Consider the following 72,089-nt stretch of genomic DNA (forward strand, 5'->3'; position numbering starts at 1 on the left):
TGACTGAACTCAAAATATAATAGAACAATTACCTCCAGAAAGCATTAGTATTCATTATGTCCCTAACATTAGTTTATATAGACAGCTTCAACACAATTCATGTAGCACAGTTACAATGAATTGGAGATAGTTCCTATGATATTATTGAAATTTTCTGTATACCTTGTCTGTCTCAAATTCTTTCTTTAATATTACAATGCCATAAATGAGGAGAAATAACGTTCATACATGTAGAAGATATTAGAGAGAGAAGCATAGTTATTGAAGTCTAAGTGAAATGTGGTAATATATAAAATGAGTTTATGCATATATTTATTTTTCTTTTTTGATGAAATAAGAAATATTTTTAAATATTAAATTGTAAAATGATTGTCAGACATTATGAGTTGATTTATGCATTCTGCTTTAAACCTAAAGTCCTTGACTTCAATATGAGCTCCCTGTGCTTCTTTTTTAGTTGTGTGTGAACTTAACACCTCCTCATCTCATTCAGAGATGTTACCACAAAGAATGTTCTGGAATAGTTATAGTTCTAGAAGTAAAAATTCCAGGTCACAGTCAACAAAATAAAACTAGGCTATCTCAAATTCCTCACATATGAGTGTGGCTTGTGAAAAATAATTAATCTCAGTAGTAGTTTGAAAGGTAACATGAAAAACAGACTACACAACATTCTAAAATACATAAACCACAAAATAACCCTTTCTAAGTAAATGGCCATTAAAGGAGAAAGGGATAGGTAACACTTCACACCAAAGAAAGATCTCTCATCCCCAGTGACAATTCATTTGCTTGAAAGATCAATGTTTGTCAAGGTATTCTCAATTTGTGTTTCAGTCAGCTGTAGGACATTTAATGCACAGATTTTATCTTTTTTCTTTTTTGGTTTTATGAGACAGGGTTTCTCTGTAGCTTTGGTGCCTGTCTCGGAACTAGCTCTTGTAGACCAGGCTGGCCTCGAATTCACAGAGATCCACCTGCCTCTGCCTCCCGAGTGCTGGGATTAAAGGCGTGCGCCACCACCGCCCGGCTAATGCACAGATTTTAGGTGCCAACTTTAGAGTCCTAGAATTTAGAACCCTCAGCACTCACGGTCTATGCCTTCAACTCAGCCAGCAGGTATGCTGGAGAAAAAAGAGAAGCAGTTTTCTCTAAGAGTATAGTCCCTGGCAAGAAGACCACTCTCCAGTGGGAAGCCACTATCCAGACATATCAGGGAAGTACAAACTGTTCTTGAGGGATTGAAACAAAATGATCCAAATTGCGTGGGTATGTAAAGGGGTGTGAATTGAGGAAGAGTTGGAGGGGGGTGAATATGATCAAAGCAGGACACATGGAAAGGGGGCTAGCGATGAAAAGAAAGAAAAGAAGAAGATGGGAAAGGAGGAGGAGGAGAAGAACAAGAACAAGAAGCATCCAATGAAACAAAACAGCACAAATATTGGCAAAACAAAGATGAGCCCTGAAGGTATGGAAGGTTATTTTGACTATTTCTGATTTTTTTTTTAAGGAAAAAATGAAGGATGAGATAAGGTCATTTTCCCACTAGTCATCGTGTATTCTGTTTCATTTAAATCAATTCAGCAGCTTTAAAAACATTTTTATTTACTCTCTGAATTTTTATATTTGTATACCATGCATCCTGATCACATAGACAATGCCTTCACCCATCTCTCCTGAGGCCCCCAACAAATCTTCTTCTCTATTTCACATTCTTTTTGTCTTTCATATATAAACTACTAGTCAGGGTTGTTCATTTGATCATGAGAGCAGGGCCATCCACAGGGGAATGAGCAAACTACCCGTGCCCATACTCACAATCAAAATAATTCACACTCCCTTACTAGCCATCGGCTCCCACTAGCTCTTCCACTAGGGGTGTGGACTTGGGGAGGCCGCTTCTGTCCGTACTGGAATTTTTACTAGCTTGGCCTTGTGCGGATCTTGTTCAGGTAATCATACTTCCGGAGATTATATTTTAATGGTCGATGCTATTTTATTTTTGTTTCCAGCACTTAGGTTTGTAGTTAAGAAAGAAAAGGACCAAAAAAAATCCATGAGTCATATGGAATTCAACATACATATAACACATCATCTTCCTATGCAAGACAGTCAAAGATTAGTGGTATTTGTGCTAAATTCAGAATTTAAAATTAATGATCATATTAACTGCAAATGATTTTAAAATCACATTGAGTAAAGTGAAAATATCTCTATCATCTTAATTCTGCTAAAAGAGAATATAATTACGAGTATTTTAACTAATTTAAGAGCCGTATATGATATACTTTTATTCATTTTTTACACACACACACACACATCCTTGTATTTAACTTGTTTATATATTTTAAACTTCTTCCCAGTGGCATCAAGCATCTAAAATACTGTAGTTTACTCAACAAATGCTACCTCTGCATAACTCTAGATAAGAAATTACTTTAGATTTTGTTGTTTTAACAATTTTGCAAATAAATTTACAATGGTTAATATCTGTTTTTGCGAATAATAAGAGTAATAATTTGTTTTGGAAAACAAATTATTTGATCCTGATTAGCAGGATCAAATATATACTACAATGAAATACACACACACACACACACACACACAATTATCTGAGCTGATGTGTAATCCACATACTTGAAAAACTGATTCAGGAGGATAATAAATTTGAGGCCAGCCTGGGATCCAATTCATGGCCCTGTTTCCAGGGAAAACCCCAAATTATAGACAAACCTGATAAATACATCACTCAGCCAAAATTTCTAATGCTGCGTCTTGTCATATGGAGGCCTGTGAACAGAAAAAAATAGCCTGATAATAGTTATTTCTCCAGTCTTCTGTGTCTTTGTGTCTTTTGGTATAATATACTTAGCAGAGTCAGCTTCTCTATTGCTAGAAATGGACAATGGCCAATCATGTAACCTCTGTGGTCTTACTGCCAACTTTTATAGAATGGGAACATCATTTCTATGATAAAATGCATCTTTCATCTCCTATAAGTTTATTTTTATGGATTTAAGTTTGTTATTAACTTAAACCACATACATTTTAATTTGGTTCATCAACATTTCGGTCTTAAAAATTACAATTTGATTTAGATTTCAATCAAGTCACTAAAAGCTACACACACATAAGTCAACCAAATCAGGAGCTGCACATAATGTTTTTGTTTCCCACTTGTAGAATCAAGCATAGCATTGTAGAACTAACCTCCAAAAGGTTAGCTCCAAGATAAGACTCTGTTTCCACAGCCTTCTCTACCTTTTACCTTTACCTAAGAGCTATCTCTTAGGATCCATCTGTTTTCCAGCAAACTCAAGGTGTCTTTGTTTCTATCAGTCACTTGAAACTTGCAAGAGCAGTCTAGATGTTACACAATGTTCCTAGAAACATTCAGAAAAATTCCACATTTCTGCTGTTTTGCTGTTGTATAGCTCTTCTGATTCTCAAAACTATTCCACAAGCAATTCTATATTAAAAAAAAATGTCTGGCTGACTTCTTGTTAAGGTGCCCATATCTTCCCTTATATTTATTGCAGATGTCTTATTTCATGTTTGAACCTGAGCAAGTTAGAATTATAATTAATATACAGATACAAACATGCATGCAAGAAAAGAGCCGCACTCATCAGCCTTAATTTAGAAATGAATAATGACTATAGAATTAGAAGTGTAAACTAATGGCAGGTTTTCTTAAAAGAAAAACACTAGACAGCAAGACTGAATTTTTCTTAAGTTATTCTATTATTTATGTATATTTTTTACCTCAATATATATTTGTACAACATGATCCTGCCTGGTACAGTTGGAGGTCAGGGCATGGTATCAGATCTGAAATCAGAGGAGGTGACAGTTGAGAGCCACAATATGTGTTCTGAGTATGGAACCTAGGTCCTCAGGAGGAGCAGACACAGCTCTTAACAAATGAGCCATGTCTACTGTCCCTAAATTCCTGAAAAAATGACCAAAATAGGGATATAAATATGCCATTACATTTCTTTTCCATATTTGCTGAGACAATTCAGATAATTTCAATTCTACAGTTCAGGTATAAAAATTATCCTAGATTCATTATATCTAATAAACAAATATACTTTCTATAATGACTAGAATGAGAAAATGTGGTTCTCCTAACATTTGGAGAAATTGGCAAAACAACAAAAAAATGTAGTCCATATTTGTAATTTGTGCCCCTTATATGAGAACCCTCCCAATGTCACATTGATAGGTTCATATTATTTAAACCTACCATTATTTCAAGGAAAGAAGACTCACTCTCTTGGGGCTATGCTTGTTTCATTTCATAGCATTCTCAAAGTGATATAGAGTAATTGTAAAACCTCACTTGTACTTTTGTATTCCTTACCATCTGTTTGAGCAGACAAAAGGAGCAGGTATGGAATGTGTAAGAAGGATCAGAACACAGATGTAGCCAGATGCCACAGGTCTTACTCACTCGGCATAGTGAACCTCTGAATGAAGGGAAGGCAGTCGGGGCCACAGGCAGGAAGCCTCATAAGAAAGGTGGACTTGAGACAGGCTCAAAGGCAGCCTGTTCAAAGAAATGTCAGAAGGGCATAACTTAGTTAGGTAAACATGGTAGGAAATACCAAGATTATTGGCTGGAAACAGAATTTTATGTTGGAAAGAAGTTATAATCAAGTTGCCTACTAACAATCTGACTTCTGTCAAGTCCCTGGATATGTATTTTTATATCAAAATGTACCTTTAACCTAAATCTCTCTCTCTCTCTCTCTCTCTCTCTCTCTCTCTCTCTCTCTCTCTCTCTCTCTCTCTCTCTCTCTCTATGTACAGGTGTGTGCACACACATGTGTGCTTCTAGAGGTTACACATAAAGCCTTGTGCATGCTAAGCAGGTGTGACACTACTAGCCCTCTTCTTACCTTTTCAAAAGATTGACATGCAGCCTAAATAAGTTGTCTAGACTGGCCCTGAACTCACTCAGTAGTCCAGGCAGCCTTTTGACTGGGGATTCCCCTGCCTTCACCTCCTAAGTGGCTCTGAACACAAGGCCCACAGTACCAGGTCCCAGTGAGAGATTTTCAAGTTATCAGTGTAATCCAACTAAGTGGAGTTTCTTTGCATCTAGCAAGTCTATTTTTAAAAATCTATCAACGATTATAACATCTATATTTTTTCATGAGTAAGATTGTTGAGGATGTTCCTGTGGACAAATCAGGCTAATTTCCATAATACATTTGAATTTTTTTTAAAAAAGGATCCCCACTAGCAATATTAATGTCATATTACAATTCATTTTTTTGCACAGAAATAAATGAATGTTTTATTAAATGAAATGATGCAGAAGCAGCCATTTCAACAAGATTATATCCAAAATGATATTAGCAGAGAAAATAATGATTAATCAAAATAGACAAGAATTTCTCTGTGCCAATTCAAAACGTCTGACTTTCAGAGTGACCAATTGATTAAAGCCCAGAAAGAATTGAAGGTAGATAAATATATAGCATGAAATAAAAATGTATCAAATCTTTCAATGTGATTTTTGCTGTTCAGTTGTTCTTGTTCTTATTTTCCCCCAAGTATATGTGTGTTGGCAAGTAACTGGAGACAGAGCCAAACAACCCCAATTAATTCAGCACCGTTTGGCACAATTGGCACCCCCTGCTATGACTAAAGGAGATCTGAGCGAAGCAAAAGGCCTGAATTGGCTCTTCGTAGCTGGGAAAATGTACCTCCCCAGACGTGCATCACTAACATCACCTGCAGTGCATTCTGGGTAGCTAACCTTGCATGTTGCTGGCATTTTACTCAGCTAGTTCATTAAAAAAAGACCAATGTGCACTTCCCCCCACCCCCAAAATTTAACCAGAATCTGACCATTACAGATTTGAGATGCGTCTCCGTGTTTAGTGTGTACATGTAGGCGTGCAAGTGTTTTTATGATTATAGGGCGGATTTGTTAAAATTGCTGAGTTTAGTCAAAAAAAATGACATGAATCTTCAGTTTTGTGTTTACGCTGGGATATGAATTCTCTTTAGGGTTACTGCCAAGGGCACACAATTCTGCTGTTCTTTACATGAAAATATATCACCTTCTTTCACATCTCTTAAGATGAGTTCCCTTTATGTCGTGGCAATCCCATGTCACTATTTGGGAACCAATCTACAAAGACGTTCAAATCAATCATTATGAGTTTTATTCAAAGAAAATCAAATTTCTTAATAGAAAACTGAAAATGAGCTGGTCTCCCTTCTCTTTAAAGACAGAGCTGACAGCTCATTTAATTTTATTACTGTCTAGAAATACCAGGGCTTTGGAATAGACTTTCAAACTGGACTTTCATTAGTAAGCAGGAATCTAATGAAATGTACTTGGTAAGTCAACAAGCTTTACATCTCTGTTTGTCGTTGCTGCTGATAGAGGTGACTGACATTAGCCTAAGTATTGGTGAGTTACTCAATAAGGTAGGTTGAGTATACATGATGTTTTTGTCTCAAAATGTGGAAAAGCTTCTTACTAGCACGTTCTTCACACACCCAGTTCTTTAGCGATCTCCAGAGTTGTTATGTATCTCAAAAATGTAAGTATTTTACCTGAAATTATCTTCAGTATCATAAAATGAAGTATTCCCCTTTCCAGTTCCTCCAATAGAATGCTGAAGTTGATGTGTCCCCCTCTCTTCCATAGCCCTGCAGGCAACCTATGTTATTAAACCATAGAAAAGCAGAGTATAGGAAATTAGAGACCCTAAGCAGAGAGGGTTGGTAAATCTGTAAAACTATAGGTAACCTCTCCCTTGAGCCATCACCATCTCTTCACCTTAAATTATCCATGTTAACCAAAATCAACTCAAAATAAACTCAAGGAACCTTTCCTTGGCTCGTGTACTCTGAAATATTTTGTTCAGTGGTTGTCAGGAAGGCAGGATTTTGTTTTTATTTCCAAAGTTTTCTCTTGGCACTCAGTGGTATTGATTCTGTGACCAAAGGGATATGATCAATGAAGTGACAGTTGGAACCAAAAAATGACTAGGGCAGGAAACACAGTAATGATGAGCTAATCTCCAAAGGCTCAGGGTAGAAGTGCTTTTCTGGACCTCTTGCCTTCTTAAAATTGGGAGGCAATCCTGGGAGAACTACTTTTAGCAAGAATTCCATTGACAGATACTTCATGTCAGGTCAAAAATACCATAAGGGCATCTCTTCTACTGTGTTTTAGCCACGGGCCAATAAACTGGTAAAGGGCACCATGAAAGGAAGATAAAGCAAAGCTACATTTATTATATAACGGTCAGAAGTGATGACAGAGTTCTAAACCACAAGTTCAGGTTCTGAGAGAAGAATCATTTCTATTCATTTTCAACCACAAATATGGCCATCCCCAAACTAAATTTCAGATCCTGTGGCAAATTTGTGAACTTATATTTTATTAGTAATTATATTTAATAAACTTTCTCAAACTCAAAGAATTCTTCTAGTTCTGTCATTTAGTTCATCTAGTAGGTACTGATTTGTTACTATCTAATGGGTACCAAGGCAGATACATAGAATTAAAGGATGTTTTGTATACAAATGCTCCTCAATTTTCATGGAAATTTTGCCTCTATAATCTTGTAGTAAGATAAAAATGTCAATGCATTTAACACAGAGAAACTGCCATACTCAGAGGTCAGCAACATAGTCTACTGTGGTGTATTCACTAATTATTCATCAATCCTGTGGCTGAATGGAAGCTGTGGTTGGTGACGGTTGCCTACCACCTCTTGAAAGAGTATTGTATCACATCGTATCTAGTGAGAGAAGGAAAATAATAAAATGTAAAATTTTAGGTATATTTTCTACGTAATGCATATTACTTTCACACCAAAATACAGTCACAAGAGAACAAAACGCTACAAGAACACCTTAAGTATGATCTTGGAGAACCTACATACACCACTTTACAAAGCAAGCATAATCACTAACTACACTGGAGATATCTGTAACAAGCATTTTTCATCAGCCACCAACTCACAGATAATGACATAGAGACTTATCATTAATTATAATAGCTAGGACTATATCTTAAATTTGGACCTCTAGTTCTTATAACTTAAATTAACCTTTAAAAATTAATTTATGCCCTATCATGTGGCTTTTGTCTTTCTCCCATTCTCTGTGTTGGATTCCTTCCACTCGTTCACATCTTCATTATCTCCTCTTCCTCACTGTCTCTAAGTCCTGCCTATCTCTCCCACCTAGCTATTGGCCATTCAGCTTTTTATTACACCAATCACCTCAACACTTCTTCAAAGGGTGTACAAATATTCTCAACAGATATCTGTCCTCACGCCCACAGATAAGTGTAGTCCTCATTCCTCATCAAGGAAATCTCTTTGAAACAGAGAGCCCATTACAGAATATCATACTCAACCAAAATGCTGAGTTATGGAGCCCAGTCCCAAAGAACAAGTCTATAAAACACTCACACACCTAAGGCTCGGGGAACACTGCAGAGGAGGAACAGAAAGAGCATAAGAGCCAGGGAATCAGGGAGTTTACTGTGACACTGTGACTCTTAGCAATTTCATAGATAAACTCATAGAGTCTCAGTAGGAACAAAAGAAAACTAAGAATGCTTGGAGTAGGAGAAATAGTCTTCCCCAGGGAAGTGCACACCAATTGGTTACCCAGGACCAAATGATCAGCCCTGAAAACATATACATTCAAGTAACATTATAGATACTAGGGAGGTTATAGCTAGGAATATATATGGATATACATATACATGAAACAATAACTAATTTTTAAAATAAGAGACCATATACTTAGAAGAGAACAAGGAATAGTAAATATGCTTTGAAAGGGAGTTACGAAGAGGAAAATAATGCAATTGTAACCTCAAAAAATTAACAGTAAATCACATTATCATACATATATGATCACCTCTGTAATCATTCCTTTTAATATACCCAAATGCTTTATTAATTAAATGTTATATTAAGTCTTACTTAGTGCAAGTGGAGAAAGACTAACATTACCTACACAGCCTCTCGAAGATATACCACCTGTAATTAGTAAGAAAATTTGGGGAGAACTTGCTTTGCCTTTCTTTCCCAGACGAATACCTATGCAAAAGCCTGAAGAAAAGAAAAAAGTCAAGACTATTTTGTGATGTGCTACCCAGTAGTCTCAGATTTAAGAAAGCACCTAGAGATGAGGAAGAAGGAAGAGATCAGACTAAAACTAGACCTGGTGTTATGCACCTACCTAAGGAACCTAGTTCCTTAGAGGTACTAAGAGTGTCAGCACTAGGAAGGTTTGCCCAAAGACTGATGTGGCTGTCTGACAACAGGAGATCTGCTTCAGTATCCTTTGTCATGGAAGCAGCTACCGGAAGGTAGTGAAGCTCAGTCTGTATCAGTTTGCCTGAAAAAAAAAAAAAAACAATTGGGGTATTTTTCAGAAGCAGCACGGGGAACTGACATGTTAACAATAACCTTCCTTGCGGTGCTTTTTATGTATTTCTTAAAGCATAAGCAATATCACAAATTCTCCAAATGCCTCATGTGCTTGCACATTGAACTGAAATTGCTATCAGGCAAGAGCCTACACTAGACTTATTATCTAGCTATCTGATCTACAAAGAGTCAAGCTTGCCACTTTTACAGCATATACATTTATTGACTGAAATTTCTGCCTAATGCATAGCCAGAAAAAAAAAAGGTTTGTCCTAGACCAAGGAGTAATGTGTGTTTTATATATTATCACGTTAAAAGAAACAATGTACACAGATATTAAGTCTGGAATACTTTTTCAAACAATCAAACCGGTGCTTTTTGGCCATTTAGACTTAGAAAATGCTTTTCGTCACTTAAAGATCTAACCATGTTATGATCAACAGTCAGTTTATTAGCCAAAGCACAGGTTCTCGGAAGCCATGTGTCTAATAGAATCTCACTTCAGGATTCGGGATTTTTGAGTATTATTTAGATATTTCATTGATATGAAAACGGAACACTTGAGACTATAGACAGTAGAAGGCCTTAGGCAACCAAGCATATCAAAATACAGTGCACAGAGAGATTTTTACTGCTCTCGCTATTTAAAGACCTATTTTCATGAGCTTATTAGCTCCTAGCGATCCCAAAGGAGAAATGCAATTAAAACTTAATCATACCAAAAGCTGGGATTCTTCTGATTCAGCGAACTTGTAATCTATTATATAGTTTACTTGTAAATGTCAGGATACTGAGAATGAGAAGCCTATAAATGAAATCCATTCTGCAGCGATACAGTCTTATTGGACTCAGTGTAGGTCCTGCCTAATTTGTGTGCACTTTACTCCTTCACCCCCACCCCCTAATACCTCCCCATTTCTAAATGGCAGCATCTCTTTCTCTTTGATGAAACACAATGGCTCCTGTTCCCCTGCACTCTCATATTTCCCTGCTCCCTAGATCTAAGATATGAAATCAAATCCCTATAAAATAGATGATGCTGAGGAACTTGATCTCATATATATATGCAAGTCAAGCAAAGAGTTTAGAGAGATATAAAAACCACACTTGAGTGATACCGTATTTGCCCAGGAGCTCGAGGTGAACTGGGAGATTTTATTACTCAGAATATGAAGAGGACGGCCCTGTTTCCTTTACAAATATTGATTCTCATGTAAATCCCTACCCTTTCCCCTTCCTCCACCTCTGGTTTTTGTTATTGGGTAGTTTGAGTTTCCTTAAAGCTGTGCAGAGCAGAAAGAAACAGTGACAGCAAGAAGCAGGATGCTTTTTGTCTTCCGTTGAGAAGTATTGTCCAGCTCTCATTCAAAGTCCTATACTATGACACCTACAAAGAAGCTAGACTAGAGTAGAACAGGCATGACAGAAAACCATGAGCTGCTAGGGATTCCACTTAGCCATTGGCCAAGTCAATTCTTCAAATTCAGCTTTCAAGTGGACATAGTCTTTGCCGTCATGCTGACAGAGGTGCCACCGACGTGTGTTCTCTCTCTCTCTCTCTCTCTCTCTCTCTCTCTCTCTCTCTCTCTCTCTCTCTCTCTCTCTCTCTCTCTCTCTCTCTCTCCTTAATAATAGATGTTGATTCTCTCAGGGTCCATATTACTTTTGATTCTTTTAGCTTAAGAAGTGAAGTTGTGTATGCACTTACACTTTCATTAAGCTTGTAATGAAGTTTGGAGAGAATGAAGTTTCAAGTAGAAACATAATACTTTATAGAGAACAAAGATGAGAAATGGGATACATTGGCACTGCCCATACCAATGTTTTCATGACCTTCTGCATTGAGAAATGCAGCAGTACAGGCATATGCTTAAGAAACTGGGCTGTTGTGTACAACCTGGGAGGAGGCTGAGAACTGAAGAGCAGAGGGGATGTTCCTTGCCCCTGGTGTTATGAACAAGTCCCCAGACTTTTCAAAATGTGCTCTTATCTATCTACAGTGACAAATAAAAACAGGCTTATACAGAGCAAGATTTCTCTGTTTGAAACAAAAGAAAAAATGAAAACAAATGGTTATATAACTAGTGGCTAAGACTAGGATGCACAGATTTTAAAACATCGTCAGGGTAGTTACTAAGACAAAACTGTAAAGAAACTGGACTTTTGTTTCTTGTCCACGTAGACCCAAATAATCACACAAAACTATATTATTTACAACACTGTTTAATCAACAGATGAGGCATATTTCTAGCTAGCTTGTTAATCTTAAATTAAATCATTTCTATTAATCTGTGTATTGATATGAGGCTGTGCCTTACTGGTAAGTTTCTGGCAACTTTCTCCTTCTGCAGCTGCATGGCATCTGCCTGACTCTGCCTTCTTTCTCCCTACATTCAGCTTAGTTTTTCTGCTATATTGTGCCCTGCCATAAGCCAAAGCAGCTTCTTTATTAACCAATGGTAATAAAACATATTCACAGCATAAAAAGCAGAATCCCACATCATCTCCCCTTTTCTGTCTAAATAAAAAGGAAGATTTTAACATTAGCATAGTAAAATTGCATTTAACAAAGCAAGTATCAAGGAAGAAATACAGTTACAGTATTTAGTCCATTTGTATCTGGCAAAATTAAAGAAAATATTCTATCATCTATTTTATCTTTGTGAGTCTAAAGTTTTATATCTAATTTATCTTTTATCATAACTAAGAAAAACTGTAAATATCTGTTTTCAACTCCATCAAAGACTGCAAAAGGATATAATATTACATAAATAAATGGAAAGTACATTGTAAGCAACTTCCAAAACTCTAGAATTGCCAGAGACATCTCACTGCCTAGACAGTCACCCAAAGTTCTTTTGCAACTTTGGGGTATCCATCTTCAGCTTACAGACTCAAAGTATCTGATACACTTTTCTACGAAGCCAGAAATTTGGAGGAATTTTTTTAAATTTTTTATTTTGGCAGTTTGTCAGTTGCTTTTTTCTGTGTCCTGCAGAATGTCTGGCAGAGTCTTTCATGAAGCATGAAGCCTGAAGGACTTTCTCACCTTCTTTGGACAGTTCAGTTTCATTTTTCTGTAGGCCCTGCATGTCCAGTTTATACAGTATAGAGTGAAACAATCCAGGCAAAAAGTTTCTTGCCCTAATGGCTAGCCTTGTCACATCGAAGGCATATTCCATAACAAGATTCTTCAATGCCCATCAACCTCTCTGAAGTAATTGGTACTTCCAGAAGCAGACATGTTTCACTGTCAAGAAAAATCTAAGTTCTTAAAACCTTTTAAATGCCATGTTCTGTAGGTCTTTGAAACATTGAAGATTATCTATCTAACTAAAATATATCTCCATATATTTAGAAAACCTAGCTAACATGACTACATATTTGACTAATATAAATGACTATCTATTAATCTATAATTTTTAATTATACATTATACTTTTTAGAGAGATATATAAACATAATACGTTAAACAAGAGTAAAAATATATATAACAAAATTGACCTTAAATTTATATCAATAAATAAAAGTCCATACCAATGTAAATTATTCATTGTTATATCATAACTCCCTCTCCTCTTTTTAGAAGGATATTGACTGTCACTATTAACCACTTATAATCAACCCCCCATCTCTGCTTGGATTTCTTGCCTTGCTATATTCTGCCCTGCCATAGGCCAAAGTAGCTTCTTTATTAACCAATCGTAATAAGACATAATCACAGCATACTGAGGGGAATCCCATGCCACCAGACAGCTCCTTGAATAGTATTTCCTCACATAAATTAATTCAACACTCATAATATTTTATGATAATTATTAGTGTTACTGATATGTTAAAGGTGAAGGTATTAAAGCATTGATGGCAACTGCAAAAGCATCATTATTTAAACTAAAATTGATTATACTTCAGAAAGGACCAAGTAAAATAACTTATTCACACTGTATAAACCTTTCCTGAACCATTATCACAGTCCTTCAGAACTATATTAATCTCATCTTTACATAGACCATTCAGGCTACATGTAGAATTAGACCTTTTTGTTTCTTCAAAACATATACCTGAATTTATATCAACTTATATTACTGAACTAGTAATTAATTTCATTTTGCTTTCTGTTATTGAGCTGGGTAGTAATATTCTAATTCATATAAAATAAAACAATTTCAAATAAACAACGTGTTGTTCTAAATGCTTCACAAACCAATTCTGATATTTTTAATAGACAATACTATGTCAACCTTTTTGTGTGGAAAAATTGAACTGGAGCACTGAGAAACAGCACACTCTTTCAATTTCCAATGCTTCCCAGACAGTGGAGATGGAGCTCAAATTTAAATGGTGATAGTGGTGGCACAAGTTAATATTCCTCTGTCCTAAATTGATCTGCATTGTATTTTTTTTAATTTACTAGATTAAAAGAATACCAATTCAAATTCCCACTCTCTCCCATCCTCCCATTACCTTCACACACCCTCCCACCACCCCCTGTCTAATCCTCAGAGGAGGTAATGCACATTGCTTTGTGGAAGGTCCAAGACCCTCCCTACTACATCTAGGCTGAGTAAGGTATACATCCAAAGAGAATAGGATTCCAAAAAGCTAGTACATGCAGTAGAAATAAATCTCAGTGCAACTGCCAGTGGTCCCTCAGTCTGCCCCAACCAGACAACTGCCAACCACATTCAGAGGGACTAATTTGTTCCTGTGCTTGTTTCTTACCAGTCCAGCTGGAGTTGGTGAGCTCCCCCATTAGCTCAGGTAGACTGTTTCAGTGGATGAACCCTTCATGGTCTTGACCTCTTTGTTCATATTTTCATTACTTCCACTGTACAACTGGACCTTGGAAGCTTGGTCCAGTGCTCCAATGTTGGTCTCTGCCTCTGTTCCCATCTGTTGTTGGACAAAGGTACTACTGTGATGTTTAAGTTAATCATCAGTCTGACTATAGGGCAAGGCCAGTTCGGGCACCCTCCTCTATTGCTTGGGGTCATCCTTGTGGATTCCTGAGAATTTTCTTTCTAACCCCACAATGGCCCCCTCAATCAAGATATCTCTTTGCCCTCATATCTGTCCTTTCTATATCTCGACTATCACATTCCCTCTAGTCCTCCTCAACCCTCTCCTTCTCCCCTCCTTTCCCCCTTTGACCCTTCCTTCCCCCCTTCACATCATTAAAAGGAGAAGTGTTGAAATTAAGATACACTATTGCGAAAACTCAAAGACCTGCTCCATAGCTCATCTCTTTCTAGGACAGGGACTTTGTACTCGAAGACCCCAACACTAGGAATCAATATGAAATAAGTTCATTAACTATCTCATCTATCCCAAACACTGGAGCTTGGTACCTCACTGTATAGCATGGCATTTTTGTCAGCCACAGGACAAGAACTACCTTATATTCCCAGAAATTTGGAGGGTCATAGTGCTGCCTGATTGTACTAAGTTTTCAGCTCTGCACCCACCTGACCTGAGTACAATCCACAAATCTATTTTCTTGTTTTTTTTTCTGTTCATAAACCAAACCTCTAATGAATAAATTATATTTTTGTTAAAGAAAACATTAATTCAAGTTATTCTGTGACATAGTATGAATTTGAAAATTGTCTCAAATAGCTTCAGAAAACAAACCTAATTAAATGACACGGAAAACCCCTCCTCAGTGATATGTTTCTAGAGGCACATTTTCTTCCAAGTTGTTTCCCAAAGGGTTGACCTGGGGACTACTTTATTCTTGTTTGTTTTTGTCTTTTAACATATTACAACAGAATATGTTCCCAGCTAGTGGAGCATAATCAGGCTTTTCCAGATAAAATAAGATTGCCTGTGACCTCTTTCTTATCTTCTTACATTTAAAAATTGAGTACATGTTGAAAATGTTCATATGCTCTTTTGGAATCTTTTGGAAAACTAAGTCGCGACAATCATGGCACAAACTGTGTAGGACTCCAAAACCCTTGAATTTTAATATCCCAAGGTATTTCAGAAGAAAGATGGAGAGACTCACAGTTTCAAGCCTTGATTTGTATTAACCCTAAAGCATTACGGGAGGTAACATGCTAGAAATATTGTTAGTCACTGTAAATATCAGAACCTAGAGATTATTTGAAAGATTCATCTAATTTAAAGCATAAACACAATCCATAAATCACTTTACGAAAACTGATTGTCACTTTTAGCTTTCTTATCTTCATGTCTAGTAGTATCTTGGCTCAGAGTTGTGGGGTGTAACACTCAGGCAAAAAAACAAATTTCTTGTAACCTCCATGGACTGCGATTATATTCCAGTCCTTAGCCTTTCTCCTGGACCTTGGCATATATCAATAAACACTGTTGTTCATAGTAAATGGTCATTGTAGTTATTGGTTCAGTTCTTACTATGCGCAGATCTGGCAGTCAATGCTGCACAAAAGCTGCAAAAATTAACTCTCATTTTCTTTATTTTTACAAATGAGTAAACAAATGAGTCAGATATTCAACGCCATACGGTTAATGTCCCTGAGAGCAACTTTGGTCAACTTGACTTTTGAAACTGATTTTTTTTAATCATTTTAGTTTGAATGTTATTAAAGCCAACAACAAGTCTATTATTTCCATAATAATGCCACTTGGAAAGGTAGCTGAGAGATCCTCCTAAGTTTATCTCCATAAAAGTTCAAGTGTATAGGAAAAAATGTAATCAATCAGGAAAAAAATCCTTTTATCTCATGTTTGGATTTGTCATGAAGTAATTAGAATCTTTGATTAGCTAATGAGCTATTTGAAATTTATTATATTTTCATCTAAAGGGTATTATTTCTATCCACATATGATGCTAGCTATTACATAGAGTAACACATCTGAAAACAACATTCTCACCCAGATATATACTGTGATCCACAACTATATATTGATTGACTATTAGTATTAGTGTAATGTTTTGTGGTTTCCAAGTCTGTAATAACAAGACTCCACAGACCTGGTGGCTTAAAACAGTTTCATCTTACTTCCTCACTGCTCTGGAGGTCAGAAGCCTGAAAATATAATGTTCATAAGAGACACTCTGTTGACAAACTCTATAGAGAAATCTTAGAGGCTGTGGGAGTTTGTCAGTCTGATGTGGCTTTTTCTATGTGCCCCTTATTTTTTCTGTATCTTTCATAAATACAGATGTCAAGCACATAGAACATAGCTTGATTATCCAAACTGACGCATCTTGAGATCCTTATGGTGGTTATGAGTTCAAAGACCCTTTTTCCAAAAGCACTTGTGTTCTCCAAGTTTAGGGATTAGGAACTGTCCTTGTGGCTTTGAAGCCTGTACTTCACCCCAAGGAAGGAGAAACAACAATGAAATAATGCTGAAATATGGTTTGTCCACTATAAGTATAGAAAGAGATCAGAAATGGGGAGAAGAAGAAAGAAAGGGGGTATAATTTATTTTATTGTGATTTCAAAGGGATGCTTGTATTTCACACGAAGCTTAAGAAAGTTCAGATTAGAAATACAGAGCTTTGAACTGCTTCTCAAAGAAGTCTGAAAGTGTTTAAGTTTGGCTAAAGCAAGGCAGAAACCTGCAGGGGTGGTGAGAAAGGAGTCAAATACAAGAATACCACAAGAAACTGTCTACTTTGATTTTTTTTTTTTAAATAAAGGGTAGAGGAAGAGCTACTAAGAGACTCAAAGAGATTATTTAGTTCAGAGAAACTAAACAGTAACTGTTTTATATTAAGTACAAGAATGACCCCAGAATGGAATTCAAAAGGCCCAACAGAGAAATATTTAAATAGACTATTTGATATTTTCAAGAATCAAATCTATGATTTGATAATCAGGAAAAGCCTGACATTTTACCTTTACCTGACTCTGTGGATATTGACTGAGTGATAACCATCAGGATTATGTGTGAATTCTGTGCCTTTTAGTCATTGCTTAGCCCTGTATTTGACTTCAAATGTATAGGGGATTCTAGCAAAATCTTATTGCACAGCAAACTGACCACTATAATAAATTTCTGTGGTTGTCACTGTTTGATGTGACCCAGATTCCCTGAAGACCAGAAAGTTCTGAGTGACTGATTTCCCTTTCACACAGTGCACATGAGGATAGTTAGTGATTCTGTCTATTAGACTAAGCAAGTAAACAGCTTTGGTCCTTTGGGTACAAGGATGACAGTGGCAGTGGGCTAAAGCTACTTCTTGTCATTTTTGTCAGAATTTTCTTTCCAACTATAGTTTCAGTGATAACACACCTTTGAATATACAGTTTCAGAAAAATCACTTGTCTATATAAACAATGAACCTCAGCAAGTTCTGGCAGACCTCCAGGATTTTCATGATAACTTTTAAAAGGAGCCTATTTATGTATTTTTCTCAATTAATATTAGATTTTTAACAGTACAGATATGTAATAAGCTACTTACATAGTGTTTTTGATAGAAGAGAAGCCACCACAGTATGTGACATTTTGGGACCACTACTTCTAAACCATGTAACACTGTTGTATTGATGTTAATTAAAGCAATAGGTGAAGAAGTTTCCAGCCTTTTAATATGATAATAGGAGTTTGTCATCTACAAATGCTTTGAGCCACATTCATACTTCTGTTGGGGTGTCTTGACTTGCAAACCATAAGGTAGAGAGTCCTGTAAGTTTCGATATATGTAAGTTTTTTTTTCTTTTAGGTATTATAATAAATGACAACTCATGTCTGAAAGAGCATAATTTTACATGCTTTTCTCCTCAGTAGATTTGGACACATTATTATTAAAGCTAATGAAAATTTAAGCTCCTAGGTAATTAATGCTGGTTAAACTCTTATCACTATTGCCTATTATTTAATTTTCATCAAGTGCTACACTATATTAAGTACCTCCTGAAGTCTATACTTTAACTCCATGGCTTGTTCTTGAATGACCCATGTAAGGCATCTACTGTACTTACATGTCTATGAGAAGAAAATTACAAACAAGTCCATCTGTTAATACCAATCTTTTTTATTTTTGGTCTGCCATAATAGAAAACTATTTTAGACTTATTCTTAGTACATTAACTAAATTTATACACTGAATTTCCTCCATTCTGCTCGTAGCATCTGTATAAGTCCTATGTGATCTTTTTGCACATCTTTCTGACCCTATGTGGTCACCATCCTGTCTTTACCTTCCTTTCTTTTATTTTCACTTGGATCTTTTCTCTATTTCTTGTAGTTGCAAAGTAATATAGTATTTGTTGGAACAAAATAAAACATAATTTATGAATTTTTAACCTCCTCTTGTGAACCAATTATTGCCCTCTCTTGGCATTATCATATTGCTGATAAAGCTTGAAGAGATGCAAGGACACCCAGCATTCTTGACATTTTTAAAATAAATCCCTTTTACTGATTATATTAGAAAACCTCTCATTAAAATCTACATAAAACAAAACAAAGCAACAACAAAAAACAAAAACAAGAACTAACTAAAATATTCTAGTGAGTGAAATTAAAACTTTGGGTAGAGAGAGATCTAAATATTGCGCCAATTTTGTGGTGTTTACAATTCATGGGTTTCTTCCAGAATAGAATTTGTTCTGTAAATTCTGTAAAAGGTAAATTCTTCTTCTTCTTCTTCTTCTTCTTCTTCTTCTTCTTCTTCTTCTTCTTCTTCTTCTTCTTCTTCTTCTTCTTCTTCTTCTTCTCCTCCTCCTCCTCCTCCTCCTCCTCCTCCTTTTCCTCCTCCTCTTTCTCCTTCTCCTTTTCTCCTTCTTCTTCCTGAAAATTAGCTGTTTTTCATCATGTAATATATCTTCATTTATGTTTCACACTCACGCTAATCCTCACAATTCCTTTCTTCGCCCTCCCATCTGACTCCATGCCAGTGGAGTCAGAAAAACAAGCAGGCTTCTAAGGAATAATAATAAATTAAAATATAGTGAGATAAAACACAAATCACTCTGGAGTAGGATAAAACCAACAAACATATGGAAAACCATCAAAGAGAAAGCACAAGAATCAGAGCCACACAAATTCATCCACACACCCATGAATCCCATAGAAACACGAAACAAGAAGCCATAATATATAAGCAGAAGACTTGGTGCAGACCGCAAAGGCCCTGTGCATGCCACCTCAGTCTCTGTGAGTTCATATGAACTTGGTTTCTGTTGATTTAGAGGGCCTTCTTTTCTTGGTGTTCTCAATCCCTCCTGACTCTTTCTTCTTTTGTTCTCCCCTTCTAAGGGGTTCCCTGAGCTCAGGCACAAGGGATATGATCGAGAAATTCCACTTAAGTCTGAGTGTTCTCACTCTCTGCACAATGTCTGTCTGTGGGTCTCTGTATTTGATCCTGTCTGCTGCTAGAGGAAGTGTCTCTGAGGTTGGCTGAGCAAGGCGCTGCTCTAAGAATATAGCATTAGGAGTTACTTTGTTGCCTGCTTTATTTTATCTTCCTTCTTTTCTTTCTTCCTTTCTTTCTCTTTTTTTATTCATTATTATTTTTATTTTTTTTAGAACAGTATAATTTTATTTTATGGTAGATTTCTGGGTTATTTACTGTCAGGTTCTTAGTCACCTAAGCAATCCCAGGTATGGGTTCTTGCAGTGGGACTTAAGGCAGATCAGATAATGGCTCTTTAGTCCTCCAAGTTTTGTGACGCCATTGTCCTAGCCTATCTTGCAGTCAGGACACCATTGTAGAACAAAATGTTTGTGACTGGGTTGGTGTTTACCCAGAATGTTTGTGACTGGGTTGGTTTTCTCTTTTGGTAGCATGCAGAATGCAGTGACGAGGTGCTCCAAATCTTTATATAAAAATTCTTACAATAATTTAGAAAACCCCAAAGAGTAAATTCCAAAAAGTAATTATACCTACACTAAATTTTTCTATTGCTTTATACGCACATCTTATTTTGCCCAAACCAGGTAATTTGACATAGTAAATGTAGTGTATTATTTTGAGGGTCTGGGGGCTACAAAAATCTGAATTATGCCGCTAATGATCATCTCCATGTTGACAGTCCATGCAAACTTTCCTAAAGAAATGAATAGCCTATTACTATAATGAAGGTAAGGAATTTTTTTAGGCATTAAAGATTTAAAATGGCTCATGAAATAAACGCAAGAAATGCACTTCCCTCTCCCCGTTCAAGTTCTATATTTCCAATTGTAACTTTATATTGAATTTACAAAGGTTTGATTGACTTTTTAATCACCTCTCCGATGACCACCGATGTATCTGACCTTGAAAGCAATATTAATTAGCTGATCTAATATCCTGAAGGTGCATATTATTAGCGTCGACTATCTCCTTGCTCTGCCTTCATATTTGCTGTAACAAATAACAAATATTAGTGTAATATTAATGGGGAGATGTCTGAGTCTTGAGGTCTGCATCTGAGAGTCATGATGTATAGCATGCTGAGTAACACTCTGAAATACACACAAGCTAAGCAACTGCTAATCATTCTAAGCTACTCTGCCCCGAATATCCTTTGTATTTCAGACTAAAAGCAGCTTTACAAGATGTATGAGTGCTTGATTGGGATGGGTTTTTTTTCTGTTATTTACATAGAAAGATAGCACATGTCCTCTTCTATAGGTCATTAGGACATAGTCTCAGGAAATGTAAAGGTGAGTGAAGAAGAGAGACTTAAGTCAGACATACAGGGCCTTGTCTTAAATATTAAAGAGAATCCTGAATGGCTTACAAGATATAGAACGTAAGGCCAGAAGTTTTAAAAGTGTAAAATGAATTTTCTTTGGGTTCTCCTTCTTATTTAGCTTCTCTAAGAACCTGAATTATAGGCTCAATGTCCTTTATTTATGGCTAGAAACCAAATATGAGTGAGTATATCCCATGTTCCTCTTTTTGGGTCTGGATTACCTCACTCAGGATAGTGTTTTCTATTTCCATCCATTTGCCTGCAAACTTCAAGAAGTCCTTGTTTTTTACTGCTGAGTAGTACTCTAATATGTATATATTCCATACTTTCTTCATCCATTCTTCAATTGAAGGGCATCTAGGTTGTTTCCAGGTTCTGGCTATTACAAACAATGCTGCTATAAACATAGTAGAGCATATACTTTTGTTGTGTGATAAGGCCTCTCTTGGGTATATTCCCAAGAGTGGTATTGCTGGGTCCATGGGTAGGTTGATCCCGAATTTCCTGAGAAACCTCCACACTGCTTTCCAGAGTGGTTGCACAAGTTTGCATTCCCACCAGCAATGGATGAGTGTACCCCTTTCTTCACAACCTCTCCAGCAAAGGCTATCATTGGTTGTTTTTGATTTTCGCCATTCTGACAGGTGTAAGATGGTATCTTAAAGTTGTCTTGATTTGCATTTCCCTGATCGCTAAGGAAGTTGAGCATGACTTTAGGTGTCTTTTGGCCATTTGAACTTCTTCTGTTGAGAGATCTCTGTTCAACTCAGTGCCCCATTTTATAATTGGGTTGATTAGCCCTTTACGGTCTAGTTTCTTGAGTTCTTTATATATTTTGGAGATCAGACCTTTGTCAGTTGCAGGGTTGGTGAAGATCTTCTCCCAGTCAGTGGGTTGCCTTTCTGTCTTAGCAACAGTGTCCTTTGCTTTACAGAAGCTTCTCAGTCTCAGGAGGTCCCATTTATTCAATGAGGCCCTTACTGTCTGCAGTGAACATGCCTCAGGGGCTCCTGGGAAGGGGGTCAGTCTTCTTCCCTTAAATGCAGTGAGCTGACTCACCCCACTGAGCCTCTTGTAGGCCTGCCTGGCCTGACCCTCTGCAGCTTCAGTAATAAACATAAGCCACAGTTTTAGCTGACAGCAATCCAGTCTCAGCTTGGTAACCAATATTTTACCCAAAATAAGCTCTTGCTCACAGAATGTCAACATTTTGCCTCGTATGATGAGAATTACCTTTGATAAGCTAATTATTCCTGCACAAAATAAATATTAAAAGATTGGAAAAAATAGTGTAAAATGAAGATCAATTTTCCCATATGAGACCTGAATCTCTGTAAACCAATGGGAAAAACAGACAAACATAAGTGGAGGTAAACAGCACTCCAAATGTCTGTACTTTTTTTTTGTAACATCCTCGCTGAATCACATTCTAAAATCAAAGTCAGAAAATTTTCATACACTATATTCATTTCACAGGAAAACCGAGCATATAATATGTTCAGTGCAGAAAAAAAAAAAAAACGGGAAATGTTATGTTAGATTTAGTTGGAGAAATAAAATCAAGAGGGATGACACAACAATCCTTAAAATTAAACAACAAAAAATAAACTGTATAAGTACGATTTGGCATCTGAGGGACCATCTCCTGGGCAGTTTGGGAGGAAGGAAACTTTGGGGGTTTACTTCACTGTTATCAGCATATCTACAGAATATGCAGGACACACACAGTGCTGGATGAGAAGTCGTTCATTTCATTCACTTGAGCGGCCTGAACGTTAACCCTTTCTTCTAGAGTCTCTTGGAAGGTGCTAATGATGCTGGAGACATAGAACCTACAATGTGGGCAATCACACTTCTTATCAAGGAAGGGAAAAGCTGAGCATCCACATTGACTATCTAGAATGTGCCCCTCAAGGGCTCCACATTACAGACAACTCTATCAGTCCTCGGGGTTCCTTCCTTGGAGCTCTCGGCCTTAGCTGGGAGCCCTCAGAATCGAGTCGATCCACATCTTTCCCCTAATAGTAACTCTTAGAAGCAAACAGAAATTTGTTAGAGTGAGCTGTATTTCAGGTCCTGTTTCCTATTAAAGGGCTCATATATAAGGTAATGTAAAATAATATTTTATCCCCAATCATAGAGAGCAAGAGAGGGCTAAGGATAGGCAAGAGATGGGATTACCAAATGAAAATGATTGCTACCGCACCATGTGTCGGTCATCAGTGCCCTTGTAGGCTCCACCGTGAGTCAGAAACTTTCTATGACAGCCCCACCCACCACTCAGGAGGGTTATCCCTGGACACCTAGTGTATTCACTTTCTATAACCTCAAGAACTGGTTTGTATGTTTGTCTTGGGTGTAACAAACTTAACCAGGTCATATCTTCATTTTAACCTTCTATGACTTTATAATCCTCTTTCCTGGATTGTAGGTTTATATTCTTAAGGTACTGCCAAGAAGTTCTTATCTGAACATACTTAGAATACGGCTAAAACAAAATTGATTCAGTAATTATTAGTAAGAGTTTGCAGTAATTATTATGAGCTAACATAGATGGCAAAAGTGTCTTGGAAAATAATAATATGAGTAGTAACTGATATAAAACTAGAAGAACTACCAAATTAGGAACACATCTATTTATATTCAGTTTATTAATAGATTATTGCCACTTATGCATGATATTTAGATACACATAAGTTTGGAAGTCAGAGAATAAATAGGCCATATATCTTAGAAAGGTTCTTTCTGCTATTTTTAAGAGAATGTATGGATTCAAAAGAAATAAGACAGATTATAAATAAAATAAATGTATCCTGAAACAACCAAAGAGAGATTTCCTAACAATGATAACGTGCAATGGTGTTAAAACAACTAAACAATAATTAAGAATTCATCACAGAGTGAATGTGTGTTGTGTGAAAGCATGGGCAAGGTGCTGAAAGTTCAAGTGTGAACAGCAAATACTCACTTTCCACCATGACGAAAGGCCAGAGTCCAGCGGAGGTCAAAGTCACCAAGGGTTCTGGAGTGTCATTTAAAAGAGGCTGCAAGGTAAATTCAGGTAAAGCTTCCAGGAAAAATGTTCTTTGCTTTACAATCAAACCTTTGGGGTGAGAAGGTGTCCTGGTTATGATGATTGATGAGAAGGCCCACGTGTGCGGAAGTTTCAGAGAGACTAGCGCAGGGGGCCACGCGAGGATGGGCTGGCAGCCTATGGCGGAGCAAACCAAGAGCAACAATGAACGAAAGGAAAACTTCCAATAAGAAAAGAATCTTGCACAATAATTTGCATATTGAAACACAAAGGAACCCAATATTGAAGCTTAATTAAGAGATTAAAAACATTCTTCAAAACTTTGCTATTTAAATATTCTTATTAAATAGAGGTAAGATGTGATTTCCTTTGGTTTTGTTGTGGTAGGCACATCATCATGTGTGAGAGATTGTAAGATGCTATGTTGAAAATAGGGAAGCATCTTTGTAATTCAGGCAAGCACATGAATTAATATTTGAGGGCTATAGTTTCTAAATTATTCCATCACCTATGTTTGAAGTTAGTTTCCGCATGTCAATTACTAGAGTGGGGAACCTCAGTGGTGTTTTCTCTATGTTTATCTCGGATAATTATTTGAAGTAAAAATTCCATATGTTTCATCTGTTTTCCTGATGAGGGAAACAGAGGAAGAAAACATGTCTCCTTTCCACATAGCAGATGCAGGCAAATGAATCCTCTAAAATTTTAGTCTGGATACCTGAGTAAACTCTTGTGGCCCTTAAGAGCATCTTCTCTTTATGCATATGAAATGGCTCTTACTTAAAACTTGGAAAGAAGTTTATGTCTAGATTTTTTTTTAAGTCCGCTTATGGACTTCTGCTGCTGTGGGTTCAAAAACAAGGAAGTTAATTTTAAAAGCTCATTATATTAAGTTAACAGTGAATTAAAAAACCAATGAAATTAATTTTAGAGCCATTTAATTTAGTTCAGGAAAGAGCGAGTCTCTTTTATTAACTTAATTATTTTGGAATTCACTGTTTTAGAGTCCAATAAATGTTATGTATTTTATTTCCAATTAACTTCATTGTGTTCTGAATCATATTTTCTTTCTCCATGTGGCTGAATCTCACCTCTCCTTTTGCACACAGAGTGACGATTCACAAATGGGCTGCTCTGTGCATTAGATATAAGTACAGTGCATTGTGAAGAAATTTAATGTCTGGTAACTATTATTTTAGTTCCACGTTCCCTCGGAATGTGGAATTAACACATTCCTGCCCAACAGAATGGGGTAAGTCACCATTTCTCTGTCGCCCTCTGTGCAAGGATACAAACTGTTTATGCTCTTTATCTGGGATAGTCCCACTTTGCAATTTCCCATGCATAGAATTAGTTAAAAATAAAAATTAATAAACTAGGTTACACGGGGGAGATAATAGTGCAGGCATTTTCTGTCTGATTTAAGCAGCTAAAGTCCAAATGATATAAAGGAGTGTATTTGATATAAAGGAGTGTATTTGATATAAAGGATTGTATTTGATATAAAGGAGTGTATTTGATATAAAGGATTATATTTGATTTGTCATTGTGTTTAATTTACAGCTACATATAGTACAAAGGCAGTGATTCCTCTGGATTTTAGGGAAATTTTAAGATCTGAAGAGATAGGTCACAAAATTTGCTTGATTTTTTTTCATAACCTCTTATTCATTTCTTAGTTTGGTATATTAAGGTGGGAAATCCTCTATACTGTGTCTCCTGTGATAATGCTAATGTATGTTTGTACAAAGATTAGGTAAACCATGGAAATCCTACTTCATTTTCCTATTTTCAGCAAATGAGGTATGGGTATGGTGGTGTTGAGGTGAGCAATCTCATGAAAATCCTCCAAACCTTTTATTATCTGCTTTTACTTCTGTGTAAAATACAAAAATTAAAATTAGAGAAACACTTATCTCTCTGGCTGAAGCCACAAAGGGAGTTGTCAGACAGGACGCCTGGTTAGGGCGGCAGCCATGTAAAACTTTGCCACTAATTGGCTGGCATGCCGAGCCTGAGCATCAGCAGCTGTTGAGGCAAATTTAGTCTGGATATAAGGCAGATTTCTTCATTTATTTCAATTAATTACCACACACATCAGAATGCCTACTTAAAATGTTCTCAGATATGCTTACACCTTTACTTGCTCTACTGATATATAATCGAGTTGTTTTCATGCATTTAGAGACGACCTTTGGTTGAATTATGGAAATCATTTATCCCTGTATTGAATGCAATTTCATCTTGACTCCAGAGAGACATTTCTAACGGTGGGAAATGGGTGATGGAAGGCATAGTGAGTAGGAGGGCAATCACATGCATTTGGTATGTATGTCCAGTATGCGGTAGTAATACTTTCATAAAACAACATTGAATCGTCACCTCTGCAAGCTTGTCATAGAGATAAAGCATGCAGATTGCATATTGCAATATCTGTGCACTTTGCACAAAAGTCCTTTATATGGAAATAATGTAACTGTGTATGATGTAGTGCTCTAATTAGAACAGAGCTTTATTGGACAGAAAAGTAAATAGGCCACCCCAACCTACACACTGCAATATGCTAGAATATACAGAGTGTATTGCATATGCCTATAGTGTGTATGCCTTTTAATTTTACCAAATTGAATTTCTTCACATATATGACCTGAAAGTGGCCACTTACCATATGTCTAACAGCTGTTTAGGAGTCTTAAAGAGGGACTTTTGGCATTAAAAATCCCATATATGTACACATATTTATGTATAATGCAAATATATTTTATTTTAAATAGACCATTATTTATTATTGCAGTCCACTCATTTAATAGCTGTTACTATACATACTTTTGTGATTTACATTTATTACATAGGTTTTATTATGTATGTATGTATGTATGAAGAAAAATAATTCTATATGTTTTATTTTTTTAACTAATTTATAATAAAACTATTTCCCCTCTTCCTTTTCCTCCCTCAAACCCTTTCTATTTCCCTCCTCATACCCTATAAATTCATGGCCTCTTCTCTTTAAATGTATGAGTATGTAATATACGTACGTGTGTGTGTGTGCGTGTGTGTAGATATAGATACAAATGTGTGTGTATGTGTTTATTCATGTATGCACAAATATAACCTTCAATTAGAGGGCTCATACCTAGAAAAGACTTCATTCATCATTGCTTAGCTACTTACAATTCTTTGTCTAGTCATGAGGCCCCGTGAGATTTTTTTTATTCTATGTTAGCATGTGGTTCAGGTCTTGTTTAGGTGGTTATCATTTTGGGGTAACATGAGTAAAATTTCCCTGGTATTTTTAGAGGACTCCTCCAACATCACATATACTGTTCTCTGGGTCATACTCTTTCTGCTTCCTTTTCTTCTATGTTTCCCAAGCCTTGGGTACAGGAGTTGTGTTGCACCTCTATCCACCAGAGCTAGATTCATGATGATCAGCTGCCCTCTGCATTTTGAGCAGATGCGGTAGTCTCTTTCAAAGAGGCACTCCTTCACTGAGAGGTGAGGGCTACACTTCTCTGTAGGGATGAGGATAAGTGTTTCAAATCTAACAAGGAAGTATGCTGGTTTCATAAAGTGGTGACTATAGATTCTTTAAGATTCATGACCTCTGGAACTGGAGAGATGGCTCAGCCATTAAAGGCTAGGCTCACAACCAAATATAAGATTCATGACCTCTGTAGCCTTGGGTCGCTGACTAAATTTCCTGTACCAGGGAAGATTTGCCTTTTGCTGAAGCAAATCGACAACTGTTAGTCATTTCCAATACACAAATGTGTCACTATTGTTTTAGGGATATATTGCCATTGCCATGCTGGTCATTGCTGTGGCACCTAGGAATCACAAATGATTAGAAATATTATTTGTTGCTCTCCCTTGGCAGCTTGCATTGCACATTCTAGTACGATGAAAGCCAGCCCTCAGGCACAAGGTGTTCAGTTTAGATACATCTTGTATTCTCTGAGATCTTTGTCTGAGGTGTGTGGTGTCTTCTAAAATAGGAACTTCCTTCAGTATGTGGGAGGCAACCAAAGGCAACGACAACATCCTATACTGTTTTTGGAGTACTTTGTAGTCCCAAAGAACTCACAAGGGGGTTTCTTGTGTCTACTTGACAGCCTGTGGCTTTGAGGAAAAACATTATTGGTCCACTTACAGATGTAAATGTACACACAAAGACCTTTAAATAGGAATTTTAGGTAAACAGAAATAGGAAATTCCCTATGGCTATTTTAAACCTTCTTAGTATAAGATGTCCCGCCCCCCGCAATCCCTCTCTTGTTTTGATCTTTCAGGCCTCTCTTCCGTGTAAGCCACCTGCCACTTTCCCCATTTTCACCTTCATATCACTTGTAGAAAAAGAATTCCTTAGTTTGTGTAGCTGAAGCCTGCATATTGCCATCAATTTTAGGTAAAGAGAAGTGGAAACCATTTAAACTTGTACCTGTATGTTCTCATAAAGACCTTCTCTCTATATTCTAGAAAATCCAAAGCTACTTTAGTGAGAAAAGAAATGATAATGGTGGCTATTAACCACCCCCAAGCCCTCCACCTATCCGTTTTCCATTGATATCCACTGAAATATCTTAAAGCTTTTAACATAATTATGTATATCAGTTTGTGTATGCAAAAATAGCCTCATATATACTCACTAAGGTGGCTAAGAATAAAGCCACAGTAGTTCAATCTCTTTTGAACTATTTAGCTGGCAATCTCTGCATCCTATACTTAATTAAATGCTATAAAAATATACGTTATAAATGAATAACTTATTTTTCCTTTGGAAATAATCAAATATTTAACTATTTCTATTTAATATTTAATACGAACCCCAGTCTATTGCAATTAACTAAAAGTTGAAGCACAAGAATTTTAGGATGTGTTTCAGAGACCCTTGCAAATCAATAAGAGACTAACAAACCCAACCCTTGGTGGGTGGGTGGGGGTTGCTTGCAAGTGTAGTTCTTTGAAGAGATGTTTAGCTAATGACTCAAGAGGACAAGCAGATTCATTGAAGAGAGCTTCCCAGACAGATGTTAAATGGACTTTTCTAAGGTTTGGCGGGTAGAGCCATCAGTAGCACATCGAGTTGGAATGAACTGAACTGAAATCAACAAAGGAGCATGCTGTTTCCGCGTCCTATGGAATCAGCTTCTGCTCCTGCGGGGATGTGGACTAGTGTATCGTATCATAGGATGGAGAGCATTTCCCAACACCAAATCATACGTAAGACTCATGACTCCAGTTTCATTTCTCTGGAAAATTTGACACGTGAACACAATACAATTATTGTTTTCCCTGATTAATCCTCAAAATTGTATTGTCTGTCACACTGATTTATGTTCTATTAACCAAACCCTGATCTAATAATTTGTATTGCCTATACTCATAGTTTACATTTGATTAAACAAATCTATAAGCAGTCATGTTTTTATTCGGGGGGAGGGGTGGTGAGTAAACATGAGCAGCTGGCAACCACACCTTGATTCATTTCAGCCCCTAGAGTCCTGGTATGGTGCATTAATTTCTCAGTTTGTAATTTGCCAGCTGCATTTAATGGAACCAATTTTCATTACATCTGTTCTATGGTTCAAAGAGCTCTTTCTGTTGCCAAAGGGGGCCAGCTTCACACAGAATCGAGAAGGGGTAAGGCACAGTTTCTTGAAGAATTAGATAACCGAGGAAGATTCCTAGTTTTACAGAAAACAAATTATTTTGACAAGGCAAGTTTTATATTCATGACGTACTACTGGTTGTTTTCAAATCAAAAGTATAGTAGGTGCCCTTTTCCTAGGAGTTACGTATTGATCTTCAGGTCCTCCTCCTTATGACACCAACTGATAGCCTGTCTTTGCAATCAGTGGTAGATTTATTATTTAGAAGTTAAAGGAAACATAATTTTGCTTAAGTAAATCCTCTTGCTAAATGGCAGGCGGCTAACAGGTATTTCTTAAGCAAATGTGCAATTTATAAATGGTTTTAAAATTTATTATCATAAGCATTATTTATGGACGAGAGGAGGTCATAGCTCTTCATCGGACCTGATGGGGGACACTTTAATAGGAGAAGTGGTTTGGCTTGGGCAGCTTTACATTCGTAGCGTGTAATTTTAATCTCCATAAAGATAATGTCACTGTTGTGTAATACCCAATGTAGAAATCCAGTTGGAAGTAACTTTCAATGCAAAGGGTTTTCTCATGGGCAGGAGAGAAATTTGAAATGTTCTACAGCACTTTGATGTTCTAAAGCTGCAGCTGGGAGAATTATAAAGCATTAAAGCTGCACATTTCCCACCTGATGGTCATGAAATCGTGTGCCTGTATGAAAACTGACTCCTGTTCATGCCTTCAGGCATTTTTTTTCCTTTTCGAGAGTTTCAAAAATATCATGCATCATGCCAAATTGAAAAGATCATCTTAGAAAGGCTTTATCCATTGGAAACCATGAAAGCTCGTAGCACAACTGCCTTTATAAATGGAAGCTTGATGACATGATGATCTGTTTTGGGTGTTTCACTCTATCAGTAGGTCAATGATACAGTGGACGACTCAAGCTGGAGCCAAAGTTATAGATAACGTTATACCCTATAAAACATTTCATGGACTTACATTCTCATTTTCATAATTTCCTAAGTCAAAAATAATATGCTAAAACTCATAATCTGAATTTGTAGTTGTATTTACCTTGCCAATTTTCATAATTTCATGTGTCCCTTACCATAGTAAGGACAATATTTTAACAAATAACTCTTTATTAAAAAGAACAATCTTTTCATCAGGATAAACATAAAATTGTAAAGTATCATGGATTACTAGATCATTGGTATTCATCAGACATTAACAGGAGGGATATGCAAAATAGATCGAACAGGCAGTAGCTGCTCGCTGAAAACCAGATCAAAGTAGGAAGGTAGGCAGTAGATTTGACTTAAATGCTGTAAAATCCAATCTGTGTTTGTCTGAGTAGTCACATAGCCACCCTGAAGTCAAAATTATTTGGTCATCCATAAAAGAACATTTATGGTTTCCCACGAACCACCAAATACTGTTGACCTTAGTCAGCACAAATGATAGGCCCATTGCCTGCTGCCTATCTGCTGTCTAAGAGGGAACATGAATACAGGATACAGACAAATGCCACCAAAGTACGATACAAACAAAACTTAAAAAAGAAACATTACATTGAAACACTGATTTAGTGGGAAATGATAGTTTCCACCTTTACAAAATGAGTTTAAAATATCTTTTGCAGATCTATTTTGAATAAGCCCGTGGTGCTGTGTAATAAGTTTTCTATACAAGCAGTCTATCATAATGTTCCTTCATTTAGATTTATTTATTTCATTTTAAAATTTATGTATTGGTATGATTGTATCCCATGCATCTCATGGTACCCAAGGAGGTCAGGAGAGAGCATCTGTAACTAGAGTTAAGGTCAGTTATGAAGTCTTCCAATGTGAGTACTGGGAACTAATTTTGGGTCCTATGGAAGAGCAGCAAGCACTCTTAACTTCTGAGCCATCTCTCTAGGGCACAGTTCTACTTTTAATTAGCTCATTTAACTTGGGAGAATAGAGAGCTCATTTGTTTCTCAATGAATTTCATAGTGGTAGGAATGTTTCTATAATATTGATCCTTAGGTAGGGATGTTTCTATAATATTGATCCTTAGATAATTACATAACCAATAAGGAGTGAAAAATTTTACACTATCTTAGGCTGGAGAAATCAGTGGTTAAAATCACTAACTGTGCTACTGGAAGACACTCAAATTGGGTTTGTCACATCCACATTAGAGGCTCACAACTGCCTATTTCTCCAACTCCATTATGTGACGTGGTCTTCTGACCTATGTTGTCTCACAGAGACACACCTATGTACACCTAGATCCATATTTCTGAATTTAAAAAAGAAAAAGAAAATATACTATAACCCATTTTTAACATTATTTGAATATTTAAGGGCTTATTACATGAAACAAAATAAAACATTTCCCAGATAAGCTACCCATGACAGCTATAAAGAAGTTTTCAATGATTTTCATGGCCTCTTTAAACTTATGTTTTCTGTGACACTCATGAACTCATGAGAGCTGTTGTTACCTGGTTAGGGCCATCACAAGACCAAACTCATAATCATTTTGTTATAGATGCAGAAAGGCCTGTGGGGCCTACTCTGCCCATAGGAGTTCTTGACAGCTGAAGGTTGGTGGGGAAGGGAAAGGCTTTGTCTTCAGGGATATACACACTGGGGATCCACTAGATAGCCTCACATATATACCCACTACATCTTCCCTGGTTCAACTTGGTGGGTTAGAGAGAAAGAAATAAAAATCTAACACCATCACCAACAACAAAACCATGAAGTAAGGATGGAGACTTGGTGGAAGAAGGGGATGGTGGTAGAGTTGGGTAAGAGATAAGAGAGAGTGGAGAGATGAATGGGACCAAAATGTGTAGCATTCATCTATGAGATGTCACAGGATAAACTGACTCAAGAGCAGGGATGTTGTACAGAGACACTTAGAGAACCATAGCGGTTTACAGAGTGGCTCCGTTTAAAGTGTCTGCTGCTGAAGAATGAGTTTGTTTCTCAGCGTCCATGTACAATGTTAGGCTTGGTGGCTTGCTGATAATTCCTGTGTTGGGAACCCTGGTGGATTGCTCGAGCTTACTGCCTTCCTGTCTGCCTCCTGTACTTAGTGAGCTCCAGACTAGTGAAAGATTCTATGTAAATAAAACAAAGCTGACAGCGCCTGAAGAGTAGCATCTGAAGTTGCAATTTGGTTCCCACAGATATAAACACATTTGTATTCTTAAAGCTATTCACATACGTGCATTCATGCACCTGTACATATATACATATATGCATACCCATGCACACAAAAAGAACTCTAGAAAGGCTGACATTATTAAGGTTTATAGATTTCAACATTTAGCATTTTAAAATTTAGATGCACTTATCAATCTAGTAACAATTGAATACTATATTGTAGCTTAATTACCAATTGTTTATATCCCAGTCACACCTAAAAATCATAAAATCATGTCATATAATTAATTATAGTTTAGATTAAATATAGTATCTAATGTAAAATATGCTTCAGGTTGTCTTGTTTAGCATGTATCCACATTTACTAAAATGTTTTAAAACTCCACAGATGCTTATTAAACATATAATTATAAACAGTTAATTACAGTGGACCCAAGAAGATCACTGAGTGGTAAGAAGAGCCTGATGTGCAAGCACAAAGCCCGAGTTTCAGTTGCAAGCACCCATGCAAAAAGCTACGCAGGTCTGTAGGTGCTTTTAACTCTTATTTGTGAAACAAACATCAGCTAGTTCTTGGAGTTTAGTGGATAACCAGCCTAGCAAAAACCACAAGCTTCCAATTCAATGAGAAGGAGACCTATTTTAAAGCACTAAGGTTTGAAGGCGCACAGAGAAAGACACCCAATGTCATCTTCTGGTCTCTGAATGTTTGCACATGGACACTCCTACCTGCACACACACACACATATGCGCAATATACATACTCCTTCCCCAAAAGAAATACCTCTGACTCTAAGTAAAAACATTCTTGCTCTGTTCACTAACATCATTTTATTTAACCTTCTTATGAGGGGGGTGGGGGAAGAGAGACAGAGTTAAACAGAGAGACTCCTATTATATTTGGAAATCTGAGGTCACTGGTTTAAAAATTATTAAGGGTTATTGAGGCAATGTCTTAACAATTTTTTATACTTAAGAATAGGATGTAATTGTGGTTAGGGACTTCTTTTTTCCTGATTACCCCTATCTTTTTTTTCATGTATTTTATTTTAATTTTTTTTATATATTTTACATAGCAACCACAATTCCCCTCCCTCCCTTCCTCTCCTCCTCCCCCATTCCTACAACCCCTCCCCATATACTCCTTGGAAAGGTTATGGTCTGCCATGGGGACCCAACAAAGCCTGACACATCAAGTTGAGGCAGGACTAAACCTCTCCCCCACCCTGCATCAAGGCTGAGCAATGCATCTCACCATAGGGAATGGGCTCCAAAAAGCCAGCTCATGCACCAGGGATAGATCCTGGTCCCGCTGCCAGGGGCTCCAGAAACATCTAAGCCACACAAATGTCACCCACATGCAGAGGGCCTGTATCTTTTGGTAAATGTTAACTCATGAATCTGTTTGATACTACGGTACTATTGATATTTTTCTTCTGTATTGAAATTACCTCCTGTAATCCTTTTATACCTTACTCATAATTCTTGGTGTACAAAACCCAAAGAGGCAGTGTACGACTAACATAATAATTCAGTTAGAATGTGACAGTTCACTGGCATGCTTGGAGTACCTTACCTTTCATTGAAAACTCAGAAGGATTGCAGTGTCATTAGTACTAACATTTAAATAGACACGGAAAAGAGTGCCCTCTGGTCCTGTGAGCCCCCCATGGACAGAACAGCTATTGCTATTTTAGGTAGAGATGGAAGCAGCCTCTGGAATAAGGTAAATGGAATGTAGTGTGTATATCACAGGGAATGGAAAGCCATGGACCTTAGCTTTGGTAGACAAAGAGAATAGCTAAGGCAGGAAGGGAGCCTGGGAAGCTCCTTAAACTCACATCCTTAACCAAAATTACTAGGGGCTTTTCTAAAGCAGCCCTTTACTTCCTTGGGAGTTGGCAGAGTTTCTTTGAGCATCATCAGACTTGTGTGCCTGCACTAATTTGTTCATAGAAAGGTCTGATTGGAGCCAGAGTAGAAGGCCAGATGTTAGGACACTGCTTGCACCTGTCTTCAGTCAGCCCTACGCAATATCTATAAAAGAAACATGGAAATGCCACACATACACACACACACACACACGCACACACACACACACACACACACACACACACTGACCATATGATGAGATCTGTACAAAGCACTACAAATCATACTTTTCCTTTAAACACATCTCCTCAAAATCAGCTAAGGAAAAGAAGGACAAAATTACTTGACCTTCCATCTCGACTTAAATACATATGTTACTAATATGACATATTTATGCATGTATACATACTTCCTCTAGTCATTAGAAAAAAAATCATTGAAATACAAATTTCCATTCCTTCCCTCTCCAAAAATGACAATAACAGTTATCTTTCAGCTTATTTTCAGGCAAATTTTGCCCCCCAAATAAAGCAACTAAGATAATTTATCTAATCTCTCTCCAAGTTAGAAGAATCTTTGAACATTGCTATCAATGAACCATGTGAGTGATAGCCTAGAAGAATTAGGCTTCTATGTCTATGGCACTCTGTATAGAATGGCCAGAGATTTTCCCATTCAGAGCAAAGTAGTCACAGTGTTGCAAGGGAGTCTTTGGGCTTAAATTCAGTCACTGTATTTGGAGTGATCTGGGGTCCACATTTTCAGCCTTCTAACATGTCAGCTTTAGATGGTTTAAAAAAAAATGCAATGGCTTCTCCCAAATAAGAGCAAAGTTTCTGCAGCCTTCTAAGAATTCTAATCTCTTGTCTTTTCTCATTACATGGAATCCAAAGAAGAAAGGAGGCCCTAGTGGGTTCTAAACAGTCTGGAAAACATCAGGGCAGTTATGGTGTGAATTATGTTCAGAATGTATTTCTTGTTTGGATTATTTTATACGATGAACTAATAATCGCATTGACATTTTTTAGAAGTAAAAATACATCTGGTAGGGGGAGAATTCATGCGTCTGTGAAACAACCTAGAGGGGTCAAAATTAAGCACATACAATCATAAGGAATTGCTGTCATCGGATACGCTTTGATTGTTAGCAGAAGTATCTTTTCAGTTGGCCTTCTGTTGTAATTTTAAACAAGATATACTGAAACAGAAGAATCAGAGCCTAGAGACGTGGTATTCAAGCTTGATCATCACCTTTATTTTATTTTATGACCCAGGAACACAAACACAGACAATGGGGTTTTCCTGTTGATTTTGAAACGTGAATGAATCATGAAAGGAACAAATGGAAATGCATAGTAAACAGCGAACTGTAGGAGCTTGAAGCAGAGAGAAAGAAAAAGGGAAACCCTGTTTCATAGGGAGTGGGTAAAGGATGTAATAGCTTCAGGACACAATGGGATTGCAGAGATATTTTTTGTATGATATGGACATTGTTTTCCTTATAGGATATGTAATAGTTTGTCACCTTCTGTGTTAATTTCTAGAGAGTTCCAAATTGCTTCTTTTAATATTTTGGTTCATTTTGTTACAAGGTCCTTAATATCTAATTGGAATCACTGTAGTTATACTGCTTTAGGAACCTCACTGACATGTCTGACCATCAACATTCTACAAACTAGACTGCCCTTCAAGGTATATTAAAAATGACAGGAATCAGAGGGAGAGAATGAGATGTATCATTACTGTCTAAGGAATAGTGTATATCCTAGTGAAGGTTGATTGTAGCTAATATCTCCAATCACTGTGTCTGCTTCATGATCCCTTGGACAAACCATTCCTTGGTCACTGCTGGACACTTGAAATAAGTACATTGTTCTTCCATTCTCCCCCTCAATACTCTTTTGAATCACTTCAGTGCTCAAGGAAGTAGACAGTAGGACAGAAGTCATCAGTGATCATCCTCCACTCACAATAACTTGCTGTTACCATGGAAATATATCTCCTCTTTATCTCTGTGGAAGTATGTTGTGTACAGGAAATTATTTTGAGGCTACAATTGTATTTGGTGCTTTAAAGACCAGTGTGCTAACTTCCCCATAGGCAAAAGAGAGGGAGAAAAAGAAAGAAAGAGAGAAAGAGAGAGAAGGAGAGAGAGAGAGAGAGAGAGAGAGAGAGAGAGAGAGAGAGAGAGAACAAGAACAAGGCAAGCAAGCAGGGATGGAGGGAGGGAAGAAATAAAGGAGGGAAGGAAGGGAAGGATAAAGGGAAGAAGAAACAAAGAACATTTCTGAGGAGCATTTTATAATTATTTTTAAAAACAATAATATATCTGAATTTCCTTGTATTTGTCCAAAGAACGTTAGATTTAAGTTTATCCTCTAGTCTTTAGTACTGAAAAACAACCTATATTACTTCGATGCCCTTGCTTGACCTAACCCTCTGAACTTCTTCTTCACAGGATAAAACTTGGTCTGTACTGGAATTTATGCTTTTTTTGTATTAGAGTTATGAATGTGCTTTTGCTTAACAGAGCATTTGAGCCTTTTAGGATGGCTCCTTCCTAAGTCTAAATTGCCAAATATGACAAATCCTATTTTGAGAATATGTTGCCTAAATTCACATGGAAAATAAATCACAATGAAGATGTGTAATGTACTTTTTACTTGCACATAAACACATGTAGAAACAGCCATTTTTACTTTCTCGGTGAAGTACCAATAGCTCTGGTATTCCAGTTGCTATCCCAAGTCCTTCTGAGGCAGATAGCATGAAGGGTTATGAAGAGAAGAGTATAGAAAATCCTGGAAAAGTCTTAAGTACAGATCACCCTTGCTTAACCTAAATGTTTTCATGATTTCTGGTCACTGTCTTGTTAAATATTATTCCTATAAACTAATAATAATTTAAAAAATAGAACTGTTGATTAAATTCATGCCCCAGAACATTATTTAAGATAGCTGAATAGCAGATTTAAAAACCAATCTTGTTCTCGGTTGTACTGTTCATGGGAAACAATGCCATGCTTTGGTGTTATGGGGCACATGGTAACCAGCTTTAAACTTGTGTTCTGAGGCTGTTATTTTTTGGTGACAAGTTTATTTTTATTTATTTATTTATTTATTTATTATTTATTTATTTCGCTTTTATCAAATGCTTGTGCTTATGTATTAAGTTCAATTTTACCCCCTATTCCCCGAACCTAGCATTCTTTGTTCTATATTACATACTCTGTTCTTCATTTCATTGTACATATCTATAGAAAATTGTGCTACTATGTGATGCCAAAATGTTCGAAAACTTCATCACCTCTGTTTTGCTAGGGAAATAAGCCTTTATTGTTTAGCATATTGAAAAGCATCTGTCTTGAGTATAGATAAGTGGAAAGATCATTGGAAAATCCAAATGTTAAAGGTAAAATTTAGTAAGTCGAAGAAGGAAATTTTTAAAAATCAGAAATTACATTGATAAGTAAGATGTATTTATTTTACTTATTTTTAATAAGCAAGTCTAGTGCTATATTCTTTCCTCTTACACAGCGTAATACAGGGAGTTTAAAAAACAAAACTAATTTTGTCATCTAAAACAAGGACACTGTTTCGGGAATATAAACAGCACATCTTTCTGTGTTCCTCTTGACAATGTGACCTGCAGAAGTAAAGCATCTTGCTTACAACTGAGGCAGGCTGTGCTGTAATAGTGAAGTGATAACCCCAAGACCAAGACATTATTCTTAACAAAAACAGTTTGTTGAGTGATAACATATATTGATGATTACCAACCCCCTCAACCCCCCCTTTTTTTATTGAAGGGAACAAAAGATCCCTGTAAGTTTAGAGCTGTGATCTGCATAAAGGAGAAGTTGCTAGAGGAGGGCGGGGACAAACGCCCAATGTGCTTTCTTGGTGGAAAGCAACAATACAGAGGGAAACACACCGAGCCATATGTGGCTTATATAGCTTAACATCTTGCAGAATCAGCTCCCTTTCCACGCACAAATGTGCTACAGCTGATTTTACAAAAGAGGCAGCAGTGTGTGTCCAAGTATCTGATTCAGCAGCTGGCCCATATTTTTTATTATGAAAAATGAGGATTAATTGATGAGAATGTTGACCTTCCTTCTGAAAAAAAAATCAGGCTTTGTAAAGGAAGCATCTTTGTTGGAGTTGGCAACCAAATATTGTTAGACTTAAATGTTTTATTTAAAGAATGGATAGAAATGGCACCAACATTCACAGGAATTTAACAGAAAATAAGAACATGAATCACATACTTTTTAAAATACTACTTTTGGAGCTGCTGTTCACTATTCTGTTTTCAGTTACTAACTGGAAAGGAATTTTGGCAACTACATTTGTATTTTTTTAAAACAATATTTGACCTCAATTGTTTCTTTGTACTGATAGAAACCAGATTATTTCAACGATGACTGATTTTGAAAGCAGATAAATTTATTTTATGAGCAAATTGTTGATGATTTAAAACACAATGGATGAATGTTGAGAATTTAAGGATGATAGAATTTGATCTTGCATAAACACCACATTCAAGGAAAGATGTGTAATGAAGAGAAAAGGACACACACACACTCACACACACACACACACTATTGTCGCTGTACATTGGAGGTGGCTGACTCAATCAGTTCTTTGCCCCTTGACTTTTCAACATTTGAAATGGCCTATATGTATCAACATAGTTGACAAACCCCGTGATTCTGTGGATTTTTTTAGTTTCAAAAATAGACATATGTAAGAAATGCTTCTTATTTTTAAAACAGATATCTCTGCTAGATCTGTTTTATTAAAAAATTCATGATAGCTTCCATAGTGTAGAGATGAATAAAGTTGAGAAGATAATGAATGTCATATACCTCATAACTCGGGTTTAATACCTATTGTTTGTTTTCCTGAAATATTAAATTACAGACATCATGACACTTCACTCATGAAAACGTCACTACACACTGCCACCAAGGACCCATTATCTACCTGCAAGAAATTAACCAGGGTTATTTAATATTAGCCAAGATTAGTTGTTTATCCCTAGAGAGGTTGAATTGGTTGCTTCATTCTGCTCATTTCTTTCTTTGGTTATTAATGTAGGTGAGAATTGATCGCAACATATAGATATTATCAAGGCATCAGGTCTTGAATTATTCTAATCTTTCCATGCTTGAGATTTGTCTTATGGCTTTTTCTTGATATGCTTTTACTCATTTTTCTCCACTATTCGACTTATGCTCTTCCTCAGAAGTAACTTTTTAGAATGATTGTTGAAAACTACTTACTCAAGGAGTTGCAAATATGAAAGAACTAGATATTCACCTTTATCTTTAGCATTTGATTTCATCTTTCAGTACATACTATTGTTTTTATACATAATATGTTTTTATTAAAGCTTTGCCCTTAAAAAATTGTCCTCTTGACTCTTCCAAAATCCCACTTTCCAGAGGTGACCATTTTTAACTTTGCCAGTGAATTCTGTGGTTCTTATCACTTCTTTAAAATAAGTGTGTGTGTGTGTACATTTGTCACACTCATACATTCAATTGCTTATGTGTGGCCAGAGGACAACTTGCCCAGAGCAGTTCCAACCTTGTATACTATTGTTTCAGAAGACTGAACTCAGATCATCAGGTTTGGCAGCAAACTTCCTTCTCCTGCGGGTGGATACCTTATAAACTCTCTTATCCAACCTCTTCTCTAGCTCACTTTCAACCACGATGTTATATTGCTCTTCTCTATATGTCTGGTTTTAGATATTAAGTTTTCATTTATCAAAATAAAAGAAAATTTAGCTGTCTTTCATTAATACCAATGAGGCTGAAACACACAACCTCCCTGTCCTACAGCTCTCCTCGCTTATTGATACTTTATTTTTACAGAATATTGTTTATATTAGTTAACCTGTAAACATTGTAGACAAATTTATGACTTTCTGTTTTCTACCAAGTTTGATTTCCCTTAAAAATTGAAAACTATCCTGCTTTGAAATAGCTGTTTAATTTTTCAGAAATTTCTGAACCGTGAAAAAGAGCTGTTAAGACATAAAAAGACACATTACAAGCTGTGAGAAAGTATTTGCAAACCACCTATAAACGATGTGCATTCGTATATAACTCCCGAGATTCCATAAAAAGAAAATAAACACATCCATACAAGAGAAAGTAAACAAAACTCTTTGAAGGATAAAATAAACATGCAGATACTTGATTAAAGATATTTTTAATGAAAAATGTACATGAAAATTGTATAGCCAGAATGTGTCATTAGTAAAGGTGATTTCAGGGAATGAGATGTGATAACAAACCAGTGAAATGGCTGAAACTCAAAATCCCGATAGAACCAAGTGCTGGCAAGATGCACTAAGCACTCTCCTTATTTTCACAATTGCAGAAGGTCTTCAGGCATTGGTTCTTCACAAAACGACATATAAATTATATGACTATACCCTAGATACAAATTTTCTGTTTTCATTTCATTCACTAAAATAGTTTCTCACATGCTCAAGTGATTAAAACTTTTGACATTTTTTTCAGCTTGAAGAAACATATCTCAACTCTTCCTGCTCAAAGGAGACTAACAATAGACTCTAGGTCATGGATGCTCTTTTCCTTACAAGGTGGAGGACATTGCTCTTATATCATTCCTTTGAAAAATTATAGGGTAGTATTCTATTTTTCCTAATATTTTGAAAATTCTTAGACATTGTCATAATTCTAGTGGTCAAGAACCAATTTCCGTCCCTCCTGCTGCTTACTGATGGGTTGTGTGATTGCATGTGTGTGCATAGGCAGGTGTAGATGCAATCAACTGTGCACTGTTAATGTGGAGACCAGAGGTTGACACTGAGCATTTCCCTCATTCCTCTCTACTTTAAGTTTTAGACAAGGTCTCTTATTGATTCTATGGATCACCATTCAGAATATACTGGCAGACTTACCTTCTCTAACCCAACCATTTGCCCAGTGCCTTAGTTATAGGCACAACCATCCATCATTTTTTTGCTTTTTATGTTGGGTGCTGGGAATTTGAATTTAGATCCTATACTTAGACAGCAAACACTTTAACCACTGAGCTGCCTCTCCAACCTCTCCAAAAAGGTTTTACGTTTCCTTTATACTTCTATATCCTACCCCCTTTTCATTGATGCAATATCGTGTTCTTTGAAGACATTTTTGCTGTTGGATGGGTACTGGTTTTATTTGTTTGCTTTTGTTTCCTTTGAAAGGTTTCTGTTCCAATATGGTTGGCTTTTGTTGTTGTTTTGTGGGATTTTGTACTTTGTATGATGTATCCTCAAAATCAAAGAAACCATTTCCAGATAACCAGTGTCTATGAAACCTAGAAAAGACTGCTGCAAGAAAATGTCATGCACTTTGCTCCAAGTCTCGTTTACTTGTCTAGGCTAACCTGATGTATTCAACAGTTCTTATAGTCTAATTACCATCTGTAGAAATGTTTCTAAGTCCCTAAAGAATGTCTTCCAACCTCTCCATAAGTATTATATCATGCTGCTATCATTGTGCTAGGTAAATTTAAAAGACTATAGCATTTCTATCCAGCAAGTAATATGTAATTTCTTTCCATACTCATCCTGGTTTCTTATCCAGAGCCTTCTGTTTTATGATATCCCAAGATTAAACCCAAGGTCCTGAATACAGAAGAAGTGAGAGGTTGTTGTCCAGTTGTTGGACAATCTAAACTATCTAACTACTTTTCTAATAGCCTTCCCATTCCAGAGTACCTGGAATAACCAATATCTGTGAGTGATTTTATGTGACTCTTCGATTTGTGTTTGGTCATGCCAAAGGTTGCTCAAGGGATGATGCCACGGTCACTCTTCTTAGATCTCCTAAGTCAACCAATTATCCCTTCTCTGTGACTTTACTGATAAAAAAGACAAAGAATTTATCTTCTTCAGATGTAAGTGCTGGTGGTTAGTTCTTAGTTTAAAACCAGGATTACTTGCATATAGTTTGCTAGATATAACTCTCATTCTTTTCTTTGAGGCATCATTTCTGCCATTGCATTTTGGTCGCATTGTCCTCCATATTGCAGACGATGGTGAGCATTCAGAAGTTTAATCTAATGTCATCTGAGCCATATTTCAACTGTTATCTTGTGGATCTCTCTTCATCCCCATTTAGTACAAAAGCTGAAAATTGAAATCTATGTTTCTCACCTAGGTGTCATTTTTCTTGGCTAATCTGTAAGAGGGAGTAGGATTCTACTATGTGTATTGAATTCATTGAGGAATGTATAATGTAATCAGTGGAAGACAATTCTAAAAGAAAAGGTGGGATTCAGCTGAAGTACGTCATTAACTGGAAAAGTCATTAACTATTGCAAGTTGCTCCCCTACTTGTAGTTAGTTTCACTATAACCTGATGGAGCAACATAAATGCCAGTTACAGAATTCACTTGTGTCTTGCCTGTTTATGCCAATGATATCAACTTAATGCTTGGGCACTTTCTTCATTGTTTTACGAAGTCGTAAAATCTGAAGTTTGTAATATTTTGCAAAGTTTTACTTTATGTTTATTTTCTTTCCCCTTGTCTAAACAGCAATATATAAAAGAATGCTTCCAACGTTACTCTCTATATTTCAGAGTTGACTACTCCACATCAATACAAATATGTTATTGGTTTTAACTAAGGTTCCATGAAAATGCTCAGCCTTCTACATATTATCGCTTGGAGGGGAAGGAGTGCATTAACTTCACAATCTTGAAATCGTGTGCTCTGTTTTTCTGTAAGCACCCTATCTGAGCAGTCTCTGTCTGCTGAACATCTATGAAAGGAAACTCCCCTAGGGAAACCATTTCATAAATATCTGACCACTCTCAACTCAATCTTTGATGTTAAAACTTCACAGGGAGCTGCTTTTGGTTCCGGAGCTGTCAGAGTATTCGTGGTCTAGGTTTTAAGATTGTTCATTTGATTTACACCAGCTCATCAATTTTAGGTCTTCATGTAACTGAACCATTCCACTTTGTGTATCAATTCTGGGAGGCATCCCAACTCACTCAGAGATGAAGAGATAAAATAGAATATCGGGATGAGAGCATGTTTTCAGTGCCTCCTATATCCTAGTAAAGAGGAATGGAGGCATTGTTATAGAAAGACACCTCTGCAAAGATTTATGAATTTTGAACTCACTGTCAGTGAAACAGAATGGGGATGTGGGTTATGCAATCTTCACTATGTACCTGCAAAGAATTCTTGGTTTGGGAATTCCGGGAAAGAAAATGAAAGGGGTGTATTGTTCCTAGTAATGAACACTTATTCTCTCAGTTGGTAATTTGTTTAATCTACCATCAGCATCAATCCTGCCAACGTTTTGCCTGATAAAATTGGGTCATGCATAAGACCAATGGGTTAAACACCATGATTGGTAGTAGCTATTATATAGCTAGTTCATAGTTATTATTATCAGTAATGGTGATATTTGGTCATCAATTACTTTTCTAAAGACTTTCCTTACTTAATCTCTAATCCTCCTAAACATTATGCCAAGTTGATGTTGTGATTTAAATTTGCCAACCAGAAAATTTGACCCAAATGTTGCACCATCCTGTGTTGCCTGGTTAGTAACTAGCAAGTACTACCACCTGAGCGTAGAACTCTGTGACTTTATGCCCTTTGCATCTTTCCAGACTGATTCCAACTATTTCTGAATATCTAATGAGGTTAGACCTATGTTTTGCCAGTGGACAGTAGATTTTAGTTACAATCAATCTGAGTACAAGTGCCGTTCCCTTCCAGAAAACCCTTCTTCTGTTTGCAAATTATTTCCTGAGTTACTTCAGCTGTGAGCTAGGCAATGTGTTGGTTTTTCATTATATAAAGTAAATAGGGCCAGGGCATGATTTTCAGCCATATAGTGATAAATGTCCACCATGCAGATAGCACTGAGATTCCCGCATAGATTCTGCAATATCTGTCTCTAACATCCAAAATGGTAAAAGTTAGAACAGCATTCCCAGTAGCAGCTGCTGTCTCTCCTGTACTTCCTACAGGGCTTCTGTGGCGAGGCACCTCCAGAGAACTATTATTCCATTCATGAGCTATCCTGAATTAAAAATACAGCCAAGTAGAAATATTTTTAAGATGTTCATATAAAGGACCACATATCTTATTGCTTATACATCAAGGTCATGGCTTATATTTTCTAATGTAGAATGGAAGGTTGATATTTTACAAACATTCTCCACATGATTCTGTCATGCAGCACTGACTGATTGTCCTCTCTGAGCATCCTTGGTAAGATACCACTTTGTTTGCGATTTCCCATAATGAATCTATAAAAGTCTTGTGACTGCCGTGGAAATCTGTCTCACGCAGCTGGTCCCTGTCTCTTGCCCAGAATTTGTTCTGAGTTCCTGAGCCATTGTTGTCACTTCCTTTTCTGACATTTCTTCGTGGACTCCAGCTCTGCATTGGCTCCTCTCACTTGGCGTTGGCTAATTTGTCCCAGAACCTCTCTTTGCTGAGAGTGTGGGGATGATTCTGAGTTTCAATGTTGTCGTATGATTCTTTCTATACTGCCCATGGACCGTGATGCCTCCATCTTCACTATAACCATTCCCAAGCCCAATCTGAATGGTCCTGTGTTCTCAGGTTGGTAATTAGACAAGAATTAAGCCGATGATGAAAGGATTGGAGGCTGTTTAAGATCCCCTCCTATCAAATCCCAGTGCACAGCACTGCAGAGCACTGCACAGCACTACACAGCACCATTAGCTATGCGGCATTACTCATCACACTGTTCTTTACATTGGATTCCTGTTTCCCTTTCATCATGTAGTTGTACATTTGGAACTTTTATCACACACACATGCATACACACACGCACACACACACACACACACACAAGCAAGGTGAGTGGGATTGGACATTCTCAACTGACTTGATGGTAATCATCGTTTTTTTAACATTTGTAAAATCAGAATACCTTAATATGTGTTGACTTTTATTTGATAGTTATAACACAGCAAATCTAAACCAACATATGAAATATAAAATAGAAATCCAAACAAGACAAGAGCCAAAACTATGAAACTAAATTGAACAAGCAATCAGAAAGGTCCATGACTCACCCAGAGGAGAGCCACATTCATGCTGTCCTTTGTGCTCTTTGAGTTGCCCAGGGAACAGGTAGCTAACCCTGGCCTATATACTTCTTTCTTCTGTGTTTCTCCTTTGAATCTTTTTCTCTCTTTGTAAAGCAAAACTTGCTGCTCATTTAAGTCTACCTCGTGTGGGATTTTTAAGTTTGCTTGTTTGCTTCAACCCCATGCCCGGCTTTAATACTCACTGATAAAAAGGGATAATTATTTTTTTAACTTTTAATTTTTTGATTCTTTGTGGGTTTCATATGCAAGCAGATCTCAGTGATCTCCCCTTCACCTTGAAGCCACCCTCTGTCCTTGCAACCTTCCTCTCAAAAAGAAATCCAAATTTTAAAGAAAAATCAAATACCAAACAAAACAGAGAGAGAGAGAGACAGAGAGAGAGAGACAGAGAGAGAGAGAGAGAGAGAGAGACAGAGAGAGAGACAGAGACAGAGAGAGAGCGAGACAGAGAGAGAGAGAGAGAGAGAGAGAGAGAGAGAGAGAGAGAGAAGACCCTTGTTGTGAAAGCTGTAGTATTTCCCATTGAGTCACACAGTTTACCCTTTAGTCTGTTCATCTTTGCCTGCAAGTGTTCATTGCCAGGGGTTATTGATTTGGCTCGAGGCATCTGGCTTCTGTTACACCAGTGATAATGGACTTTCACCGGGGCTCTTCTTGGGTATCCTATCGTATGATGTATCATGGAGATCCAGCTGTTTTGGATCTGTAGGTTCATCCTTTTCACATGCTCCAATGGTTCATAGTTGAGCTGGATGCTGGTGTGGCCTAACTCACAGTCCTGGTTCTGGGCCCGGGTGATAGCTGAGTTGGTCAGCCTGCCAACTTTCTCTCACTGTACGCTTGCCCCCGGCTCTCCAGCACTGACTTGGCGAGCTCACCCAATGAAGCCTTCAACAAGGAGCTGGGCCAGTTCTCTTGTCTTCACGTCCTCGGATCAAGGTCCCCCACACTCACAACGCCAGGGCCAGCTCCACTGTTTCGCCCAGGCAAGGTTCAGGTGAGGAGCCCATGAAGGGGAAGGGAGGCTGGCGGCAACTTTCAGGACTCTCACCTGTACTCTGAACAACAAGGTCAGCTCTAGCGTGCTGCTCAGGCAGAGTGCAGGGCCCGCTTTCCTATGTATTACAGGTAGTCAAGACTAGTTCTCTCAGTCTTATGACCCCGGAACCAGCTTTCTCACTTGCAGCAGGTGGTAATGGGGGAAAGGGTCTCTGCCTCTCACCTGTGCCACCACATGGCAGACGAGGTACTGCGGGGTTAGCTCTCCTGCTCTCAAGCCCTCAAAGTTGGCTCACCTGATTCCTGAACATAGGGTCAGCTCTAGTGTACTGCCTAGGTGAGGTGCGCGCCTATGGTGAGGGTGGGGTGCAGAGGCAGCTCTCCCCTGAGGGGCAGGGGCAGCTCTCCTGCTGCTGCCCTATAGCAGCCAGGGTCAGAGTTGATGTTCTTGGTTACTGTTACCACCTGGGGCTCTGCAGATGCCTGCGGTCTACTACCTGAGACCATGCTGGTCCCTGAGGGCCATACTGCTGCCGGGGTTCCACTGCATGTGAAATGGATGATGTGGATAGCCTGTACTGTTAGTGGGGTCCTGGAGACATCCAGACACAGTCAGCCACCTAGTTCCATGTCTGGGTCTATGGACCTGCTCCAGCTGGGGTCTGTGATGACGTCCATGTTAGCATGAGGGTCATTGCAACCATGCTGTGCTGAACCAGCCTGCCCTTCACTGGCCCTGGGATAGCTGGCCCTGACCCTCGCTGGATACTGCAGCAGGCTTATGAATTTATTAATAGAAAAAGATGTTTTATACTATATATTGTGCTTATGCTTTATTACCCCGACTCCTCCCAGATCCTTTCCACTGGTCCAACTCTTTGCCCTGTCTTTCTATCTTTATAATGCAGAGAACCAATTCTGTACATAAAGGTTCCCCTTGGGGAGGCAGGAAAAATATATACCAAAGCATAATGACACAAACATATGAAAATGCCACAAGGAAACCTATTACTTTGTATACCAATCTAAAAATATTTAAATTAAAAGCATTCTCAGTTGGTAGGCTTCTAGGTTGATTGTCTACACTCTAGAGGTGGTCAGACATGGGGGAGCAGAGCCGATAAATAGGAAGCCTAAAGTCTCATGTAATCACCAACTTTATTAGAAGGTAAAGAAAAGTCACCCAAGTAAAACTCTCATGAGTTCAAGCTGTACAGACTCACGGGGACAAGCCTCAAGTGGCAAAAACATACATGTTTTCCATAGAAGCATAAGGTTTAGGCATTTCATTGAATAATAGCAGAATCCGAAGTAAACTCACTCCTACCTGCTGCACTTGGGAGGAGCACAAAAACACATTCCATGTTTGGAGGAATGTGAGGTCACAAGACTTTTGTGTTGTTATCTTGGAGAATCCTCACAAACCCTCAGATTCTCATCACAGGGCTCCATTCTTGAACAGTATACCACACTGAAGGCAGGGCAGAGGGCAAGACAGACTGCGAACACAGATATAAGCTGACCTTCCTGTAGTACCCAGACCTAGACTCGGGCTGCCCTGGATGGCTCTGATCACAAAAGCTTCCCCTTTACGTTCTCTCTCTCTCTCTCTCTGTGTGTGTGTGTGTGTGTGTGTGAGAGAGAGAGAGAGAGAGAGAGAGAGAGAGAGAGAGAGAGAGAGAGAGAGAGAGAGAGAGAGAGAGAGAGAGGAGAGATTTAATCATACACTAATCCTAAGAGCCAGGGTGTTTAAGACATTGCTGCACTTTGTTATATGAAACAACTGATTGTTGAGTTAGGGAAGCAGTTTTTTATTGTTGGATATGAATACCTCTGGATCTACTGTTTTAGATATTTTATGTTTTCAGTCTTCTGCAATGACATGCAACATGCAACTCAATGAAAACTTCTACATGTAAACAATTCACAAATTGTAAACTTCATGTTGTGATATAATGTCTCACCATCACAACCCTGCCCAGGCCTGGTTGAGCATACCATTTTGTACATGCTCTCTGCCTCTTATAAATATTTAAAGTCACCCTGGTCAGACTGATCATAACGGCACTGCAGTTCAAATAGCTGTTCTCTCTCTAACAGTACTCTCCAAGCAAATGACAGGTGATTCTGGCCCTGGAATATCCTAAAGAGAAATAGTATCTTGTCTTCTAAGCAAATAGGTAAAAGTACTGTATGTCTTTTGAGAACCACAATAATATTTACAGAAATATTATTGTAGTCATTTTGTAATTGTTCTATTTTTTGTGGGCCATATCTGTTAATCTTCCTGTACCTACTTTCTTAGGTATGTGTATATGGGTATGCCACATACGTATGCATGGGATGTCCATAGGGAACACAGTTCCAGAAACTTCAGGGCTTGCTTAAAGCCACAGATGGATGCTCACACCCTATCCTTTCTGCACACAAATACAGATGCACTTTTAATGTGCCGTTCCGTCAGAATTAAGCATTTATCATGCATGATGGTCATTGCCTTTGCAGTTTGAAATATGTGAGCAAAATAAGCACAGACATTTCATTTTTTTCTTCACAATTTCACAGATATATTTATTTCTCCCGTAGATCTTAGAAACCTTAGCAGATGGCATGACTATAGTCTACTATTCAGACATAAACTGTCAGTTAAAGGTGTACTTTTGAGTTCCTTTCTGCATATCTGAATTGTCAGTATTATGGTTCTTACATGCTGGTGCCATTGTTAAATAAGAGAGGGATATGTGGACACAAATGTTCTGATAACACAGCATTTTATGAGAAAAGGAAGACATTTATTAAGGAACCAAAGTCACCAGTTGCAAATACAGCTCATACATGTTTGAGGAAGGGTAATTCAAGTTTAGCGCAGTGCTGAGCTGAGTGAGATGAAATCTATTGTTACCCTACACAGCAGTCTATTCAAATCAAGTGAGTTGCTTCTCTGTGGACTTTCTTTGAAAAGTTTAAGACTGTGGTTGATCACAGAGCCTTTCCACCAAAAAGAAAAATCCTGAAACTTTATACTAGGTGAATCCTGTTTTGCTTCTTTTTTTTTTTTTTTTTTTTTTTTTTTGGATTGGCTATGAGAAAACAAAAAACAAATGAAACACTCCCTTGATATTGGAATGTTTCAGAAAAAAATATATTATCAACAATAAGGATAAATAAATCTACTTGAAGAAGGTACTAGGCATACATATCTGGGAAGCTTCACTTCTGATCCATGAAGAGCAAATTCGTGACAAAACATCTGTTAACACATGGAACCAAATGCCTTAGGCACTGACATAAGAAAAGTTGAAGTGGACGAACGGAAGGAAGTCCTCACGAACTGTGGACTGGGCAGAAAGTTGGCAGGTAAATGATGCAGTAGTCACATAGATAATGCACTCAGGTGAAAGAGATAAAAACCATAATTTAGCTTGTTGAGTTCTCTCTTAAAACTGTCAGAACTGCTACCTAAATTTGTAGTTTCAATATTCAAGGGGTTAATTACACCAAGGCATTGTCGCCAGCTAAGCAAAAGACAGAGGGATTATAGATGGATTGCTGGAGACCTTACCCTTAGATTGCTTTGAGCGAAACAAACCGAACAAGTATTGAAAACAACGTGAAAAAGTTTTAGAGGGTCACTTAATGAAAAGTGACAAACAAGTTGGTTACTGCACTTCTTGAAAAATGTATAAGAACACAAACAAGACTCTTTTTAAAATGACAGCTCCCCTCTAGGAGGACAAATGAAGATTGTGGTCCCAGGCCTGAGAAAGTTGCTGTTTGCTGAGCGAAGGGAACGAGTGAGAGGTCGGGGAAGTACGTTATAGTAAGCTGTGCTCATAAAACACCAGGGGAATGTGGAGGTCAGTATGGGAGAACAGTGTGGGAGAACAATGGCCAGGCAGTTGACTTTGTCCTGGGAAGACTAGAGAAGATAAATAGAAGACGGAACATTGGAGTTGAATTAAATGAACATGGAAATTCTCTAGGAAAGGGGTGTTGAATTAAGTCTTCCATGAAGAGACGAACATCTGCAAAGCCACGCTCCCTGAAAATGCTAGGCAGATTGATTGAGCAGAGTATTTTTAATTGTTTATGAATGGTGTATGGGAATAAAAAAGAATAATTGCTGAGGAAGGGCCAAGAGTGACAAGGTAAAGTCAAATGTTCAGATTGGTTTGACAATACTGTGCTGGAGTAATAATCACTCCTGAGTCTCAATGGCTTACAACTCCTACTACATGACCATCCCTAATAACTCAGAACTCTGCTCCTCATATTTGCCGCTCACAAGTTGAAGATAAGTCTCACGGTATCTCAATGCTGAGGCTAGGACATACTATGGTACACAGCAAGAAATATAGAAAGCTGTATCCTGCTTCTTTAAAGATACATGTCAACCTTGTCTTTTATGTAAACCAACTTCAGGGAACGTGGTCATGACAAACTACCATATTCAGGCAAGGCAAGTCATGGACCAAAAAAACCAGAACGGTGCACTGAAGAAATAGAGAAAATAATGGCAAGCTGCACAACTTCATACCCCAAAACCTCCGCTAAACATATCACCTAGAGTTGGTTAGCAGTAGATCTGCACATATAACAAATGAAATAACTGAGTTTCTTACAAAGAGAGTTTGTTAGCCAATAGGGTACAGATCAACCAGACTATGAAGATTCTTAATTCTAACATTCATCAAAAGCAACACAAGTACTTGTTAAAAAAACAAACAAACAAAAAACATGAAGCACCAGGCCCTAGACTCAGAGTTTGTTAACTCACAGGTCTGCTGTGGCTTGAGAGTTTCTCTTTTAACAACTGTCATGCTGGTGTTGATACCCTCGAGACCACATTTTGATTACCACTATTCTTCTGGAGTCAGAACACAGAGTTATTGCAGATGACTACAGGAAAGAGATGGGGAAAACGATAACAGCTGTGAAGTGGCAGGAAAGGTGATGGCAAAACTAAGAACTATTTTGATTATTTTTTCGGTTGAATTCTTAGGGTCATGTGACATCAGATGGTCATAGGAAAGATAAAAGTTTTCAAAATGACAACTCATCCACTTTGTATAAGTAATTATCTTATGGATCAAAATGAAATCTATCCCAGATGGAGAAAGTGTAAGGATGGATGGGTGTTGAAGAAACAAAGAGAAACAAAAAATGAATCCAGTTTATAACTTAGCCTTAATTTTCTGAAAGGATCCAGGTTTGCTAAGTCTAGTAGGCCATGTAAATGCAGGTTTTAGAACATCATCGGTACCAGAGATAAAAATCTCCAGCAACACATGAAGCGAAAACCACTGGGAAAATCACAAGACACCAGAAAGGATTTTGGTTAAGAAAGGCAGAGAACCTAAGCAGAGTCCCCAAATAACTAACTTGTGTTGACAAGACAGAAAGGGACGTTAAAAATGAATACTCTGAAAGGTAGAAGAATAAAAGAGGGCCAAGTTCCAGAAAATGAGGGATCAGAGATTAAAGATCATGGAATAATAAATGGTGTCATTTATTTTAGAGAGATCAAACGTTGAGAACGGAAAGCAGTCTGATGGCAAGCACACAGCGTTACTTTATTCAGCTCTACCATAGCCAAGCTGCTGGACATCTTGTATACCCTCCATCAGCTGCCACATGTCTTTAATCTTTCTTGAATTTATTATAGAATGCTTCAAGCCACCAGGCTCATCCTTTTAAAGCTGCACACCTCCCTGAGGAATAGCTTTTGTACAATCACAGGCCCTTGAAGATTATCTTTTCCTCTTTGCAATGAGATGCCTGTGAGCCTTGGCTTGATAATGCCTCAAAGACTGCTGGATATTAGGAAGAGAAGCATGCTGCTTATAGACTCAGAGTTGTGGTTGTTTTGTTTGAGTTTTTGGCTCTGTGTGTGTGTGTATGTGTGTGTGTATGTGTGCTGTCCACTGTGCATGCTTATTTGAATCAGCATATGTTGTACAAAATGATAGGCTTTTATTGTAACATCACACCTGTATACATTGCATTCATTGTATTCAGCACACTTTACTGTCTCTTGCCATCTCTTTTTGTTCCTCTTCCTGATAATTTCCTCCATTTTCCTAGGTAGTCACAATTTTATTTTCATGCCTTCTTGCTCTTTTGCACACAGCCAACTCTGCAGGTTTTAAAACTATAAAGATTAATCTGTGATGCCCAAATGTTCTTGGATATGTGACCTTCCGTTAGAGTATAGTGAACATACCAGGGCCTCGTTCTTACAGAAAACTGATTCTGCCCCTCACAGCATCTAACAGTATCTAATATCTCACTGGCTAGGGATGAGATTGTGTGCTCAACTCCAATCTCTAGGCTAGGATCTGGTCTTATATGGTCTTACACAGGCTCTGTGTACACTCTTGCAAGCACTGTGAGTTTATATATGCTGCTTTCCTATGACCAGAAGATGCTGCTTCCTTGTAGTCATCCCCACCTTCAGCTCGTCAGTCATTTCCCTCTATCTTCTGGAATGATACCTGAGGTTTGAGCAAGAGTGGTGTGATATATATATATGGTCCGTAAACCCTCTGAAATCTCTTAGTTTATGAACAGTGGCCAGTTATGGGTTGCTGTGTTGATCATGACAGACTACAAATAGAAGATTCTCAGTTGAGTGTTAAAAGAGACATAGATCTGTGGGTATAATGACAAGTCACTACAAATCCATTTAATACTACATCCATACTACAAAATAATAGTGGTAGATGCACCAGAATTCTGTCTAGCCATAGGTTTTTTTGGCCCTATCATGGTGTCTGGCGTGGGTTTCACTTTGTGAAGTAGTACTTAAAACCAATCAGAAAGTGGTTTGTTACTTATTTAGAGCTAAATTAAACCCCATTGGGAATGTGTAGCTCATTGCATTGTCTTCATCCCTTCATCTGTTTCTGGAAATCTGTATGATGTTATAACTTTGTTATTGAAGATATTGCCACAAGAAGCCCAGGTATGCAGGTATCTATATTGTATGCTGATTTTAATTCTGTCAAGATGTATTTGCCCAAGATTCTTCCAGTTAGTGTAGTGTATGATGTATTCTAAACTCTTCATTTAAATCCTCACCCTTTCCAACTTGTATATACATATAGCTAACTGAGACTATTTCTCCAGCTGTACCTTCACTGGACTGGCTATACAATATGACTGTTCAGCTCAGAGAATTGCTACGATTATCTCAATCCATCTGCATACTCAAATTGCCTATCATTCAGTTTACTAGTGATCCAATGGCAGCCTAACCACCCACTCTTCCAGAGTCTGACTATATTATACCCAGTCTTTTCACTAAGATGAGGCTGCAAAAACACAGAAATCATGAGGATGGCACACACTTACATTGATAGAAAAAAATGGTAAAATACATTTAAACATATCACAATTAATGACTCAGAATAACATATTATATTAATTTCTTAGTCTCTATTCATAACTGACTGAAAAACATCTATTTTACCTTATTTTGGTTGACAGGAAAGAACTGATTTTATTGAGCTTTTAGGAAAAGGTTGTAACTTGAATTTTACTGATGGTTAAAAAAAGAGGAAAATAAAAAGTGATAAATAAGAGTAAAAATATATATTTTATGAAATTTTCATAAACTCTTAACTTTTCAATCATGATGACCAATGCATAAAGAAATAAGTCTCCAAATACTCAGTAAATATTAAAGATTAAAGAAAGAACACAGATGTTAGACTCAAGACTTCTGCATGAATCACCTAGGTATAGTTATTTAATGTTATTCTTCAACCAGATTTCATGCAGAAATGTTTAATAATCATTTTATGAAAGGGTATATGAAACTGAATTCTGAGCTCTCTCTTTCTATCATACCCTTTTATCACATATTAGAGACTGCATGTGAGCAGCACCTGCTCCAGAAATAACTCCCTGAATCATCAGAACAGAAAAAGTTCAGCAAAAGACTCGAGCGCTTCCTAATACAGATGGCATCTGTCATTTAAATAAGTTATTTAAATCAAGTAGGGAAAATATCTGACAAATCTTTTTCAGACAAATACTCCAAAAAAAATCTGAAATAACATCGAAGACATCAGAAAGTTGTTTTTGGACCTTCAAGATTTCCTTTCATTCAGGCAGCAAACTTTTGTGTCTGTGCCTCTTCTCTCCTCTCTCTCTCTCTCTCTCTCTCTCTCTCTCTCTCTCTCTCTCTCTCTCTCTCCATCTGCTTATAAGTGTCATGGCTGGAACTTTCACAAAACCACATTTGATTAGCACTAAAAAGGTCTAATGTTGGAGACCTTGAATGCAAAACTTCTAATAAAAATAAACTTCAAGGTCTCAGAGTACTCTTATCAGATCAACTGTATGGTCCCAGAGTAGGTTGCTTAAATCCTGGCTAAGCTTGAGAGTGCACAGCTTTAATACCCACAGGCTTGCAATCTTTGTGAATGTGATTATAATTCAGCACCAGCTTTGCCTCCTGGATAAAGGTTCCCCTTGAACACAAAGTATGTTACATGCTTGTGTGGTAGTGATCAAAATACTCAGCGGATTATGGCGCTTGCTGTTCTTCAACCTCCAAAGTGGTGTTAAAATGCTACATCCAATCAGCTAAGCTGTAAATTAAATTTTTGAGATTGAAGACATAGTTTTATTTCATATGCCAGAAACTCATTTCAACCCTAGCATTTCTGTTAACACATTGCATCTAGCAGCATAACTCAAGAGGTTTAATGAAAGTTTAAAAACAATCTGTTGCAGATTTTGTGCCTAATTTATTTTTAATTGCAAATTGTACGACACGTTATTGCCTGTGAAAATAGAAATTTAATTTCCTTCCTGTTTTTTTTTTATTTTTTCGTTCATTCTTTCTTTCCTTCTATCCCCCCCACCCCAGCCTCATAATTCTGTTACAACCAAAGAGGAAACAAGCTTTTAGCATTCTGAATTTTATTTCTGAATTTTATTTTTTTTATTCTTAGATCTTTGATTGTGCAGTCTTTGGAAACTATATCTCATGCCACTTAGAATTATCCTTCAAACATGTTTTCATGCCTTAGGAATTCACTGCTTGGAATTCTGTAAAGTTACAATTGTTCAAGTGTGTACTATGCACTACCTGCCCCCCAGTGCATGATGGTGGACCCTTTCTGACAGTGACAAATTCACACTTAAAGGCATTTGAAATTTAGTAGCCCCCCTATTGTTGTTGCAGTATTAGCACAAAGTTATGTTTTAATTATAAATGCATTTGTCTAATTTGTAAAAGTTAAGTATCATCTCCATTATTTTTATAATAGTAGAGCAAAGTACTTTATTATTAGACTGTTTCTTTGTAGTATGACTATTAATTTTTTTAAGTTGGCCTTCCTTGCGATGCACTGATAGAAAAAATCAAACAAAAGTGCCTTTTCAGAAAGTTTTGTCGCACTCTGCTGCATCTGATGATTTGAGGTTGTAGAGGAATCGAAATGTCAAAACGCGAGGGTTGGAAACTAAGGTCGTCTGTGCCCCGTTTGCACTCCCTGCTGACATCTTTGGCAAATTTACATCAGAACCGTGTTGTATTATTTATTTTCGGTTTCCTTACTTTCTCTTTCTCCCCTGCCCTTAGAGAATAGCCATCAGCTTCCTTTCTCCCAGCAAGCCTGTCCTCCTCCTTGCTGGCATTGTGTCAGCTAAGCAAACTCTGCCACCTTAGCTAGGGACAAGTTCAGGGCTGCCACATATCATATTGGGTGTGAATTAGTGTCCTGAGCAGTACTCGCTGTCCTGCCAGATAGTGCTTTCAGGTTTCACAAGACCCGAATCCAGTGATGGCCTGAGAGCAACGTGTCATCCTGTTTGGCGTTAGCCCTTTAGTATAGTCCGCTACCCACCATGGACCTCCACCGAACACAGGTGTTATGAGTGAGTGCCTTCACATCCTTGAGATCATGGAGGTCATAATATGACTTGATGCCTAGGGTGGAGGAAATAAACTCAAATTAAAATATTTGGAACGTTTAAAATCAAGCAGATAGAAGATCATGAAAATAACTTAAAATAATAAAAATAAGTACAAAATAGGGTCAGCTATTTCAAAGAAGAGTTTATTATTTTAATATAGTATATTGGAGAAAATATCCTATGGGCTAATAACCACTACCTAGTTCTTTGAGACGTTTGTATGCTTATTTTTAATTTTTTAGAAGATTTAATATGTATGCAATTACTTTTCTTAATTCATTCACAACACATCCTCAAGGGGGATAATTATTTAAAAATATTACTTGTTAGTATTTTTTTCCACTTTGCATCTTAGACATTGGTTCTGATAACTGAAAAAAAAATCAATAAATAACATTTGGTGAAGGAGTAAGCAAAAACATATTGAATACATGGATGATATCACTGCAATTTAGGTTGCAATTGAAAGAGTTGGTTGTCTATGTAATTGTTTAGCAGAAGAAGAAATATACATTTTACGAAAAAGAGTTCTGGCGAATCCTGATGTTTCATTGAAACTTGATCAGCCAAGGGGACAAGCGTTACAAAGTTTTGAAAAAAAAAAAATTCTTTTTTTTTCTTATTATGCAATTTTATTGTTATGTTTGCTCTGTTTCCTAAAAATGTATACATATTATGACTTCAAAATGTTTCATAGGATTATGTACCTGAAACAGACAGTTCTCAAGAGTGAGAACAACAGCAAAAAGACAGTAAAACAAGGGGCTGCCAAGCACTGGGCTGCTCTTTTGGAACTTAGCTGAAGAAAGGAAGGAGGGATCATATAAGGGACGGGGTCAGGATCACGGTTGGTAAAGTCACAAAGACAGCTGACCCGAGCTAGTGGGAGTTCATAGATTCTCAACCGACTGCTGAGGATCTTGCATGGGACCAAATTAAGCCCTCTGAATGTGGGTGACACTTATATGACTTGATTTGTTGGGATGGGACTGGCAGGGGGACCGAAACTTAACCTGGGTGCATGAACTGGCTTTTTGGAGCCCATTCCCTATGGAAAATAGTCCTGACCAAATGAATGAAGAATGCATTTATGATTAGCATCAGTCATAGGCAATATTTAAGATCTAGGAATGTATGTGTTAGGGTGATAGAATTGGTGTATATTCACATATAAATTATTTTATCAAAAGCCAATCATTTCACCAGGACATGAACTGTATCTGTTTTTATAAATTTATGTCCAAGACTGAAGGGTGACTTACCAAAGAGAGGGCATTTTCATCCTCTTCCTCCCTCTGTTCCTCTCCCCCTCCCTTTCTCCCTTCCTCCCCCCTGCTTCCCTTTACATTCTGAGGTAAGAGATTTAGGAAAATGAACTAAAATTTTGGTAAGCTCTTTTGAAAAAACGTTGTTACTAATGAAAAAGGAGTTTTGAGTTTAGACTGTTAGGGCTTTATTAGCATAATCTAGGGGGGGGTTGAATTCGCAGTTCTTTCCTTGTTAAAGGTACACTCATTTCTTTTCTCTCTAGCCATGCACTCATTGTAACTTTACAATACTTTGAAGAACTCAAGCTCTCTCTGTGTCTGTCTCCTCCCTCTTTTTCTGTCTCTCTCTCTCCCCCTTTCTGTGTCACTCTGTCTCTGCCCCCCTCTCTCTCTCTCTCTGCTCACTCATTCCCACCCACACAGAATCTCTCAATCTGACCTATCTTGGGATAGATAGTATACAAGTTTATCTATAATCTTGGATAGTATACAAGTCTACCTATAATCTTTGAGGTTTCAGAAATCTGTAAAAAGTAGAATATATCCTTCTTTTTTTTTTTTAAATTGTAATCATCAGAAAGTGATAGACGTTTTATCACCGATGGCAGAAGATAGCCATGAATACATCTCTGCTTACTCTATGATTTTCTAACTTTAACTTGTACCAGGAGACATACTGCTTGGAAAAGCATAGCAGCAAAATATATTATATAAATAAAAATTTAAAATTACAAAGAATATTAGTTATTAAAACTTAAATTTAAGTATTCCAGAACGTCTATGTGTAATCTGACATACATTTTACCCCAATCTACGACACTCAAAATTGTTGAGTTTGAAATTAGAATCATACAAATCAAAATACTCTTAAAATGTAAAATAATTAGACATAAGTAAGTATAATAAAAGGTAAGGGCCATAAAGCTCAGCAAATTCATTTTCTATAGAAACATTTAAAATATTTTAGGACTCATGATTTTCTGCACTAAATTTTAAAATAAATTTATAGACCCCAAATATGAAAGGTAAACTCAACATCTCACTGTAGCATGCAAACACACATGTGTATCAAACAAAATAGCTTATAAAATGGTTACTCTTAACTTCTCTCCCTAAAATGATAACAAGAAAGAAAAACATTTTGGGGTACCAGAACAGGCATATGATTCAATGTATTCTCTCACCGAAAGTTGCCCTACGGTGTAAACTGGATACTTCTCTGCCTGAAACCTGAAATCACCGTGTCAGACTTACAGTACGCTTATTCAGTGCAGGGCTTTCTTTTTGCTGTGTTTTATTTGGTTTCCTCTCTGTTTTGGTAGCAAATGCAGTTATTCTGATAAAGCACACATGCATCCAAAGAAATAACTTTTTAATCGCCGCTGTGGAAAATAAAATGCAACAGTCGCAAACAGCATCGAATGGAGTAAGCTGCGTTCTCAGTCCCAGGCGACCTAGTTTGTCTGTGGACATACTTCTGAAGCAATTAACGATCTCCAGTCCCTTGTGGTAGCAGGAATCCCCTACAGTGGGGCATTCAAATTAGCAGACACCTTGGGGATAACAAGTCTAACAGCCTACTTTTTAGATGAAGGACCTGACATTGGGAAAAATTAAACCACTTAACCCATGTCATAAACTTCAATGGACCAAATTCAAAGTCCCTGCTGTCCTGTCCAGTCGTGGCCCATATTTTCTTCCTGCTTTAACTGACTGAAATAGCTCCCAGGAGATATCCCGTCACGATTTATCCACCAGTTCCTGGCATCTAAGAAAGGGGAACCATAAAGCACCCCCTTTACAGTAAGGCACCAGTTGGCATGAAATATGGACTTTAAATCCTTCAAAGGGGAAAATTTGGGTGCAATTAATCTAATAATATGCCTAAAGCATTAGTATTTTTAGTAGAAACTAAAATATCTCTGGAAAATAACTTAGTTATACATTCTCATAACCATTTCTACTGAGAAATGAAACTAAACTGTGTTACTCTGAAAATGGAACCCCCCTAGACACAGGTCACGTACTATTAATGCCATATATCACCTAACCATGATCTAATCTGTAATTCTGAAAAATGAGGAGAAATATGCACAGGAATAGAATGAAAATACGATTTTAAACATAAACCAGCCCACAAATCACAATCCCAGAGAACCAAGGCAACAATGCGGACCCTAAGAGAGACATACATAGATCTAATCTACATGGGAAGAAGAAAAAGACAAGAGCTCCTGAGTAAATTGGGGGCATGGGGAACTTAGGAGAAGGTTGAGAGAGAAGGGAGAGGCAGAGAGAGGAGCAGAGAAAAATGTAGAGCTTAATAAAAATCAATTAAAAAATAAGATTTGGGTTACAGGACTAGAGAAAGGGTGCAACAGTTAAGAATACTTAAGTTTCTTGCAGAGAACCTGTGTTCAATTCCTAGCATGCATAAGATACCTAATAGCTGCCTATAACTCCAGTTCCAAGGAACCCGATGCCCTCTTCTGACCTCTGCAGGCTCCTAGATGCACATGAGCCCATATATACACTGAGGAGCACACACGTGCACACAAGTCAATGAGTACTCTTTTTAAAAATAAGATTTCAGTTACAATCCTGGCAATGAACACATGCCAGAAACGTGGGCATTTTACTCTGTCTTCCCTAAAATGTAGATCTTTAGTTTTATGGATGGCAGTAGTTGAAATTACAGAGCAGAGAGGTTGAGTCAGATCTGAAAATCTGACCACATGGCTACTCTCAGGTGGCCTGGCAGAGAGAATTCTTCCACTGTGAGCAGATAATTTCTGAGCACCTGTACAACTGGGCTACCTATGTGCTTAAAAATTAAAAGAAAGATGGACAAGGAAAATCTTATTTCCTTATTACATTAGTCAGTTTCATGTCAGCGTGGCTACACAATGAAACACAGCAAGTTACATCAGTCAGTTTCATGTCAGCGTGGCTACACAATGAAACACAGCAAGTTAGGAAACACTTCTTTTTCCAGATGATTTCAAGCCGGCATCGTAGGAAAGGCTTTGAAAAGAGTACTCATGGTAGGCAAGTGAGACAAAAGCTCCACATTTGGTACACCAGGAAGCAAAGGCAGGACCAGAAGCAGGGACACATGATGACCCTCAAAGCCAGCCTATCCTGGTCTATGATGTCATAAATAGCACTAAGGGCTAATGCCAAAGTGTCCAGGCACATCACCGTATATGGGCTTTGCACATTCAAGCTGTAACATGAACATTAATAAAGGGCTGATGTTCAATTTGAAGACCTAAAACCCAAAATGAGGAAGACAGGAAAGATACGCATCTGTTCCCCGTGGTAACAGGCTGCTTTTGAGTATGGAATGTTCATCAGAGCAACAAATATACATTGTGTTTTTAGCATGGATGGTCTGATCTACCTGATGCTGTGTATGTTGAGGAGAAAGAGTCAGAAATATTGTGGGGTCTCAGTGTGAAGCACGGTGACTCTAAGCCAGTGACAAGGATGGGTTCCCACTGTAAGGAGAAAGCATGTGTTAGAATCCCGACTGAGTTAAAGGAACATGGGTTTTGCAGAGTCTCTGTCCTTATCCTGTATAACCAAGCACTGATTTTGGAATCATTTCATCCAAATTCATTCTAATGCCACCAGATAGGACATAACCTTGGTTAGGGAACCTACATTCTTTGTATCTTATTATGCTTATTAACAGAATAGTCTTAATAACCCAAAACCTACTATGTGGATGTTTGGAGGATAAAATGGAAGTCTAGAATATGTTATGTCATAAGTGGCACAAATAATTACTTCTCTCTTCTGTATTTCTGAAGACAGCTGACCCATGGTCATGGGACCTCACAGACTCTAGACAAATAGCTGCATAGGTCTGAAATAGGCCCTCTGCATGTGGGTGACAGTTAAGTGGCTTAGACTGTTTGAGGGTCCCTGACAGTGGGACCAGGATCTGTCCCTGTATGACCTAGCTTGTTGGAGCCCATTCCCTATGTTGGAATACCTTGCTCAGTTTCGATACAGAGGGGTGGCCCTTGGTCCTGCCTCAACTTAATGTGTCAGGCTTTGTTGACTCCCCATGGGAGGCCTTACTCTTTCTGAGGAGTGGATGCAGGGTGGGTTTTGGAAGAAGTGGGGGGAGTCAAAGGAGGAGAGGGAGAGGGACCTGTGGTTCATTTTTTTTTTTTTTAATTCACTTTCCCTGTAAAAGGAATAAAAAAAATTTAAATTAATAAAAAAGAAAGAGGAGTAAGCTGGAGAATGTGAGTCACAAATCAGAAGCTGTGCTTCTTGCTCCCTTAAAGCCTAGAAATTTGGACTTTGAGTAAAGATGCTGACAAGAGAGTGAGAGAGATTTCCAATCATGTGAAACATGGAACCATCACAAAAACTTAGAGAATACTTGGAGGGTTCAAGATTGAGAACTACTTTTGTGTGAGATTTCAGAAGGCCAACAATATCATTTTAGTAGAGAAGAGAATCAAAGATGACATGATGGTATGTAGACCATATAAAAAAATACATGTCGGAGTGCATAGTTCACTCTCAAATTATCTGTCTGTCTACTGAAGTAACTGTCTCCACAAAAGCACACACCCTGACATGGCTATAGAACACCCGAGTAGCTCTCTTGTTTAACCCACTGAGATGGCTCTGGATATCCTGTGTCTTCTGTTATCTCCTCCCTTGTCCTATCCTAAACCACATGCTAATATCGCTCATTTATCTACAAAACTTCATAGGCAATACAAGCCTATTATAATGAAAAGACTCTCTGAAGAATATTATGTCCTATCTTTTCCTCATATATAAAATAGTGAAATAATGAAATCTCATCTATAAGAACATGTGATATATAAAGCTATATAAATTTGGATTGCTTAAAAGAATGAAAAAAAAAAAAACTCAACTTAGTCGGTGCTCTATTGCTGTGAATAGCTACCATGACCTTCATTACTCTTATAAGAGGAAAGTATTTAGTTTGGGCTTCCTAACAGTTTCAGAGGTTCAGGCTTCATGATGGAGAGTACGAAAGCATGCAGGCAGACATGGTGCTGGAGAAGGAGCTGAGAGGTTGATATTCAGAGCCACTGGCAGTATGAAGAACACATTGGGCCTGGCTTTGGCTTTTTAAAACCTCAAAACCCACCCCCACTGACACACTTCCTTTGATCAGGCAACACCCACCCCAACAAGATCACACTTCCTAATTCCTATCAAAATGTGACAATCCCTAATGACCTGTGGTGGAGTTTCCTATTCAAACTACCACGCGTCTTTTGCAAAGATTCACTATAAGACTCACTCTTGGGAAATAGAAAGGTAGATGCATGGCAAAGTGGGCAATCACTGTAGTAGGCATTTCAGGTAGAGCAGGTTTTCTTGAGAATGGAGGCATAGGACTGACTTAGCCAACAGTACAAATGGAAAAAAAAATTCTCTTAATGCAATTTCATAGTCATAGACTTTTTATCCTCAACTGACCCCTGCAGAGAAACAAACCAAATGGTGACAGCAGGTCTATAGATTTCCCTTTTAGATATATTTTTTAAGCTTGTTAAATATAGGTCGTTGCTGTAATTGCATGTTTACTATTTCATGTTTACAGCTTTCGCAGTACCAAAAACTCCAGTCCCCTGTCATGAGTTTGATATGTTAAACTGTCCTAAACATTGGCAACGCTGTGATAGATGAGCACATATCCAACTAACACTTCATACTTTTGTCACACAAGGCTAATTTAGACTGCTGTAAATTAGTGGTCTGTAGAGAAGAAACGAGCGTGGTTGAAAGAGGCTGTGTTAAACAGCCTGCCGACAGTCTCACTCTGAGGTGACACTGTTTTATCAGTGTCTTTACGATCCAAGGCAAGGCTCTCCTGAATTATACATCGACGCCTATCACTTCACAGCGTACGCTGGCCCAAAAGCTGGACTCTCAGGGAGATCACAATTTTACTCAGCATTTGTTCTGAAAACACATTTTAGTAATGAGTGGTAGAAATAGTACCTAGGAGAAAACAACCAAATAGACATTCTCCACAATCAAAAACAATCTATTTCCTCACACAAAAATAAGATTCTGTCCTCACTGATCAATACCCATCTCTGATAAATCAAGTTCAACTGGACAACTAAACATTAAACAGGAGCCATCGAAAGAGATCTCTCTTCCTACCTGAGCACTGTGATGCACATGAAATCTGGGCATCTTTGCCCGTGCCTTGGGCACTTTATTATCTGAATATCCTGGGAAACAGAAATATTGGGTAACTTTCTAATAAATGATACTTCAACTTTCAATTTGTTCTGTCTTTTCAAGCAGAATTAGTTTTAGAGGTATTTTTGTTCATTTATTATTGGAAAAGACCGTACTAACTTATTCAAGCAAGAAAATTACCCCAAAAGCTCACAAGATTTATAATGCTTGAGGAGAAAAAAAAAAGGCAATTCAAAACCTAATGAGACATTTTAGGCCTCATTTACATCTCTAACCTGACCCATTTTCTGCAAAACGTTTTTGCTGGTAATTTACATACTAAAAGCTAGTTATTTATCCATCCCTAACCAAAAAGTTGATGAGATTACTAATACCACAGTGAAGTTACGATTACCCTAAAAGCTAAATACAACCATTACTTGGAGGTTGACTATTGAGTCATTTATTTAGCTATAATCTTCATTACAGGCTGGCAATGCACCCACACTCTGAAAAAGAAAATGACATGAAAGCCCAAATATTTCATTGCCACGCTGAGATTGAGAGCAGCAATCTGCCCAGGAATTCGCACTCTGGAAGTAAAGAACAGTGAGGTACTTTTGTCTATGCGCATGCGTATCTATTAGGAAAACACACAGCACAGTGAAATCCCTTCTCCAAAACAAGTTCAACTATATACAGTATATGCTAAAACTTTGTATGAAGCTAGTAATTTTGTGGCTTTATTAATGCAATTGATGTGTTTGTTGTTGTTGAGTTGTGTATGTGCAAGGGCATTTTTCTGCAGGGATGCAGTTGCAGGTGTGTATGGGTATGTGTAAATTTGTGTGTTTATATGTGGGTATAAAATACAAAGGACAACTCTGGGAGTCATTTCTCTTTGGTCCCTTTGGGTACCATTCACCTAGTTTTTGTTTGTTTGTTTGTCTAGATAGTCTCTCTCTCTCTCTCTCTCTCTCTCTCTCTCTCTCTCTCTCTCTCTCTCTCTCTCTCAGTTCTGGGCTTGCTAGTTTGACTTAGCTGGCTAGCCACTAAGCCCCAAGGATTACCTATCCCCATTTAGAAGAGCATGCCTCCATATCTGGAATTTTACATGGGTTCTGGTCACTGAACTCTGGTTCTCATACTTGCAATGGAAAGTGCTGTGCTAACTGAGCTCTCCCGCCTGCACCACATCTACTTACTCTTTGGTGCTGGCTTGTTAAGGACTATTCACTTCCAGTATTCAAAGGTAAAGGAAGGGTACGTTGAGGAACTGAAGTGCATAGATGTAATGCATCTAAGTTTCAGGAAAATGTTTTTTTTTTCAGGAATAACTAGAAACACAAGTCATAAAAGGGTAAAGGGAGAAGGACATAGAGAGAAGTTGGCAAACAGATGAAAAGTTACAGATAACAGTGATAAATTCTGAAATTTATGTCAAAGTAGGGTGACTATAGCCAATAATATATTGTATATTTCAAAATAGCTGGAATAAAAATTTTTGAATGTTTTAATAAAAAGGCAGTTATACATATTTAAAAGGATATATATAAATATATATAAAGTAACTAAAATGAAAACCCATTATTGTGTGCATTTATCAATATAGACACTATCTCAGAATATATTATTAGAAGCTGGCTAACAATATATATTCATATTGCATAAACCCTCCACTAATGTCTTAAGAATATGAAGAAAAGAAGGTTTTAGGAGCTCCATGGGCAAAGTGCTTATTGTAAGCTTAAGGACCTGAGTTTGGGTACCCAGAACCTACATCAAACTCTGCATAGTTGGAGGTAGGCAAATGTGAATACAGTGTAAGTGAGGGTGTGAATAAAGACAGATCCTGGGGTCATGCCGGCCAACCAGTATACCCCCAGGACAATCTCCAAGTTCAATGAGAGACCCAATGTCAAAAAAGAAGGTAGAGCAGCAATGAAATGGAGTCCTGAAGGTTAATATCTGGCCAGTTCATATTCCCTCGTAGGCAAGAGCACATGTACATACATGTGTACATGCAACACACACACACACAAAAGAAAAAGAGGGAAAAAGAGAGAGGGAGAGAAAGTGTGTGTGTGTGTGTGTGAGAGAGAGAGAGAGAGAGAGAGAGAGAGAGAGAGAGAGAGAGAGAGAGAGAACCAGGACTGTGAAATCAGAGTTTGACCATCTCCAATTCTCCCCTGAGCTGAGTGTATACATACAACTGTCTTCTACCCTTATTCATTTCCATCACTTATTACCAATAGGACTTGTCACGAATATATTTGTGCCATAAGAAAACCAACAAAGAGACAAAGAGTGTATAGTTTCTAAAGCCAGCCCTCAAGAAAAATGAGGAAAAAAAAAGACTCTTGTCTTAGAATCATCTGCATTTTAAGAAAATTCATCAGGCAATCAGACAACTCCTTCTGTCTTCCTTGTGTTTGAGAAAGTAAGAGGGCAGAGGTAGCCTGAGCTACTGTACCAATGGGATAAATCATGAGTGTAATGCAGGAGGAGAAAGGGGGACTTCTCTCATATATTGGAGTGTGACTGCCCCTTATTCTTACAGAGTAATAATCATTTCTAAGCTTTTGACTGGAGTTTCCAGTCAATCATGTCGTTTGCATCAACAGGAACTGTCAACACATTGCCTCTTTTCTTTCCGCTTGTTCTATACCTCTTCTGCAACGACTCTCCTTACAGAAATGAACTGATACCTCACATTGCTTTGTTTTGAGCATGTGTGTGATGTTCCAGCTACAAATTCAGAATGAAAGAGAGGGAGAAGGAGAGAGAGGGTCTATTCTGTCCACTTAAAAAATTGTCATAATGTTTATTTTCAAATTATTTAAGTACAGCTATTGTCCAGGGAAAATCCTGTGTGCTATGTTGAATTTCTTTTCATTTTGGCATCCCCCTTCCATGAGAATCTTCAATGTAGTATTATTATAAAGTGAGCAAGCTACGTACTCGCCAACACATCTTTCTATTGGACTTCAACACTTCCACCTGAATATCCTAACAAGATCCATTCCACTGCCAAGATAAGAAACAGAGTTTTAAGGGATTTGCTACTTAGCTACCACCAAGCATATGCTTTCAGCATGTTTTCTTCATAAACAGTGAAAAATGTATAAAACTACACATGCACAGTTACATTTAGGAAAAATCAAAACTCAGAAAAAATATGATATAGACTCCTAAGAATGGCCATAACCTCTTAATTTTTATGTGCTCATTATTCTTGAACACGATATTGAAGTCGAGGTTCCTATGTGAGACATGTTCTCCTCTCTCCAGGTGAAACTCTGCTTCCTAAACGAATACCCTCGGCTAAGTGACCAAGTGGCCACCAGTCTCCACCTGTCACAGGCCAACAGACTGAGGCACAGCACGCTGCGTTTGCTGACAGCCAGTCTACCCTGAAGCTCAGCCGCGCTCTCCAGGGAAGGTCTTCAAGGGTAAGTGTCTGTGTGTGGACAGGTGCTTTGACTGACTCGTCTTTTGGGCAAGCTTTTGACTGGAGTTTCCAGTCAATCATGTCATTTGCGTCAACAGGAACTGTCAACACGTTGCCTCTTCTCTTTCCGCTTGTTCTATACCTCTTCTGCAATGACTCTCCTTACAGAAATGAACTGATACCTCACATGGCCTTGTTTTGAGCATGTGTGTGATGTTCCAGCTACAAATTCAGAATGAAAGAGAGAGGGAAAAGGAGAGAGAGGGTCTATTCTGTCCACTTAAAAATTGTCATAATGTTTATTTTCAAATTATTTAAATACAGCTGTTGTCCAGGGTCCAGTTGCCAAGGGCTTTGAGACTCTGTTATTATTTACTAATAATGTTTTATATCAAAGAGTTATAATATGTAGAAGAGGTTTGCTTCCTAAAAAGGAAAGATAAAATGTTGCCAGGAGAAAAATCTATGTGTGGTGAACTGTACGAATGAAAGTCTGGCATTTGCTAGCATGCTTGTTAAATGTAAATCAAGGATATTTACTGTGCTAATGAGCAAATTGCCTCTCACTACATAAAAGGAAGTGTATCCCTGAAGACATGACATGTAAATCATGCAAATATAGCCTTTAGTGGTGGAGTATTGTTACACACAAAGATCATGACTATGTTCTAAAGTGAACATTCTCTGTAGCTCAAGTCGCCATTGAGTTTCTTGGTTTGAGGTTACTAAGTTTTTCCAAATATGACACTGGTGTTATTAACCCATTTATGGAGAAGAATTATAGAAGGTATACATTTATGCTTCACTGCACCATATAAGTTCTGAGAGTCTGACTAGTTTCAGGTTTTTGACTATATTTGGAGAAACCTAGCTCCTGCATATATATAGGCAAAGACTGAAAGCAGAAATTCTATAGACTGTCTAAATGTCACAGGTGTTATTGGAATGGAAATGCACTTTTCTATACATTTTCTAGGTGCTATATATAGATGGAGCTGGGTACCATATTTCTCCACTTTATTTCTGACTTGTCATCTATATCACCTTTCCCCAAATTACTAGAAACTAAAAATACCAGCATGAAATCATGAGCAGGAGTGCTTTGGCAGAGGCGTCAAGTTCGGGTTCACTACTATCTTTAAGAAATATGGTATATGTCACTTTCAATATTGCCGGTGGATGGAGCCAAACTAATCAAGGAGAATTGATTTGATTTTAGAAAGAAGCACATCACGCAGCCCAATCATTTCCAAAAAGGAAGGGAAGAGAAATGTGTAATAAAATTGTTAGAGGAAAAGAAAATGTCACTGGGAAACAAGTTCAAAATTAGGAAAACCATATAGTTAGGGAAGAGGTTCGCTTCACGTGTCCTTTTATAAAGATTTTTTTGTTGCTTTTAATCATGTGTATGTGTGTGTATAAGGGCGATGCACCCATGAGTGTGGTATCAGCAGAAGGTAAAAGGGTAATTCAGATTCTCTGGAACTCTGGAGTTAGAATTACAGGCAATTGTTAGCTACTCAACATGGGTGTGCTGGAAGTCAAACCCAAGTCTCTAAAAGAGAAATACGTGCTCCTATGTGTTGTTCCATCTCTTTAGGTATTTTAGAGACTTTTATTTCATAAAAAATAAAACCTTCACATTTTCCCCCAACTGTTGGAATTCAAGTTTTAGCGTGTTGAAGGGAAATTAGAAGGGAAAATTTTCCTGCGCAAACTGTAAAGTAATTTACATAAGTAAGTAAAGTACATTTATGGTCAATGTATAGAAAAAAAAATATTGTTCCGTAGTTGAAGTCAAATGAGTCATCAAATTAGCAACAAGTAAGGGGAATGTTGCCTTAAAATGATGCAGTGTGTTCGAAGAATGCATAAATAAGTTAACAACACACAGACAAAACTTACCCCTTTCAAGGCCGAAACTTGCACAGAGTCCTCGGATGTCTGTCTGTCTATGATGGAGTGTGGAGCTATTCCTCATCAGATGCGTGTTACTGTTATATAAATGTGCTCGTGTATCAGCACAAGGGGTCCTAGAATTTGCGACAATGTCTTGAAACTTACTTAGTTCTCCGAGAAACATGCATTTTCTAGATTTTCAGGGCCTACACAACATTCAGAGACGCACAGCAGTTTTCCTTCTAGGGATGGAAAAGGTTTAAAACACAAAGCAAAACTACCCTTTTCCCAGCTGATTTTCATTTTATCCTGGATATTAGTATTTTCCTATAGAGAACAGGGCAGGGGAGGCACAGTGCGGCTTCACTTTGCCAGCCTGGGAGCTTGAATATCCAGTGCAGAAGGAGATGGAGCTTGTTAAGAGGACACAGGCTTTCGTATTCTTCTATCATCCTTTAAATTCCATTTCATATTTTGACATCTTCCCTTATTAGACAGTGGAGAAAACATCAAAATGGATTTCTAGGATCTTCATTTTGATGCATCAGATGCAGAGTTCTAAAGCAAACATTGCTATAAACTGTGGTGTCGCCAGGAAGAAAGAAAATCTCACTTCGCCTCGCTGTAATCATTTTTAGTTACAAACTAGAATTAATGGAAATAATGACAAAAAATGGAATGCAGAAGAAAAGTAATTTTAGTCTTTAGTGAAAAGAAGTTGAATGTAAGCATCACCCTTCTCCTTAGCAAATACTCACGTGCCCGGAATCTTGTTGGTGGGTGTTAGAGGTCCTAAAGTTTGCACCTACACTGTGCTATAATTACAAGTGACTCTGGGTGTTAGAAGACACAAAACACAAATTTCCCCGAAGCTTACATGTAACGGAAATCTTTCCCAATAGCATACAGGTGAAGAGGAAAGGATAACGTACAAGCCTGAGATGCAGCAAAAGTGGCATTTGAATTTAGAAAGCAAAAATACATGGGCAAAATCTCCTGCGACGGAGAACTAGCTGGCATGATTGGGGACCTAAAAGGCACACAGCATGGTGACCGAAGCATCCAGGGCAAGCGGAGAGGAGAATGAATCGGGATGGAGCCAGTGCAAGAGGGAAGAGAAAGTCGCAAGGGGTTCTAGTGACCTAATGAAAGAAATATGACATCCCATCTAAGTGCAATGGAAACCATGTGGGGGTCTTAGATGGTAAATGATGGAGCCAGGTGTCCATTAATAATACAACCTGTGGTTGATGGGCTGATAGGAAAAGAGGGGAGCATAGAGAAGGGCCTGTGCGATATGAGAAGTGGGAGACAGAACTGAGCTGGATGGGTCCAAGAAAGAGATGGAGACAAATACTAGTATTCCACTATTGTTTCATAAAAATAACTTCCCGGAACTAAGAAAGATATGACCAATGAGGCCCAAGAATAACTCTTCGTATATTTGAACCTGGCTTGCGATATTTGCAGTTATGTTCATCCTGAATGGCTATGAAGTTAGGCACACTAGGTATATCCATACGAGTGTCTCATTTGCAGCGTGAACCTCCAAAAGTGGGGCTGAATAAATAACTTGGAAATCATTGACTTGGAGAGTAACTGAAACCATGACGGTGAGGGAGATTATGAAAGGAGAGATGGTAGAAAGATAAAAGATAATGTCCCAAACAAAAGTCCTATGAATGGCTCCATTCTTTCGTTATTAGTTAGAGGAGCAACCATGAAGAAAGCTGAGACAGAATAGACAAAGTAAAAGGAGAAATATGGAGTGAAGAGATATTGTGGAAAGCAAGGAGGTGAAAAACAATATTTCCAAAGAGGTTCTACAATGCACACTGAGCTGTATGGGTATCTCTCAGATTAAACAGGGGCACCATTAGCTGCCTCTGCAACAGAGTTTTTGTAAAAGAATGTGGCCGAAATCCATATAGAAAGACATTAGTCCATGGATGACAAAGGAAGAAGTAGGATCAACAAATTTAGATGTTTTCTAAAATTGGGTGTGAAATAAAAGACAGAAGTTGCAATGTTTATGTGAAGTGATCTTCCTGTTTTTTTTTTTTTTCCCATATTTCTGGATCTATTTTTCTAGAGTGGAAATTTTCCATATAAGCGTACAGGGAATGAGAAGACTTAGGAATGGATGAGGTAACAAGAGAGTGATTGACTGTAAACACTAACATAATAGGAAATAAATTCTAGAGCACCTGGTGAGAAAGTTCTGATGGGATCAGGAATAGGTGTAGATGAAAGAATGGGAGCAAACAAGAGAGGTAGAAAAGCACTTGAATGAATCCACAAGATGTCCCATTTACTACTACAGAGTAAAATTGATAACTACAACTTGATTTTTTTTTTATTGAAAGTAAGTACCTAAGGTGGAATGATGGGAAAGACCAATAAAGATGTAGCCTTCAGGAAACAAATGGGCTAACGTTTCAGAACAATTTGTAAAGTATCAGGATAGCATTCACAGGGACCCGTGTTTGATC

Source organism: Alexandromys fortis, unplaced genomic scaffold (genome assembly GCF_014885135.2).
Source record: "Alexandromys fortis isolate MF-2015 unplaced genomic scaffold, M_Fortis_MF-2015_v1.1 scaffold_32, whole genome shotgun sequence".
NCBI classification, from domain to species: domain Eukaryota; kingdom Metazoa; phylum Chordata; class Mammalia; order Rodentia; family Cricetidae; genus Alexandromys; species Alexandromys fortis.